The 72,089-nt window shown below is 35.2% G+C and overlaps 3 protein-coding genes across 3 annotated transcripts; 1 reads left to right on the forward strand and 2 right to left on the reverse strand.

Moving 5' to 3' along the window:
- Positions 1-14,893: 14,893 nt before the first annotated feature.
- On the forward strand, positions 14,894-19,613 carry LOC110730869 (50S ribosomal protein L9, chloroplastic-like). The gene is made up of 7 exons (XM_021910701.1): positions 14,894-15,150; positions 15,313-15,440; positions 17,121-17,166; positions 17,655-17,752; positions 17,845-17,892; positions 18,872-19,051; positions 19,389-19,613. Exons 1-6 carry the CDS (start codon positions 15,001-15,003, stop codon positions 18,990-18,992), a joined length of 591 nt encoding a protein of 196 aa, XP_021766393.1. The 5' UTR covers positions 14,894-15,000; the 3' UTR covers positions 18,993-19,051; positions 19,389-19,613.
- A 13,436-nt stretch (positions 19,614-33,049) lies between these two features.
- Positions 33,050-34,207, reverse strand: LOC110730870 (zinc finger protein ZAT5-like). Its single transcript, XM_021910702.1, has one exon. It carries the CDS (start codon positions 34,053-34,055, stop codon positions 33,051-33,053), a length of 1,005 nt encoding a protein of 334 aa, XP_021766394.1. The 5' UTR covers positions 34,056-34,207; the 3' UTR covers position 33,050.
- A 4,642-nt stretch (positions 34,208-38,849) lies between these two features.
- On the reverse strand, positions 38,850-44,297 carry LOC110730872 (superoxide dismutase [Cu-Zn], chloroplastic). The gene is made up of 8 exons (XM_021910703.1): positions 43,929-44,297; positions 43,170-43,231; positions 43,011-43,050; positions 42,808-42,903; positions 42,657-42,688; positions 42,473-42,548; positions 42,322-42,375; positions 38,850-39,156 (listed from the first exon to the last, which is right to left on the reverse strand). Exons 1-8 carry the CDS (start codon positions 44,242-44,244, stop codon positions 39,131-39,133), a joined length of 702 nt encoding a protein of 233 aa, XP_021766395.1. The 5' UTR covers positions 44,245-44,297; the 3' UTR covers positions 38,850-39,130.
- Positions 44,298-72,089: the final 27,792 nt, after the last annotated feature.

Consider the following 72,089-nt stretch of genomic DNA (forward strand, 5'->3'; position numbering starts at 1 on the left):
GGTGAGAATATCTCAACAAAGTCAACCCCTTCTACCTGACTGAACCCCTTAGCAACTAGCCTAGCCTTAAAACGTATTTGCTCAGTTTCCGACAACCCTTCTTTCTTCTTGTAAATCCATTTACAACCCACAAGCTTCCTCCCTTCCGGTACCTTTACCAGTTCCCACACTCTGTTCTTGTAAAGAGACTGCATCTCTTCACCCATTGCGGCAAGCCATTGCGCAGACTCACTACAACTAATTGCTTGTTTATATGTGGCAGGTTCAAATGACTCTACATCATCAGCTACACTCAATGCATAACCTGTCATCGCATCAACACAGCAATTTCTTCCCTCCATCTCTTCAATCAATCTAACAGGCTTCTTGATAACTCGTTTAGGCATCTCAAGAATGGTGTCAGGTTGACTAGATGACCCCTGATTAGATTGCTCCACCTCATCCCCAGAGTTAGAATGAGTAGGAGTAATCTCAGGTTCAGGAGTACCCGGCACTGGAACATCAGCATCATCATCAATATATTGTACCCGAGGTAAATCAGCAATGGTAGACTGATGTACCTCAAGTACCCCATCTGTCTGTAATAAATTGTCTCCTTCCCTTCTCAAATCTGAAATCTCTGCATTTTTAATTGAATACATGGTGTTTTCATCGAAAGTAACATCCCTACTAAGAATGACCCGACCCTCCGAAGGTGAAAAAATTCTAAACCCCTTCACACCATCCCCGTACCCAACAAAACACCCCTTCTTGGCTCGTGGATCCAGCTTACCCTCAATAACATGATAATAAGCAACACAACCAAAAATCTTCAAATTCGAAAAATTAGGCAGCTTACCACTCCAGATCTCAAACGGAATTTTGGAATCAATTCCAGAATGAGGACCCCTATTAATGACATAACAAGCTGTTAACACAGCTTCACTCCAGTACCTCCTCCCAAGCCCTGCATTAGAGAGCATGCATCGAACTCTCTCTAGCAGTGTCTGATTAACCCGTTCTGCTACACCGTTCTGCTGTGGTGTCTTCCTGACAGTATGATGCCGACCTATACCCTCATCTGCACAGAACTGATTAAACTCGTCTTTGCAAAACTCTAGCCCATTGTCCGTTCGTAGCTTCTTGATCTTCCTTCCTTGTCGATTTTCCACCAAAGCTTTCCATTGCTTGAAAACTTTGAAGGCCTCATCCTTTGACTTAAGCAACCTAAGCCATGTGTATCGGGACTTGTCATCAACAAATGACACAAAATAGTGGTAACCTCCCATACCTTCAACTCTAGATGGACCCCAGCAATCTGAATGGATGTAATCGAGCACTGCATCAGTAATGTGAGCACCCTTGCTGAACTTTGACCTGTGTTTCTTACCAAACACACAATGCTCACAAAATTCAAGGTTGGCAACCTTGACCCCGGATAGAAGACCCCTCTTGGACAATAGCTGCATCCCCTTCTCCCCCATATGACCAAGCCTCATGTGCCAAATCTTAGTCATCTCCTGGTGAGATACAGATGCGCAAACCGCAGAACTAGGCAGTGTAACACCCTCAAAAACATAGAGGGTGTTCCTTTTGATACCCTTAAGTACCAACTCAGAACCTCTGAAAATACACAACTCCCCATCTGAAAACACACCATTGTACCCCAATTCATCCAGGGTACCCAATGAAATCAGATTCTTTCCTAAAGCAGGAACATGCCGTACATTAGTCAAAGTTAACCTCCGCCCATCAACAGTCCTCAACCTCATGGAACCAATACCTGTGACCTTACATGGAGCATTGTTACCGACTATAACCATACCCCCATTGCGAGGTTCATATGTATCAAACCAATCTCGACGTGGACACATATGGAACGAACACCCCGAATCTAGAACCCAGTTATCAGATAAATCATCAGACCTAGCAGAACTGACTAATGCTAAATCTTCCTCTGAATTATAGCTCTCATTCGGTTTCTCTTCAACTACAGCAGCCTGGGACTTGTTTTTCCTCACCGGACAATTATTCCTAAAGTGACCCGGTTCTTTACAGTAATAACATGTTTTAGTAGTAGTTTTACTAGATCCATCCTTGCCGTTTCCAGCACCCGACCCAGCATTGTTCCCCTTGTTAAACCCCTTATTCTTTTTAGACTTTCCGGACTTAACAAATAACCCACTACCATTATCCCCATTATCACTCGTAGCTTTCATTCTGAGTTCCCTAGTATGAAGTGCTGCCTTCACTTCTTCTAAGGTTATAGAATCCTTACCAACAACAAAAGACTCTACAAAATTCTCAAAGCTAGACGGTAGAGATACAAGTAAAATCAACGCAGCATCCTCATCATCAATTTTAACATCTAAATTACGTAAATCAAGCAAAATAGAGTTAAGTTTTTCTAGATGTTCCCGTAAGGAAGTACCTGACTGCATCCGGAGGCTAAACAACCGCTGTTTCAGTAATAATTTGTTGGTCAACGACTTAGTCATATACAATGACTCCAGCTTCAGCCACAATCCAGCCGCCGTTTCCTGATCAGCAACCTCCGTGATGATTTGATCATCAAGACTAAGTAATATGGTAGAGTGTGCCTTCTCTTCCATAACTTCTAACTGCGAGTCAGTCGGTCCGTCTCCTGACTCCGAAGTAGTACTCTTTGGAGCCAACGGACGCCATATCTGCTGTTGTTTTAACAGAGCCTTCATCTTAATTTGCCATAGCCCGAAACTATTTTTCCCGGTAAACTTCTCAATTCTTATTGTTGAATCTCCTGCCATTGTTATCTTCAAGAAACTCTCCAAGGATTGAACCTGAGCTCTTGATACCAATTGTTGTGCGACAGCGGAAGCAAAGGTCGAAAACAAACAAGAAAACAATAAAGAAATTCAATGCAAACAATAAGAACAACACCAAGAATTTACGTGGTTCACTATCGATGTGATAGCTACGTCCACGGGCACCGAGATCGAATGATTTCACTATAAACTGCAAAGATTACAAAGATGATTCTTGTATTTCTCAAGAACGGCTCTCACTCTCTCTCTCTTAACCCTAATACTAATATTAGGGAGGTTTTATATTAATCCCTAAAATAAAAGATACTTGGGCAAAAAGATAACATAAAAGATAACTTTAAATCGTAAAATCCGCGTCTCCGCATTTTTCCTTCTCCGCCCGGTCAGACCGGGCAAGGTCTGCCCGATCGGGCGCGAGAAGAAAACTCCATACGAATGCTTCAACGTATCCAACCCCCACCGCCCGGTCAGACCGGGCAAGGTCTGCCCGATCGGGCGAAGGCTCGCCCGGTCGGGCGAAGGCTCGCCCGGTCGGGCGCGAGAGCAGCTTCTTCAACGAATTTGCCAGGCACCTCTTCTTCTTCCGCCCGGTCAGACCGGGCAATGTCCGCCCGATCGGGCGGACAAAGCTACGAAGTACGAGTCACCTAATATACTTATCAACATCAACAGCATCATAAAAACTCGTAAATATCGTATTTGTTTGAAAATGTCCACTATAATTCACACCATCGCCACCGTCCTCTGGCTCTAATTCCTTTATATCAAAACAAAATATACTATATAAGAACCCACATAACAACATAAACAATTCTACTACTACTGAACAATTAAGCTAAAGCATATACCACACTAATTAAATTCAACTTTCAGCTATACTCTGATCTTAAAATGAATGAAGTATCAATTATTTGAGATATATATTTTACTTAACATTAAGAGCCTGTTCACATTTACTGAACTGAGCTGAACTGATTGGAGCTAAGCTGAGCTGAATTGATTGGAGCTAAGCTGAACTGAATATTTTATGAGAGAGGGAAATTAGGATCTGAACTGAACTAAACTAAACTGATTGGAGCTGAACTGAACTGAGCTGAAACGAATATTTTATAAGAGAGGGAAATTAGGAGCTGAATTGAACTGATTGGAGCTGAACTGAACTCAACTGAATTGAAATTAAGTAAATGTGAACAAACCCTAATTTTTAAAACATCAATTAAATCTATATTAGTATTAGAAACTATTAAATCTATAGTAACAATTTCTAAACATATTATCAATTGTAACCCTGTATTAACAATTTCTAAATAATATTAACAATCAGCAATTAAATCCATAAATGTTATAAACAATTGTAAACATAATAAAATTTATGATCATATTAACAAACCATATTAACAATCAAATGCACATTTGCACCCCAAAAAAAAAAAAAAAAAAAAAAATAATAAAAAAAAAAAGGGTTGGAACCGCCTGAAAATCAAATTAGGTGAATTATACTTTCAAATTGTGATTCTTTTTAATCCGTACTTCACAAATTGTTAGTATAACTAGTACTCCGTAATAATAATAGTAGTAATAAACTAATGATTAACTTATTAACAATTGTAAGCGAATTTAAATGATTTAAATAAATAACTAGTTTGGTCTTTTTCTTTAATAGAATTTCCATGCAACTCAGATATTATGAGTTAATATAAGAGTCTATTCACTTCACTTTAATTTCAATTCTAGTTCAACTTTTAATTTTTTTTTTTTTAAATATTCATTTTATTTCTATTGAGTTCAGTTTAACTCCAATTAATTCAATTCAATAAATGTAAACTAAATAGAGATGAAAGGAATATTTAACGACTTTTATACCTATATAATTACTTGTACGTGCACTAATTAGTTTGCTTTTTCATGCATAAAAAAATAAAATAAAAGTTTGTTTTTTAATGGAGATACGAAATTTTTAGGCGTATCATGCAACCCATATAGTAATGAATTAAATAGGTTTTGAAAAAAGTAATGAACTAAATAAATAATTTCTGCACTTACTTGTACTGAGGCGGTGGCATTAATCCCTGACATTACTCCGGTGATGGAGGCGGCGGAAAGTCGTCGGTGGTGGTTGTGGTGGAGGAATGGTGATGAAATATCTTCGCGGTTACCGTGCCGGAAGCGAAGTGAATAATTGATGGAGAGAGACGGTGGTGGATTTTTGGCAGAGGTGGGGGAATTACGGCGGAGGTTGGGCAGCGTCAGGGGACTACGGTGGTGGATGGTGGCTGATTTTGAGAAGAGAGAGAAAGTAAGAGGGAAAGAGTGGAAGGGGTTGGGGGTTTTGTATAAGGGTATGAAGGTCAAATGTGGGCAAAGGGCGTTAATTAGCAAATTGGCTTTAAAATGGGTAAACTCGTTTTCAAATCCATCCTGTTCAATGACTTCAATCTGTACAGGTTATGATCCGAACTGATTACAACCCGACCAATCAAAAACCACCCCTAATTGAAACGTCAAATACAATAAAAACATATAAAATCTACTCAATAATCTTGTAAAACCGACGACCTTTTAGTCATTTTAACTCGTTATAAAATGAAAGTACGAAACCGATAAACCCAACCCGAAATAAAACACTTGAGTAGTTGGATGTATATAATGTGTTGACCATTTTTGAATTGACCTCCTAGTAGACTTTGACTAGAAAAAATTGATTTAGGTGTCTCATACAAAATTGTATTTATTGAAAACTTTCAAAATAAGTGTATTTATTTTCCTGTAAAAAAAAAATTGTATTTATTTTAATGCTAAAAATTATATTTATTTTTATACTTAGACGGGCGTTTAAGCTTGTTACACCATTGTTGTGATTTAATTACCCTTGTTGGGTTTTAGCATTTCATGTTCATATGACCTTTCAGTGTTCTAGATCAGATAATCACAGTAGTCAATAATCAGTCATGTTCCTGAAATGCCCAAGTTATTAAAATCGGGCTCGCCCCGGTTGATCTCCATGATCAACATAATATGTCAATCTAGTGCTTACTCAGCAGCCAACTCATCCTTTTGCTTTGTCAGCTGCTTAGTCATCACAAACACATGGTCTAGATCCTAACTTCGTTTATCAACGCTAACAATGGTGTCCATTGTCCAAGCTACTTCCTCCATTGAAGTTTAACACAAACACCACCTTGTTCATCATGTCCACCGACACCATCATCTCCCTCCATAAAATTGTCCACCGGCACCACCACCTTCGGAAAACCCTAAAAACAAAGAGTGAAAATTATGGGCTTGGTTAACCCCAAAGGGTGGGGGCGACCATTTCACCTTGTAATTAATGACCGCCATTGTTGAGACATGAGACAGAGGATAGAGAAGGAGCGATTTTGTGACTTGGGGCTTTGCTCAACGGATGTTTTACGCTTAGTTTGTTGTTAACGCTCGCCATCAAACACAATATGCACAGCTGGCACTATGAACACATCATTACATGTACAATGACATTACTATCCTTGACTTAATGAATGAAAAGACACCATCACCCCATGATTAACAAATTATGTTGATCATGAAGATCAACCAGGAATTTCCCATTAAAATCTATGACACCCTTGTTACATCATTTAGTTCTAGCTTGTTACACCATTGTTGTGATTTAAACACCCTTTTTGGGCTTTTATTATATGTTGTTATCTTTTTAATTAGATCAAATTCCATCTGTTGAGTCTAATTATGTAGCTAATAAGTAATAAACTTTTTTATCTCAAAAACCAAATTGAGGCAATAGGCTTAAAAGAACAATACTAGATGAATAAATCACAAAAAGCAAGTGAGGCAATAGGCAATAAGCAAATAAACTGTATTTTTATTATTCATTATTTATAAAACTCTCCTTTACATTTTATGAAACCATCTACGAATAGCTAGTTTCTTTAAAAGCCAAACCTTGAATTACAATCATTATCAATGTCATAGAAGGTTTTACAATCAACAAATTGACTTGCATCACGATTTAGGCAAAAGTAGAGCTCCAATATAAACCTTCCTCTCCAATCACAATGAACAAATGGTTCTTTTATGTGATCCATTCCACTAAATGCTGCTCTTACGCTCCTCGCAGTTAAACGCCTATCTCCCGGGTGAATTCCTGAAGTTAATCACCAATGTATACGTTAAAGCATAATGTTATTTGACAAATTATGTGTCGATTATTGTTTGTAAGATATAAAAATTGCACCTATTATGTTTCAGAGGTAGTAATTTAATTTGCACACATTGTAACATATAGAGTATATATGATGGGTATCATGAACTCGAGTTTTGTTATCTAACCTGCATTCCTACGATATCAAGACCATTAATAATATCCGCAGTGATAGTGAAGTATTGCGTTTGGTTGAACATGGGCTCGGTACAAGTTCCATGCTTATCCCATTCATGTTTCCAAAAAGAAAAGTATGTAGTTGGATCCATAGTGGTAAGATCAGGCCAAAAATGCTTTAGAATGTTGTGACGTGGTGCGATGGCATTTGGGTCGAATTGTGGCGTAGGACTACATTCTATTAGAGACGAGTGCCCTGGAAGTCTATGTGCCCCCGGTGGGAACGCCTTTTGCGGCCATAAGCCATGAACCGTGAAATAGTTCGGGAGAACCACACCCGGTGGCCTAGTGCATCTGGTTGTACGGCAAAAGTTGGTAGGCCATGGCAATGCTAAGATGAAGTGGTCGATACTGTCCCCTGGGCTACTTGGCGGCTCCAAATCTCCCGATGATACAACTATTGAGTACGTCCCATAACAAAGATATATAACCAAATTACTATCTCTGATAACTTTTAATTGAAATAAATGGGTATTATTTGTGAGACATAAAATATTTCTTTATATAAAAATTAATTGAGGTAATTATATTATTTTGTGTTATTGTACGCATACATATTGAGTATTAAAGATTTAGTGGGTCTTTGTAAAAAGTTTGAAAATTAACATTCTTATTTATACATTGTTGTGTTCATGAGTAAAATATTTTGACCTAATTAGAAATATCTCAAAATCTATTTTACATATCATTAAAAAAAAAAAAAACAACAACAACAACAACCAAATTATAGAGATTGAGCTATCGTTGCTATGGAATTTGCTTCTTAGATGAATGATGATTTATTAGGCATGTTTAAACGTTTAGTTGTTCTTTCAAAATAAATAAATAAATAAATTTAGTAGTTGACTAATTTAGTAGGATGGTTTAATCAAGCAACTATATAAAAATTCTATGGTAATCATCCTTAAAATAATTACCATTATTTAAATTTTTTATTTGCTGATTTGTTTTTTTATTTATTTCTTATATCAAAATTAATTATAAATGTTTTTTTTTTCATATTTTAAATTTTATTTTTATTATTTTTATTTTTAAATATTTTTAATTAATTTATTTTTATTTCAGTTAAAAAAAATTCAATAGATTTCAAAATTAATAACTGAATTATAAAAAAAATTTATTTGACTGTAAAAAATAAATCAAAATCATCCACTAAAAAATTAGTATAATAGTAGTCATTTTAACGATGGTTATCCTAGAGTCATCTAGTGTTTCATTACACTGGTTGTTTGATTTAGCTGATTGTTTGATTTAGCTAGTGGAGTAGTTATACTTGTTTATATAAATATTTGGTAAATTAGTAAAACTTGGTCATAGCATATAAAAAATTTACCTGGTGAAACGATTATTAAGATGTTCACCAAACTTGCTATAAGAGAATTGATCTTCTCCATGTTAATGTTGTGAAATCTAAGAAAAAAACACCAAGTCAATAATACAATAGATTACTTAATTAATAGGGGCAGAGAGTCACAACAAAATATATTTCTGTAATTTTTTTATTCTACTTGGAATATCTCTACTATCAACTAGAATAAATGACATCTATGTGGAAAATAATAATGTGACATGACAATGATGACAAGAAAATATAGCCAATCTTTGTTTGTATTTAATTACACCATTTTTGTTTTTATGTTAAATTATCGTGTCTTTTGACAATAAATTTCTATTACATTATTATTTATGTCCCTTTATTATATTTGTCACGTATAATAGTAAATAAGTTTTTTTAAAAATTAAAAAAAAAAAACCCATAAAGTATAGTTTAGAGATTTTGTAATTTAAACCAATTGCAAAAACTTTTCCATTTTATAAAACACACAGTGAACCAACAAATTGCCAAGCTACTTATCAATAGACCAATAATGTGATTATTAATCTTAAATGAAAATATTAACATTTAAACATAGTAGAAGTGAACTGCATTTAAAAAAAATAAAAAAAAAAAAGAAAATAAAAAGACATCTAATGGAAAAAATGGGTGTATGGAGACTGGAGAGTACCTCTAGCTTCAATTCTAGCTGTAGTATCCAATAATAATCTATCATTTATTAAAGCTTAAACAATTTATAATGAGATTAATCAAATAATCTGTCAATAATATCTCTTTTTTAAGAAATTATCTTGGGGATACATAATCTGTGTACATATCTAATACGGACGGAGTATTGATTTTCAACAGAATCAAACTAAATTCTTTCCCATTTGAACTTACATTCGTGGGAATATAATATTTCAAGGATTTAAGGGTCATAAAATCCATACAGATATTGGATGTAAGACAAAGTCTTGTGTAATTGTAAAACGGGTTAAATTTATGTTAAAAGTACTTAAAGTTAGCCTTTATACTGTAAAAGTTATTATTTTCTATTAATAAATTTTATCTAACAAAAAAACTTATAATGTATTAGATTAATCATATTAGTCTTTATACTATGTAATCACGTTTTTATAAGAAATTTCACATTAAAATAAAATTTAAACCAATGACAAATTAAAAATTATCCTTTAAGTGGTTAAAGTTGCAATAAGAATAGTTAAAATTACGTTCAAACGAACCGTTTTACGTAAAAGTAATGTGCATCCGCTGTACACAAAACCGTTTCTAGATGCAATTACTATGATCAACGTGATCTTAAAATTTTTTTTTAGATCTTAAAAACTTTGGACTTATCCTAAACTTGGCTTCTTGAAAAAGCAATTCTAGTAAGGTTATTTTCACTTCACCATAAAAAAAATAATATTCAGTAAAAATAATTTCACTTCAATAAAAATAATTTTAGTTCAGCAAAAGTAATTTCAGTTTAGTAAAATAAGTAAACTTAAAGAAGAAATATAATAAGAAATCAGTAAAAATAATTGTAGTTCAACAAAATAATTTCATTTCAGTAAAATTAATTTCAGTTCAGTAAAAATAATTTAAAATTAGCAAAAATAATTTTAGTTTAGTAAAAATAATTTCAGTTCAGCAAAAATAAAGTGAAGTGAACGGGGCCTAAGTAGTAACACCAATACAAAGTCAATATATATAATGTTGAAACTTTGAAAAAAGGAGAGTATTTTGTTGCAATTGCAATTTTGGAGACAACGCTGCAAGAAGAACTGGATACTTAAAGCGATTGCCTGTCTAAGTTATTATTCTTTAAGGTCAAAAGTCGACAGAAGAAGAATGAGATTAGATCCTTACTTGATGGCCACAGAGAGCATGAGCAGTCGAATGTTCAGCGTGATGTTGTGCAATCTCTTAAGAAAACCTTCAAATGTGATTGCATGTCTCCTTATGATTTGGAAATTGACATTGTCCTTCGTAAATTAGATCTTCCTCGATTCAATTCCTCTCAACTTGCTACTTTGGACGTCCCTTCTCGGTCTCCAAGATTTGAATTGCTTGCTTTAGGGAACCATAAGTATCCAGGCCCAAACGGAATTACAGTTGAATTTTTCAAGTCTCACTGGGACATTGTGAGAGAGTCAATTGTTTTAGGTATTCAAAGTTTCTTTCAAACGAGGTTACTCCTGATAGAATGGAATCAATCTTTCCTTGTTTAATAAAGAATCTGATCATGTATTTTTATTGTGTCCTCTCATTAGATTACACTATATCATATTAAAAATATCATATAATACTATTTTACCTCACAAATAACAATGAGCTATATATATGAAGGCATCCATGTTATTTAACTATTATCTTATTCATCTTACTTACTTAATTTCTTATTAAAAAAAAAAGTTAAAAAAAGAGAAGGTGGCTTGTCACAAAGCACAACAGACCATATTAGAGTAGGACACTGTCCGATACATATCGTCTTGTATCCAACTAGTGTCGATGTTTGACATGGTGACCGACACGGACACGACAGTTGGGTAAAGTGTCCATGCATCCTAAGATATAATCGCCATTGTTAGAGATTTTATATTTTTATTTTTATTTTTTTATTACTATAGTGTTTTTTTGGTACAATGCATTTTAAATTTCCTCTTGACAGGATTAATTATATAACCTAATTTTCACTTATCTAAACTAATTTGAACTGAATTGAACTTATCTTAACTTATCATAACTTAACTGAACTTATTATAGTTATAATTTGAACATGAGTAACCGCAATGTAAAAGTAGTGAAGTGGAAGAGATAGGTGGTGGTGGGCCTAAAGACCACGACGGTGGCTAGTGGCTGATTTGGGGAAGAAGGGTAGTTGAGTAATGGAGAAGAGAGAAAGTAATCGAGGAAGAGCGATGAGAGAGTGAAGGGGATGACGGTTTGTAAAAGTTTTTTTTTCTTTTTTCTTTTTCTTTTTTTTTAATAAAGAAAGGGGTCAAGTTAAACTACTACTTCCTCCATCTCATCCTCCGTCTCATAATATTTGTGATATTAGACTTTTTTCACTATTCAGGTATTAGCTTTGATCATAACTTTTTTACAAACATAATAAAAACCTATGTTATCATAAAATATGTTGTTAGATAAGGTACTAATATAAATTTTTAAAATAATAATTTTTTAAATAACTTTCATTAGGGGATTTTTCCCGTGTGGCAAATCACACCGTGTGCCCGAGGTTATTCGAGCTACTCGATTAGGGTTACTTAATTGAGTTATTCTTGATCGAGTAACCCCTAACGAACCGAACCCCTTAATTAACCCCTGACCGAGTAACTCAAATAACCCCTGACCGAACCCTTTAAGTATCCCCTAACTAAGTAAATCAAGTAATCTCTGCGACACAGTGTGGCCAACCACATATAAAAATTTGCATTTTTATTAACATTAATTATATTAAAATAAAGTCAAATTAGGATATTGGCATGTGTATTGATTGTGTCAGATATTATAGGATAAAGAAAGTAATAATGTTGGTGCTTTGAAAGTCGATTCTAGTATTTCTTAAAATTGGGAGAAAAGATTTAACCAACGAAGCTACAAGTAGTAAGTAAATTGCGGGTGCGTGTAGCCAGTGTAGTTGTCATTAATGCGGGAGGAGGGTGTTAGTAAGTAAAATGCGGGTGTTTTTTAGCTTTATAAGACCGAAGATAAGGTCTCTTAACTTTCAAAAGAAATAGAAGCCGAGGAACTAGAGGTAGTGTGGAGTAGTGGTAGACTGGCCGCAGGGATGGGGGAGGAGGCTGCTACCATGGGAGGGGGAGAAGGAGAGGGTGTGGCATGACTGGTGGTGGTGATGTGGTTTTTGTTTTTTATTTTTTAGATTAATAAATAACCTTAATTATTAAATAGTTAGTGAGAATTATGAGCAATTAGAAGAATTAAGGGGAAATTAGTGATTAATGGAGTGATTAGAGATTTCAGGTTTTCTTCAACAAAAATATTTTACAATTTGGTTTCTCCTAGCCAAAATTTTTTATGAGGTTTATTCCAACATAATAGTTGTTATAAATGGTTTTTTCTGACAAAATTTCCTAAAAACAAACTTGCAAAAACTATTGTCTATCGAATTTTATTCTGATTAAATTCAGATTTTATCTTGATTCTTCGACCCTTCTTTTTTCCTTATAAATAGAGGTCATATCTCCCCTTTTTCAATCATCAACAAGCTTCATCACAAAATAATTCTCTTCTCCCTCTTTAGCCTAAATACTAGCCACCCTATTCTTTCAAAATACTTCTCCTAAGCATGCACTCCAAAGAGACCATACTTGACCCGAGGTTCCGTCCTTAAACCAAGGCGTGAAAGCTATAATTAATTGAGGGTTTGGACCAAATCAAACTCTACTTTTTAATTTTAATTTAATTGTTTCAATTTGATTTATATTTTTATTGAAGTTACTAATAGTTTATTCATGATGTAGCAATTCAAGAAAACGCGGAAAGTGAGTAATTAATCACTTAATTACTCTTTTTTTTTTATTCTTGTTGCTAGTATCATGATTAGGTTTATTTATATTTGATTTGACTAACGATATTATTGTCAAATTACTTCCAATATTAATGTTAATTTTATTATATTTTATGATCACCATATTGCATGTTTAAAGGGAATATGTAATTGAAAATCACGCCTAATAAGATAATTTGGACAACTGGTTTAGGTTCCTTTTTAATCTTGTTGTTTAATCAAGTGATCATGATATTTTAGAATTATGTGTTGCATTAATATTCAACCAATTTAGCATAATAATAGCTTGGAGCAAATTGAATCTTTATTTGCATGCCTTTGAGATTGCAGGAATCACTTTTCACTATAAGAATCGAGTAGAGGCCAATACGGGCGAATATGACTCCATGACTCACTTCGTACCATCATCCCCGATCCTCCTTTCATGGTTCCGAACCATATGGAGTTAGTAATCTCATAGATTATGAATGGGGTGTAACCTTCACGAGTCAATCGTTGTTGCCTATCATTGTCCCTTATTCGTGGTTGCCTTTTATGATCAGTGAACGATTTACAAGTTCCTTAAAAACTTGTTGGCGGCTCCCTACTTTCCTTGTCCCTAATCATATTATGTCAATTCTCACTTCCTATGAGTGCCAAGCATTCATGCTTTAACGTAGGCGCACTTCAAACGACGCCTACAGTGACCGACACAGATACGACAGTTGGGTAAAGTGTCCTGCATCCTAAGATATAATCTCCATTGTAAGGGTTTTTATTATTATTATTATTATTATTATTATTATTATTATTTTATTACTATTGTGTTTTTTGGTACAATGCATTTTAAATTTCCTCTTGACATGATGAACACTAAGGTGTGTTCTATTAACCTAATTTTCACTTATCTAAACTAATCTGAACTGAATTGAACTTATCTTAATTTATCAGAACTTAACTAAACTTATTATAGTTATAATTTGAACATGAGTAACCGCAATGTAAAAGTAGTGAAGTGGAAGAGATAGGCGATGGTGGGCCTAAAGACCGCGACAGTGTGTAGTGGCTGATTTGGGGAAGAAGGGTAGTTGAGTGGTGGAGAAGAGAGAAAGTAATCGAGGAAGAGTGATGAGAGATCGAGAGTGAAGGGGATGACGGTTTGTAAATTATTTATTTATTTATTTATTTTTTAAATAAAGAAAGGGGGTCAAGTTAAACTACTACTTCCTCCGACTCATCCTCCGTCTCATAATATTTGTGATATCAGACTTTTTTCACTATTCAGGTATTAGCTTTGATCATATTTTTTTTTACAAACATAATAAAAACCTATATTATCATAAAATATGTTGTTAGAAGGTATTAATATAAAGTTTTATAATAATAATTTTAAAAATAATTTTCATTAGGGGATTTTCCCTGTGTGGCAGATCACACCGTGTGGACGAGGTTATTCGAGCTACTCGATCAGGGGTTACCTGAGTTATTCTTGATCGAGTAACCCCCGACCGAACCCTTAATTAACCCCTGATCGAGTAAGCCCTAACCGAACCCTTAATTATTCTTTTAATCGAGTAAATCAAGTTAACTCTGCGACACAGTGTGGCCATCCGCATATAAAAATTTGTATTTTTATTAACGTTATATATATTAAAATTAAAGTCAAATTAGTATATTAGGATGTGTATTGATTGTGTCACATATTCTAGGATAAAGAAAGTAATAATATTGGTGTTTTGAAAGTGGATTCTAGTATTTTTTAAAATTGGGAGAAAAGATTTAACCAACAAAACTAGTAAGTAAATTGCGGGTGCGTGTAGCCAATGTAGTTGTCATTAATGCGGAGAGGAGGGTGTTAGTAAGTAAAATGTGGGTGTTGTTTAGCTTTATAAGACCGAAGATAAGGTCTCTTAACTTTCAAAAGAGATAGAAGCTAAGGAATTGGAGTTAGTGTGGACTGTGGAGTAGTGGTAGACTGGTAGTGGGAGTTAGAAAAAAATTTGCAACAATGGCATCAACAACCTCAAGTGTTTCTCTGTCATGGAGCAATTCTTTCCAGAGTTTTGCAGGAGCCATTAACGAACCTCAGAAATTCCCAGAAAATGGAAGAGTGATTTTCCCAATTGTGGCACAAAAGAAAACCAAGAAGATTCGCAAGGTGATTGAACTTCTTTTTCTATATTTCTATTTCAATTATTAATTTTTCTGGTTTAAAATTTCATAGTTTTGGTTTATGGGTATAATGATTTTGTAAAAATTGGAATTTGGTGGGATAATTTTGATAAATATGGCTTTATGTTATGTGGGGTTTTGGTTGTAGATAATTTTGAATGAAGATATACCAGATTTGGGGAAAAAGGGGCAGCTTTTGGATGTAAGAGCTGGTTTTTACAGGAATTTCTTGCTGCCTTTGGGAAAAGCTCAGGTTGTCACCTCATCGTTGATTAAGTAAGTGTGTTTTTTTACTCTGAATTTCTTAGTATTCTTACCATTTGAATTTCTGGCATTTTGCTTCATTTTATCATTTTGATAAAAAAAAAATGAAAAAAAAAAAATCCATGCTACCAATATACTATGCTCAATATTTAGATGATTTTGTTGTGCTACTATTTCGGGCCTCGAATGATGAGGTGTTTTATGCATAGGGAGAAATAGTTCATCCTTGTATTTGATGTTGATGAATTCTGGGAGCAGATTGGGCTACTTGTTATGGTTATTGGGTTTTAATGTTAGAGTAATGCTCCTTGGGATTTTATCATACTCAATAGCTCTATACCGTAGACGTAGTGGCCTTAGTAGGCTGATATTTTTGGTTCCGTGAAATATATTCTGTATTATGGAGTACAATATAAAGGCCTTGTTTGGCAAATGGCTGTTGGCGGTTGGCTGGTTCACTTGGCTTGTTTGACTAGCTGGAATGTTTGGCCGTTTATAATGACTTTTGAAATTGGCTGTTTAAGCTGACTGTTTGTAAAAGTGTTTGGTAAATTAATGGTTGGTTGTTGGCTGTTTATTAGATAATTTGTGGGCCAACAAGTCAAAAGCCAACAAAAAAGCTACTCAAAGCAGCTTTTGCATTTTGGCTTAAAAGCCAGCTTTTTCGCTGACTAATAAGCCAATTACCAAATACATCTTTTGGCTGTTTGACCACCTATAAAAGCAAAAAGCCAAAAGCCAAAAGCTAACCAAAAAGACATTAAAAAGCCAATTACCAAACATGGCCAAAGAGATTGTCATTGAGTCTGCTAAATTCTTGTTTGAGAAAATGTGGTGGTTCTAAATCCACCCTGTATTTGGGAGTCTGGTGTTATGCTCGTGAATTCGTGATAACATGTTTGTATACCACCTCTAATTTTTTTCAATTAAGGTCATCAACATACAAGTGAGTAGTTACTACGGAGTAGTAAAATACAAGAGTGGCAAAATTAAGGAGATGAAAAATGAACTATGCTGGTCTATGACTTAAATTGATGACTATAAATCTTAGGAGATCTGTTTTTTTTTTTTAAAAGAATTCTATGAAATTCTGTTAACTCTCATGTTTTATTTTTGGCTTCTTGTTTTGGTCTCTTATTCTATTCAGTTCCGTAACTAATGAAACTCAGTACACAGGTTTGCGTAGCCTAGTAAAATATAGAATCACACACTCTTAAACCAATAGAGGGCACTAATTATTCCTAAGTATGAAAACTTGATGAGAAAATTTGATGTTTCTTACAATGACAGTTGTCATATAGGGCAAAGCGAGTCGTACGTTGGGTGCAGTAAGGTAGTTCTTGCATTCCTTTTGCTTTCTGGTCAGTTCTGCACTGAATAGTCCCCTCTGGGAGTGGGGAAGAGTTTGTGTTGCTGGAATTTAATCCTCCTTGAGAAGGGCACAAGAAGGAAACTACTTTTGTCAACATCTTCTCCTTTGTTTACGGAGGTTTTTAAAACAGTAATTTAGGTGGATTCTATGATCTAGAGGACAATGTAAAAGGATATATTAGGTTCTCTGCATTAGTACTACATTAATCTTGCCGCTTTGAGGATATTTAACTACTTTTTTTTTTCATTTAAATATGTTACTAAAACATACTTTTTACCTACAATGGAATATAATTACACTGTTTGCTTTTATTGCTCAAGGGAGATGAAGATGGAGGAGGAGAGAATTGAAGCTGAGAAGAGAAGGGTGAGTATAATAGTTCTTAGTAACATGTGTTATTGTTGTTATTAACTGTCTGCATTATAATGTTTGTGTGTTAGACCTCTTTGTATCTTTGTTGCTTTTGTTTAAGGTGTACCTGGATTGTTCATTGTGATAATTGATTATTTACCACCTATAGAAGGATAGATATCAATGTTAGTGGATACAAAGTTACAAACACAGCTTCACTGTTCAATGTTCATGGTGCCCAAAGCTTGCTTTATAATGGCTTGTATTTGCTTGCTATTTTGAAACTAATTGGCTGGCATTTCTTTGTTTGGGGTTTTTGTTTTGGTTGCTCATTTTTGTTTTTCAAATATCTGTTCTCGTTCTTTTTTAACGGTTTTCTGGACTTTAGTGGACTACTATGTGCTATATCATTTGAACAAAGAGGGGCATTTTCATTAAGGCTTGATTTAAAATTACCTCTTCATGACAATGATTCAATAATCTTATTTGAAAATCTTTGCTAGGTAAAAGAAGAGGCACAACAGCTAGCTCGTTTGTTTGAAACTGTTGGAGCTTTCAAGGTTAAACGCAAAGGTGGTAAAGGAAAACAAATATTTGGAAGGTAACAGGAACCACATATAATGTTCTTGCCTTGCCTTCTTTGCTGTGATCTGTCACTTATTTACGAATCTGATTTTCCTGTGGTTCTGGCAGTGTGACTGCTCAAGATCTTGTTGACATTATTAAGGCACAGCTTCAAAGGTAACATTACTGTCATAGTTACTGACATCCTCGTCACCAATAAATTCCGTGATAATGAATATTGAAACCAAAATTTACACTAACTGTCTTAGCAGACCATACTAGTGAACTGTTTTTTAACCATTTTCAAAATAAGTAAACATCTAACTAGGTTGGGTTAACAGAATGACTTATTGAAGTTTAAATTTCTTCAATGTTGACAAAATAATCCTTATGTTGGTTTTATACGTGTTAACGTGTGTGTCTCAACATTTTATATAAGCTTGATTCCTTGATCATATTGGAGGAGTTTTAAATCCCGATAATAAACAGATATGGTTAATTGTCCCCCACCCCCACCCCCACCAAAACAGAAGATGAAAAAGAAGGGAAGTAGAGCCTCAAGCTGGTAGTCATCTCTTGTGTGTTGTTCTAATTAAATGAAAATCTTATGCAAAGGCCCTACCTGTCTAAGGGTTAGAAACCCTAACAATTGCATAAGCTAAGCTACTTTTGTTGCTGGTGTGAGAAACCCAGCTTATTCTAGCATGGAATTGTGGAAAATAATGGACTTGTGAATGGAAACCTGAGGGCAGAGCCAGTGAGGCAGGCAGGGTTTCGGGGAGAACATGTGATTGCCATTTTGCCAATGCAGTCCCATTCCCTAATTTTTTTTCCCTGATGAAGAGGCTATAAGTGGGCCTTTAATAGAATCCTTACTCTGGACCTTAATGATGAAATGTTTAATCCCTCTCATTGATATATACAATAGAGTTTATATGTTCTCAGGATCTCAACCCACCCCCCACCCCCCACCCCCCCCCCCCCTCCTTTTGTAAAATACTTCATATTGTTTTTGAGAGTATCAATGGGGGTATGCTTAAATTTGGAACCTGGTGGTCAATGTATCTCACATTTCGTATTTACAGTAGGTATGGCCAGAATATTTTGAGGTTTGTAGGTTTACGAAAACATTAAATTTTTCTTTTTTTTTTTTCAGGGATGTAGATAAAAAAATTGTTTTCCTCCCTGATATCAGAGAAACTGGGGAGTATATAGCAGAATTAAAGCTGCACCCAGAAGTTACTGCTCAGATCCGTGTGACTGTGTTTGCCAACTAACATAAAGTTGCCTGCGGAGTATTTTATCAGACAACCTTGCATTTTGATTTCATTCCAAGGTAAGCAACCATCTGGATTTCTTATGAAGAAAAGGTTACTATATTTTAGCTGTTTAAAGTTCAGATGACTGCTATAAAGTGTTCTGTTTAGCAAACTTGATAAAACAGCATTAGCTTCTTTTATACAAAAAGCTTAATCAAATTATGACTGTACAGCTCAAGAGCCAAGATTACTATCTGAAGTACAAAACCAAAAATTCAACTTGTTTTTGCTGTAAAAGGCTTCTTCAATACGGGTCTATACCCATGCTGTGTGTCGTCTTTACATGGTTTTCATGTTTATCTTCAAATCATTTGCTCACATAAGAATGTTTATTTTTTGTTTGGTCATTTGCAGGAGAGATACAGCTGTTGTTTCAAACTGTAGATGCTCATATAATGCACCAAGCATTGTAACCTGTATGTGTTTAGATCCTTTAGCATAGTCAATTCTGTTGTTCTGTTACTCCTCTTTTTCCATAATAATATTATTTTTCTTTTTCTGTATGTTCATGCTCTTTACTTCCCATTTGCTGCAAAATTTTACATTCTATTGGCTATTGAAAGATAACTTTTTTTGAAACATGACATGTATTATTAGCTACAATTCTAAAAGTATTTCTATAGAGCTAGTAACCCACTTTTAAGCTGTATTCAGAAGCCTATGGTGAAAGCCTTTTATTTGTAAAAGGATAATGCAAGTACAAACTTCAAGTACACCATTAGTATATTGACGTCTCCCGCCCGTAGGATCAAAGGGTTCTGTTGCACATATTGGTTTTACCTTCTTCAAAATATACAGAGTCCTTTCAAGTTTCTCAGCATTTCTCTTAAAGATGGATTCCTCAAAAAATCAATTTACCACGAGGGTGGTCGTCCTGTCTTGGCTTAATCCCCAAAGCTTAGATGAATGAGGGCTCAAATGCAATGCCACAATAGTCTATATTACTTTCGTATGAGAACCTAAGAATAGAGAAGCATTGATCCCAGTAATCTAATCACTACTTATTCGTTACTACCTTCAGACTGTGCATCAAATGTTTTCACCGGCACCCAACATGAATACATGATGCCAAATTCTTTTAAGAAAACTAAGCGCCTGTGCGTGTTCACTTCAACTTAATTTCAGTTCAGTTCAATTCAGCTATAATCAATTCAGTTCAATTTAGCTCCTAATTTCCTTCTCTCATAATATATTCATTTAAGTTCTATTCAGTTCAGTTAAGCTCCAATCAGTTCAGTTTAGCTTGACCCTAAGGCTATTCTTTAAGTAGAAATGAATAGTGTAAAAAGTAGCAACTATTTAAAAGCAGAGGGAGTAAGTACTTTTTTTTTTCCGAATGATTTACAATAGTATAGCTAAAAAAACTTATTTACGATTCTGTGTTGGAATGAAACTTATTTACGAAAATACAATTTACGTAGGCTCGGGAATACATTTAGCGTAATTTTTTATGTAAAGACAAACCACTACCTTAGTCTAAAACCGTAGTAGTTTGTCTTTAGTATTACAAGTAAAAATACGGAGTAGCAATTTATAAAGGGTAAAACCAACCACAAGTAGTGGTTTTAGTAATCAACCGCTACTTGAGGTTGCAGTTTTACTCTTAAAAATTAAAATAAATAAATAAATAAATAAACTTATCCGAGCCTATGTGAACAGTAGTTCCGTAATTAAGTTTAATTTCGACGCAAAAGTGTAAATAAGTTTTCAATTAATCATACTTTTGTAAATCATCCTTTTTTTTTCCTCTAAGCTATTCCCACTTTCTCAGGACCCGGACTACAAATTATGACATACCTTAATATTTAGTTAAAATAATAATTATTATAATTTGGTTTTAGTTAGACACTTAGACATACCTTAAGCTTTAATGAAATTCAAAGGGTTAGATAATAGGTTATTATTATCTTGTTAATATTCTGTAAAGATATATCTTATGTAATTAGGTTTCTCATAACTAGATTGTAAATCCTATATATATTGAATTAATGAGAAGGTCCCCGTCAAGGAGAATTATACTATTCTATAATATATGAAAAGGGTCATAATTGTTAAACTATGCCTACATTTTTTTAATCTCAGATAATGCTTGGCAGTAGATTTTAAAGTAGAGAGATAAGTAGTTTAATTGGGTACAACCACTAATTTACCACCATTTTTTTTTTTTGTGTTTGGTGGAGTTTTTAGGTACACCCTAGTGTTTTAACTAGTGTGTGTATGGAAAGCTAAATCAAAGTGTGTCTTGAGTGGTTTGAGTTGGTAGTTTTCAATTTTTATTCTCAATTAAATACGGAGTACTAAAAATAAATTTACTCCTTTTTTTTTCTTCATATTTTCGCTTTACACCCTTCAAATCTTAATGATTAAGTGTGTTTAGCTACTTCAACCACTTGTTGAATCAAATATCATTTGTACGATTCACTAAAATCAAACTACAATTATCGCTATAGATTTTCATAAAATATACTACGTATTATGTCAAAGATAAATATACAGACTTGAATTAGGCTATTTTTTTTTTCCATACATAGTAGGGGATAGAGGAGAAAGATTTTTGTCGATCACAACAAAATAATTACTTTCGTACTCTATTTATGGAATTAAGGCTTTACTTGTTTGATTGGTAGTAAAGTATTTATCATGCCTGACCCAATAAAAGAACATGAAAATTTCAAGCAGCCTGCTTCACTCTAGACCATGAAGTTTCTGTGAACACTACAGCACTTAAACACTATAACAAAAAAAAGCAAAAGTCATAACTAATATTATTATTTTTTGACAGATATTATATTTTGTTACTGTACCATCATGCAAAAGTATTTGTTTTCATATTTTAACCTTCCCATTGACAATTTTGATTAGGACTTGTACGTATTTATTATACACCCAAGCATGCACCTATTCCACTATTTGATTTTCCCAAAACTGATTTAAGCTCACTCTCTTCTCAATTTGACATAGCACCTTCGTGTGTCATGTCATTCGTCTATATTAAACACGTCAGATATGGATATGTGTTCAAGTGTCTGACGTGACTAAATTGTGAAAAAATTTCATAATTTTAGTCCAAAATTAAGTGTCGAGGATCTAATCCAGATAATTAAGAGGTAAAATGCAGAGTTTTACACACTTGTTAGCTCATTGCTAGTGTACCACACATTGTATAAAATTAAGGTATACTATTCAAATTTGGGTTTCCATGTTAAACAACATGTTCAAGTGCCAGACTCGATTAGTTTGTGAAATTTTTTCCTATGTTCAAGTATTGAGGATCTGACAGGACTGACACGAATATTTAAAGTGAAATGAAGAGTTCAAGTACAACATATCATTAAGGTGCACGCTAAACACATCACAAAATCAAACATAACGTAACCCGAGGCCGAGGGAGTAGCAAGGGATTTACTCATTGAGGAGGTAGTTCGCTTATGTATGTATCAAAAGTTGATCACCTAATCGGCTAACCGTATACTTGAAAACTAGGCTAACTAGTAGAAAACCGCGTTCTACAAATGGCGGAGAATCCGGTTTACACAAGTGAAGATGAAAAAATTAGTTGATGAATGACTTGTGTTTTGAGTCTTTTCACAACCACCAAACTAACAAACAAACCCACCTCATATTTATGTACATTGTCGTTGGGGTATTTCAGGAACATATATGTCTTCATCCTTAAGTAGTTGACACTTTTTTGGAAGACTTTTTTTGGGGTGTTTTTGGCAAAAATTTGATCGTTTTTCAAAGAGGGAGTTGAGTCTAGCATTACACTTTTTCTTCACACTTAATCTGCTTCACTTCTCTCCTTGAGCACCTTTTGAATGGAAAAACTAGTTATTGGTCGGGTCTTGGTGATATCGTAAGTCGTTGCATATACTACCTTCGGATCGTATTATATGCAACTTTGGGGTATTATTTGTGAGATATAAAAAATTCCAAAGTTGCATATAATATAATACGATCCGGAGGTAGTATATGTTTATTGAATTATATCTTTGAATCTTTCATTTATATAGAGTAAACTACTATGTAAATTGATGTATAAGATGCAAGTCAGACGAATTTGTTAGATTTCGGTAAAACTCATCAATCTGGAATAAGTTAAAACCTTGGCTGTGATATCATATTAGATTTCGAAAAAAACTCTTCAATTTGGAGTGTGTAGTATGAAGAAATTTAACATTTCCTTTGTATTGGCTTCTTATTAGATGGCTAATAGTAAGTGCTCTTAAAATTAAGGTAGGACATGCTACCCTCATCAAGAAACTTGCTGTTTTTAGTAAGTTTACAAACAAGCTACAGCTGTACTCTTCAGTTTAGATCGTAGATGTCATGCCATATTTTGTATGATGTCCATTGTACATTTGTACTTTAAATTCTAAACAAAACTAATTTGAAACGTTTTTTAATTTTTAATTTTTAATTTTTATATTGTCAATAGCATTGAAACTTTTTAATTCAATAACGTAACTCATTTTTACCATATGACTGAATAATGGACGTTAAAAAAATTAAAACACCTCATTTATTCTGTTGAATAATTGATTTACTTGTATTTTTGTAAGTTTGATCCGTTTTCTCAACTTAATTAAAATATTTAATACGTCCATTGGTCGGCAGTTGGTGTGTTTCTAGACCAAAGTATTAAATTTTACTAAAATGAATTATTTAGCCCATTAATTTATTAGTTTAATTAGTAGCAGTAACAATATTCTTTCAGCATTAACTAAGGAGAGAGTATTGGTCCCCTTCAAAAAAAAAAAAAAAAAAGAAAAAAGGAGAGAGTATTGACTTAAGGCATGTTTACTAATTCATTGAACTATTATGAAAGTGTCATATTGAGTATTGACTGAATATTTGTGCCTAGTGTTAAAACTGACGAAACTGTGACAATTATTAAAAAGAAAAAAACAACTCTATCTCTCGCCGTTGTTACAAGTGTCACTATTTTTCTTCTCACTATTTTTCTTGTAACTCTTTTCTCGATCATTACATAACCTTTTTAATTAATGTTTCGTGTTTCCTCTTATATTGCAATGATAAAGAACGGGGAAAAAAAATCATTAACTTAACAAGATTGTTATTTGTTGTGGTTTGAACTGAAGGAATTGTATATTCTTAATTAATTAATAAAGATGAGTATACAACCTATATTATATACAAGAAGCTCTACGTACAGCTACAAGAAGATAAACATAAAGCTACAAAGAAGATAATAATACAATCCTATAAATAAGTGATAAGATAACTATCTTGCTAAGCATAGGATAATTATCTTGGTAACTAACGTGTGACTCTATCATGCCCCCGCAAGACGGACGGTGGTTCAGACAGTCCGATCTTGTTAAGCAATAAATCCAGTCGAGGACGAGATAAAGGCTTGGTAAGAAAATCTGCAAGTTGGTCCCCTGTGGAGACATGAACTACCCTCAGCGCGCCTTGCTGAACTTGTTCTCGAATGAAGTGGTAGGATACGGCTAGATGTTTCATTCTGGATTGGAAAACAGGGTTTGCAGTGAGGTACGTGGCGCTGAGATTATCACAGTAGATGACTGGGGTGCAAGGCAAGGTAACACCCATTTCAGTAAGTAAGTTGCGAACCCATAGTAATTCTGTTGTTGTGGCAGCAACAGATCTGTATTCAGCTTCAGTGGAGGATAGCGCCAGTGAGCGTTGCTTCTTGGAACACCAGGTGATAGGAGTGCGACCTAAGAACACAACATACCCCATAGTAGAGATATAGTCGTCCCGATTACCTGCCCAATCAGCATCCGAAAAAGCATGTAGAATAGGTGAGGTGTCACGATGAATTGTGATTCCTTTGTCAAGAGTACCACTTAGGTATCGAAGAAGTCTCTTGAGGGCAGTCCAATGAGCCGTTGTTGGGCAGTGCATGAACTGAGATAGCCGATTGACTGCAAAGGCAACATCCGGACGAGTGAGTGTGAGGTATTGCAAGCCCCCTACTGCAGCTCTATAGTCCTTTGGAACGGTGAGTGGAGTGCCTGAAGATGCCGTGAGATGCTCTGTCAAAACCATGGGAGTTGAGGCTGGTTTGGCATCAAGCATGCCGAGTTTATCTAACATATCAATAATGTATCTGCGCTGATTTAGAAAGAGGCCATTAGTTGTAGGCATGACTTCGACACCCAGGAAATACGAGAGGTCACCCAAGTCCTTCAGTGCAAACCTATTAGAAAACTGCTTGATAAAATTGGTGAGAGTAGCTTGGTCAGGACTAGTGACGATAATATCATCAACATAGACAATTAAATAAATAGGATTGGCTGTATGATGCAGAATGAATAACGAAACATCAGAGACACAGCGACGAAAACCAACACCAACAAGATAGGAAGCCAACTCAGTGTACCAAGCCCTAGGAGCTTGTTTTAGGCCATAAATTGCTTTCTTCAATTTGCAAACATGAGAAGGGTGCGCAGGGTCTGCAAAACCAGGTGGTTGAGCCATAAATACCTCCTCATTCAACGAGCCTTGCAGGAAGGCGTTATTGACATCTAGTTGGCGAATGAACCAACCTTGAGAAATAGCAAGGCTAAGAAGGATACGGATTGTGGCTGGTTTTACAACCGGGCTGAAGGTTTCGGTGTAATCGACTCCTGATCTTTGCTGGAAACCTTTTGCAACAAGGCGTGCCTTGTACCTTTCAATGGAACCATCTTTGTTGTACTTTATTCGGAAAATCCATTTACACTTCACAACATTGGAGGCAACTGTTGGAGAGGTTAGGTCCCATGTACCAAGACGATGAAGAGACGCAATCTCTTCTTCCATGGCTTTTCTCCATTTCGAATCTTTCAGGGCTTGTGAAATATTGCGTGGAATTTCTGGTTTAGGATGGGTAGTAGTGTGGTTTATGTATTTTTTGTTTGGTTTAAAAATGTTATTTTTGGAGCGAGTAATAATGCCGGATGGGATGGAAGAGGACTGAGGAGTGTGGGTGGGGAGGGTGGGTTCGGCGCTAGGTATATTGGGCTGGGCAGAGTGCATGGAAGAGGTTGGGGAAGAGTGCGCTGGTGGGGTTGAGATAGAGGAGGAATGCGGAGTTGGGCTGTGTGGTGAGGGGCTTGGGCTAGACATGTGGGGCTGGGTAGAGGGCGTGGAGTCAGCAACTTCGGTGACAGGTTGATGTATTGGGTTTTGTAGTATGGGCAGGGAGATTTGACACCATGTGCTTGGGCTAGGAATAGGGGTGGAAGAAGCATTGCTAGTGAGCTTGGAGATCGGAAATTCATCTTCAACAAAACGCACATGACGAGAGGTGTAGACACGGTTAGAAATGGGGTCTAGGCAATGATACGCGCTTTGTGTTTTAGAATAGCCTATGAAGATACAAGGTTTGGATTTTGGCTCTAATTTGTGAGAGGTGTACGGTTTTAGCCACGGGTAGCATAGACAACCGAAGGAACGTAATTTTAGGTAATTAGGAATTGAGCCAAACAGACAGTGATATGGAGATTTCATAGACAGAGTGGGTGTGGGGAGCCTATTTATCAGATAAGTGGCAGTGGAGAGGGCATAAGACCAGTAGGAGAGAGGGAGATGAGAGTGGGTTAGAAGAGATAAGCCTGTTTCAACAATATGACGATGTCGTCGTTCGGCAAAGCCGTTGTGTTCAGGAGTATGAGGAGGGGAAGTGAGATGAGAGACGCCATCGATAGTTAGGAAAGATGCTAGGGCTTCATATTCCCCACCATTGTCCGAGTATAGAATTCTGATAGTTTTAGAGAAAAATTTTTCAACTACAGCCTTAAAGAGAATAAAAACATGTTTGGTATCGGATTTGTTTTTGAGAGGATAGAACCAAATGTACTTAGTGAAATGATCTACAAATATAACATAGTATTTGAAACCATCAAGAGAGTGAACCGGAGAGGTCCATAAATCCGTATAAATAATATCAAGAGGGGCGTTGGAAAGTAAGGTAGAATGAGCAAAGGAAAGTTTATGACTTTTATTGCATTGACAAGCATTACAACTGAAATTTAAAGTGCTAGAGACATGTAGATTAAAATCAGAAACAAGATGCTTGAAAATTGATGACGAAGGATGGCCTAGCCTATGATGCCAATTTATTGCCGGTGCTTTAAGGGTAGAGTAAGCTGAAATATTTGAGGAAGAGGGCCATTCGTAAACCCCATGATTAACTGGCCCCTTCAGGAGTTGTGCCCCCGTAAGTCGATCCTTCAAAACGAAGAAATCAGATGAGAATTCAATAGTAAGATTATTGTCAGAACACAATTGAGATATAGAAATAATATTGCGAGACATAGAAGGAGCACATAAGATGTTAGATAACATAATAGACTTTGATGAAGAAACAGGTAAGAAAAGAGACCCAGTGTGAGTGATAGGAACACCAAGACCGTTACCTATAACTATTTCTTCTGTGCCATCATATGGGTGATGAAGGGACAGTGTGGATAGGTCTTGTGTGACGTGGTGGGAAGCACCCGTGTCTAAAAGCCACGAGGGAGAGGAGTTTGATGGAGCAGCAGTGGCGACATGCGCCTGAGGAGAAGTTGAGCCACGGTTCTGGGGTGGCAGCGTGGGTTTTGCGGAGGGGAAGCGTTGGTGAAAAGTGGGGCATCTATATAACGAGTGCCCATGAGTGTGGCACCATTGGCAGCGACCTTTGTAGCCAGTGCTAGAAGGTTTATCACCGACTGGTTTCTTAGAGTGATAGGTAGCGTGATTATGGTAGGGTGGCTTGCGAGATGAATCATGAGGATGGGCTGGAGGGGGAGTACTACGAGTGGAAGTAGCATGAGCAGAGGCAGGAAGTGGGGATGAAACAGGAGTATTTCGGAGACTAACTTCTTTGATGAGGAGTTTTTCATGGAGCTCATCAAAGGAGATCAAGGTGTCACGGTTGTTAGTGGCGTCAATGACAGATTGGTAAGCCGAGTCTTGAATTCCTTCAAGAACTCGTTCAATAAGATCATCCGGTTTGCAAGGGTCCCCTAAAACTGCTAGTTGGTCAGCGCAAACACGGATAGCATTCATGTATTCTGTGATACTTTGGGTGCCTTTTGTAATGGACCTAAGATTGGCTTTGAGAAGTTTAGCATGACCACGAGTGTGACGTGCAAAGGTGTGGGCTAGAATGTCCCAAGCCTCTTTGGTAGTTGTGGCTCGAGAAACTAACGGAGAAATATTCGATTCTAGAGTACCTAGGAATGCACCAAAAAGGAGCTTGTCTTGACGAACCCAAGTGGTGTAGGCCGGGTTTGGGGAGGTATCATTGTCAGTGGTAAGGGTGGGTGGCGGTGCAGGGTGAGAACCATCAATGAAATGCGAAAGGCCGTGGCCAACAAGAATGGATTCAAGTTGGAGTTTCCATGATAAGTAGTTGAGGTTGGTGAGTTTGATTACATTGGTTAGGTTGACAATGATGAGTGGGTGCGATGGTTGGGCATCATTGGGAATAATGGAGTTGGAAGCCATGGGAAAGGAGTGAAGGGAAAGATGCGTTAAAAAAAAAAAAAAAAAAAATTAGGAGGTTTGATCAACCTGCTTTGATACCATGAAGGAATTGTATATTCTTAATTAATTAACAAAGATGAGTATACAGCCTATATTATATACAAGAAGCTCTACGTACAGCTACAAGAAGATAAACATAAAGCTACAAAGAAGATAATAATACAATCCTATAAATAAGTGATAAGATAACTATCTTGCTAAGCATAGGATAATTATCTTGGTAACTAACGTGTGACTCTATCATGAACTTCGAGTCTTGGACTCTTTTAAGTGAAAGGATCGATGATTATTATGCGTAATGATGCAATTAGTGATTGGTTATACTACTAGAAAGCTCAAACTAACTCAAACAAGATCTTGTGCTCTAAATTTCAAGCTTGGCTCAACTTGAGCATAAGAGCTTGAGTCATGATTTGATCTCCAACCCTTTATAAAAGATACCATCATATTGAAAAGTACTTCCTATTGTTTTTCTTATTTCTATTTATTCTCAGTAATCAAATCTCGTATATTTTATTCAATTAATATATTATTCTAGGCAACTCAAGAGCTTTCAAATTTATCTCTAGTTCTCTACTCACATCACTCAATTTAAGTCTCACAATCATCAAGCCATGCTCAAATTATAGTCAAGCTTAGCTTGAAAGTGTACATATACTAGTTAGCTAGACTCATTATCACTCTTAAAATGAGAGTGAAGGATAGCTTGAGTGGTTAGAGCTTCTCTTCCGATTTCAAGAAATCTTGGGATCGATTCTCACCCCACCCTTGTGGCTCTCTAAACACACACACACAAAAAAAAAAAAAATCACTCCTAAAATTCACAATCATATCTCAAATGTTGTTAACTTTAGTCATTATTGACTGTTTATTATTAAGTGATAGTGGAAACCCACTACCTTGCTAATATCATATAAGTACAAAATGAGCTAACAGTTAGACAATCTCAAACAAATTGACTTGGTTAATACTAATACCTGTTATATGCTTATGAAGTGTTCCAAAGATTGTGCCTAGATCATGACTTCTATGTACAAGCCAAGTAATTAAAAGGACAGATTCCAAGTCTCTTTTGCTTAATTGGGAGGCCATAAATTATACTTGAAACAAATTAAAGCATCTTAATCAATTACCTTTTCAATGATTAGAGGTATGATCGATGATCACTTCTTCACGACTTTTTTTAATTAATTAAAATAATATTAAAATTATGAAACAAAAAAATAATAATAGTAACAAAAAGGGGCCTCTTTTTTTTTTTCCAACTACTTTAATTACATTGTAGTAATGTAAAGGGTATTAGTTATGATAAATGCTTAAATTGTGAATGGCCCGCCCATATTTGGACATCTCACGCAACAACGTGCCCACATGCTTTCTATACCTTGCCAGCATTCACTTGAAAACGTGCACATAACAAACACTTTTTGTGCTTCACCCTAGTGCCTGTGTCACTCACTTAACTCCTCACTCGATTTCCTTCGCGTTTCAATTTCTCCCAGCACATTATATTCTCGGGTGTACCTCTCACAAAAATACCTTTCAGAAACATAAACTCTTATAAATCGCTATTTTTAGATACAATCAAGTGTATAATAGATCAGCTGGCTTGATGTGTGCATGTATTACTAGATGGTCGGATCAAGTTTCCTTGGCTTGGCTATTAATGAGAGGCATGTGCAAAATTGTGGTGAGAGAACTAAGAAGTACGTACAATAGCGTGGTTTATGATAGATAAGAATATTTAACTAAAAATTTGATGATTGATTATTCCAAATTCCAAATAATTGGTTAATGCAATAATTAGTTTAGTGAGGTGATCAAGCCAAGTTGGATTGCGAGTTTAAATTCTTTAAAACCGGCCTCTATCTCATGACAACTAATATTTGTGGTGGGGAACATGGGAGATGCCCATTTGTTAGTACTAGTATATACTGCATGTCCTAAAATGATGTCACTGTATTTTTCTGTTATATTATTTATAGAGGTATTGCTAAGTTGAGGATAAGGACTTTGAGGCAGTTGCAACTTCATATTATAAAAATAATGAATTTTTTTTAAAAAAAAATAAATAATATAGAAAGTGAACAATGATATTTTGTTTTTGGATTTTCTTCTTTTTAATTTTGGATAAGAAATTAAATCTTATCTACAGTATATATATATGAAAAACTTTTAACTTGGCTATGTTGTTATCAAACAATTGAAATAAATTAGTCATTATTTACATACAGCTAATCGGATATATAAAAGAGGTTTTTTCTCATACAAAAATATGTAAAGAAGTAGATCAACGAACAAATTAGATAGGTGTAACATAAAGAATCCTTGACAATTTCTTGGATTTATTATTTGATTGATATGTTTATCTAAGCCAATCATAAGGAGATTAGTGTTATTAAGAAATTAGTGAAACTTAAAAGGAGCACTCTATAGCAAGTTGAATGCCGAGGGCTTTTAAAAAAGAGCACTCTATAGCAAGTAGATTGCCAAGGCTATTAAAATCAACACTTTCTTGTCATCTTACACTGTTAGTCATTCCGTGCAAAATACGTGTTTTTAATCATATGAGACTATCTCACAATAATAAAACTTGCGTCGGTTGGCTAAAAATTCCAGTAAAATTGGGATTAAACATGTGGCTTACTAGCTAATTATTATTATTGATTCACAAACAATTTTTTACTTAAATTTCAATTCTTCCTCTTAATAATATTTATATGAGATATACATTTTCAACTTCCTACCACATCATGGAGTGCTACTACATGCAATTGCTTGATTGTACAAAACTCTTAGAATTAACCCTTAATTAATTATATTGACTAAATTGTTAATTACATTCCATTCTTTAGTCTTCCCCTAGCCTACATATATAAATACTAATCAACTAGCTTAATTAGAAAATGGGGATGGAATTTTTTTTAATTTTTAATTTTTTTTTTCGTAGGGGTTTAAATTAATTAAGAAGAGAATTGAATGATAACTATGAAATAATGTTGTTATGGTATCTTGACATAAAAGAAGTATGTAAAGGCATGAAATTAAGTGGAAACAAATACTTAATTAATCACTCAATCAATTAAATATAATCTTAAAAGCAAGAATTAAAATAAGAAAGCGGTTACTCAAGTATCATAAAAGCGGTGTGAGTTAGTAGTAGACTTGTAGTAGTAGTAGTAGTAGTGTATGTGTGTTAGTGTTAATGTGTGTGTGTTTTGGTGCGGCGTGCATGCATGTGGGAGGTCCCTTATACCAACTCAGCTTTCCTATCCATTTATTCTGTCACTTACTTCGTTGATAGATGCTAACCAAACCAAACTTAACTTATGAATGAAAGAAAGAAAGAAAGACAGATAGAAAACCCTACTATTGGATTTTTTTTAGCTTTTATTGCAATCAAAAACCAACAAAACAACCTAATCCACCACTTTCTGTTGTGGTTGTACGTCTATCTTCCTAGCTGCCCTCCCCAATCCTTACTTTCACCCAACTATCACTTACTCTCACTCGATACCAACAAATAATACTTCGGCCGTTCTTTTATTTTACACTCTATATGGTCTTCATCAGTACTTTACTACTTACTCCAATCAAATCATGCATCGATCTGATTATGCACTCTGCTACACATATCCATTATCAACTACGTTTGTCAACTGGTAAAAAAAAAAAAGTCAAACTTATCTGATCTTAATAAAAATCAATTGTACCTAATTCGAGCTATATAAGCACCTAAATTCTAGCTAGCTACATCTGTATATCAAGCAAATGTAAAAAGTCGAATTTATTTGAGTTAAACTAAAATTAAAATTGAGATATATATAGTAAAAGCTACTATATATACACACTTGAGTAAAAATAAACAATGTCTAATTAACGGTATAAAAAGTTGATACGAATTGAATGGATTAATCTTGAGAATTGATTCTGATACTGCGTACGTTACGCCAAGGCAAATAAAATTTTTAAGAAAAGAAAGGAATATATACGGAGTGTATGTACAACTTTACTCTTGAGTAAATAGGGGGGAGATAAAATGGAGCAAACACCCAAAATTGGACAAGTGTGGAATACTAAAAATAAGGAAACCCAAAAAAATAATGAAATAAGATTAGTGAAAAAGAGGGAATAGAAAGTAAACTGATCCAAAAAGGAAAGATTAAGTAGATGCCCCCATCACCTCACTTTTCGTGAATGAAAGGCAACCACCAATACTAGCCACTTACTCAAAGGAAAGAATTCAAACTTGTCATCCAACCAAAAACTCTAATTATACTATTATTTTTTTTCATGTAATTTAACCAACTTCTAACTATGTTAAGCAAACTCACCCAAAAAAAAAAAATTATTGGCCCAAATCACAAAATAAATAATCATAATTTTCTTCAATATGTATTTATAAAAATAGTATATCAAATGATCAATAATTCACAGTAAAAGTCAATAACAATAAAGTATAATCAATTATATCAATTTGTTTGTATTTCTATATTTTTTTTTTCTATTCATTTAGTAATGGCAATCCACCAAAGGAGTAGGCGTAGGAAGAACATGAACAAACTTGGTATCCATGTGATCAGCCACCTCAATATTATGTTGTTGTTCATCCTGATCATCCGGAGCTGGAAGATTTAGATCCAAGGATAGAATATTCCTTGGCCCACCCGTATCGATCACCGTCGTCGTCGTTGCGGCTGCTGCTGCTACTGCTGCAGCTGCAGCAGTAGCAGCAGTGGTGGTACTTATTGGAGAAGTTGCTATCGTTGTCGTGGCGGTTGTTGTGGTAGCTGCTGCTCTATGCCTTCTCATATGACCTCCTAAGGCTTGTCCTGACGGAAACTCGGACCCACATATCGAACACTCGTGCACCCTGGCCTTACTCGCATCATTGTTATTATTGGATTGTACAAGAAAATATTTCTTACTAGTGAATTCCGCTACATCTAGATCATCAAGGCTACGATCGCGATCGTGGAGGACGGTGTCGATGGTGTCCGGGGATCGGGCTGGTGGGACGACAACGGTAGGAGTGGAGGGTTTGATCTTTTTGTGACTAGTACGGTGCCCGCCTAGTGCTTGAAAAGACGGGAATGCTTTATTACATGTCTTGCATTCGTATGTACTAATATTACTGGTACTTGTTGTACTAGTATTATTGTTGTTGTTGATTTTGGTCTTGGATTTGATAATATGGGAAACTTTTCTTTCAATCCCTTGAGCTAAAAGGATTAGACAATTAGCCATATCTTCTTCTTCGGTTGTTGTGACCTCGCTCATGATGTCATGCTCATCGGACGGCGATGCGCCGGAGGAGGATGAGCCATAACTGTTGTTATCTGAGCAATTATCACCACCTCGAGTGGAAGCAAGAACAACAACCGCACCACCGTCGCCGCCACCACCACCGCTACCGCGATAACTTGAGGAAGCGGTTGCTGCAAGGAGTGATCGTTGACGCTTTGTTCGCCTTCCTTTTGTTGTGAAACTTGAGAACTCTTCTTCTGTTGATTCCATAATGAGAGAATAAATAAAAATAATATGCTTATTTATTTTTTGAGAGAATTGGAGTGAGTGAAGGAGAGTGAAAAAGAGGGTGTGTTTGTGTGCATGTATATATATGCAAATACAGAGGAAATAAATAAAGTAGAAAGAATAGAGGGGGCTTGTGAGAGTCAAAAGTTGTCCTTTTTAAGAAGAGCCCACCCTTTTTAATAAAAAAATAACAAATTTTTACGGTTATCGTACATTTTTTTAATTATCATCTGGATATTTATTTTTTCAAAAGCAATTATGTAAATGAGAATTGATCTCAGTCTCTCATATATTTGATACGTCTTCTAGGACTTTAATCAACTAAATTAGTTTGCATTTACAATATTCTCAAATTTTATTATCGCAGACAGATCAGATATTACAAGATCGAAATCGTACCACCTACTACTACTCCACTAATTTTCTACTACATACAAATTAATGTTAAAAATTCGAAGATCAAAGGATAGTTTAGACCTGTATAAATGAAAGGATCAGGGTTTACAATACGTGTTAAATATGAGTCTGGGCCGTACCCACAAAACAAGAGAGAGGTCTATTTCACAAGTTCAAAGAAGATTACATCCCAAATGGCCAAAATCATATGACAATAAAAAGAGTAGTCATTTAGTCTTATAAAGTGTTTGATCTCTCTCTTCTTTGACTAGTGAAAGACACTCACTTACATGTGATGACACTTGAGAGGTTTATTTTTCAACAGTACGAAACGGACCGGACGATGAGTATAAATGAAAAATGTAAAATAGTAGAGGGGGTATAGTATAATTAAATGTGTGCGTTACCTTAACATAAAGAGGAAAGGGAGTGGGGGGGAGATTCTTAGTTAACTTAGGAGGGACACTTGGGTAAGTACAAAATTAAAAATGACGCCCTTTGAGTGCGCGTGAAGATAGACGTGGTGAGTGATCGAATGGAATAGTGATCACACACGTAGTCGCCAAGGAAAGGAGTACTTCTACTACTTCTAACTTAAATTCTTTCTTTTTGCAACGTCATATATTATGACTTTGTCTTAATTAAAATCTTATTATTATTTTATTAACATTATTATTAATTAATAGTGTTATTCTTGCCTTTAACACTCAACTTAATTTAAAGAAGTAACCTTAAGTTAAGTACTTGTACTACTAGTTCATTCAACTCTTCTATCTATTTGTTGGTTTCTTTTAAACTAGAAACTCATGTTTCCAAGATTATCATCTTTTTTTAATGCTTATTGGTCTTAAACTCAATTTATTATATTGAGGTTAGTTTTATTCCTCGTGTTAATAGAGTATAATAACACATCTATTATATTCTCTTAACATCTTGTTAAAAGATTTGTTTTTACTATTGAATTGATTATTTAGCTTATCGAGAGGTGTATAATATGTATGATAGTTAAAATGAGATTGAAGAAGTAAAATTCTACTCCGTAGACTGTAGTAATTGGGCTAAGGGTTTGTTCTCTTGAAATTATTTTCAGTTCAGTTCAGTTTATCTCTATAAATTTTTATGAGATAGATGGAGTATACAATTTGAAGTTTCAATCACACATCTATCACTTGCAAATGGATATTGTGTACATTACAAAAACAATAGAAATACCAAATTACCATTATGAAAAGATAGTGCCTTATAAGAAATAATAAAATAAAATAAGATAAAATGATTACACATGTTTCTTTCTTTCTTTTTTTTTCAATAAAAACTATTTCATTGATGCAACATCATCTAAGATTTAAAAAAAAAAAAAAAAAAAAAAAAGCATTCTAGTAGATCTATTAATTTACAAAGGTAACATATTTTAATTTGATTTAGAAGGGGAAAAAAAGTGCTAGAACAATGTACACCTCATTTAGCTTAGAACCAAGATATGGATTACCTTAGCTTATAAGAAGGATTTTCCAAACAAAGTACAAAAATGGGCTGCAAATCAAACCAAATTAAAAAGTCAAAGAAAATTACAAATTCACTAATGATAGACTTCTTATGCATTCCACCACAATTTAACAATTCATTATCATAATTTAATTTTCTTATGCTGATTACCCTAATTAAGGTCGAATATTCATGTTGAAAATGAGCCTTAGCAAGGCTTTATTTGTTTCAACTTGTTTTGTCTTACCACACCTTGTCTTGAATTAGAAATTAAATTCAAACAAGTTGAGTTTATAGTTAATAAAAGTTTAAATAAGTTTAAAGAGAATTAAGTTTAAAGAGAAATTAAATTCAAACAAGTTGAGTTTATAGTTAATAATGGGCATTTGATAGCTAGAGGACATTTCAACTAATTTGTTTAGAATATTTTGAACTTAAAATGCTCGTAAATACTAATAGAAGAAAAAATAATTTGGGACCTTTATAACGGATTTGGAGTTTGTCGTTCAGAAGTTAAGAGAATTTTGGGGTCTTTGTAACGGATTTTAAGTTTTTTCTTTAGAAGTTTAGAGCGCATAAAATGAGTAAACGATCTTACCTATAGATACAAGTAATGCAAGTATGCAAAAAGAGTTGTTTGTAAAATGATGCAAAGAGTATGTGATTGGCCAAAGAAAAAAAATATCCCAATGTGACGGTTTTGAGGAAGGCTTACTCAAGTGCCTACTTTTTTAAGTTGAGCAAACTATCAATTCAATACAGAGTATAATTTATCATGCATGGCACCATTTTGTACTCACTATCGAATGAATACACACTCGTTTTACAAAAGATTTATTGATACAAATTCAACACATGAGATTAATTAACCATTTATTATTTCAAAATATTTACAAATTTACCAAAAATTGGTGCCTCTACCAACCTACCACTTTTTGCTTAGATAAAAGTAAGGGGGAAAAACCGAAAAAAAAAGCTAATTTGCAATAATCATAAGCTCTTCCTATCAATGATTTTTTTTTTTTTTTTTTTTGAGGAAATTCCTATCAATGATAATATTGAAATTCCGGCATATTGTAATAAAATAAATCAAAAAAGAAAAAAGAAAAAATAAATAAAACATTTCCAATGCACATAATATTTACCTATACAAGCATGATAAATATGATGAAGCACAAACGTTAAAAGTCAACCCAAGAATATAACAGAAAGTATTCAACATTCACTAAATGTGCAAAATTTATAAATGTATCTCATTTTTGGGGATAAAATAGACGCACAAAAGAAAATGGGCAACCTTTCAAGTTTTATTAAGCTGCTACTATAGAGTTTTGCCAATTATAACAACCAAAAAAAAAATAGTCAACTTATATCATTTTTAAGAGAAGAAGTATTCCAAACATGCAACCTTTCCAATTGATAGGGGGAAGTCTTAAATTGGAAAGGGTTGTAAATTTGTAATCATTCCTACAGAGTGTGGGGCTTCTAAATAACCATAACTACACAACAAGTTGCTACTCGAAAGTTTATTGGAGGTTTATGGATATTAATGTATTATCTATGCATTGGGCCATTGACATTGGGACCCGAAACTCCTCTATATACATTTTAGGATACCCATAATTCAAATTTAATCAAGTTTAATGGAGTTAAATATAATGACGAATCTAGAACAAATATTTAGTAGGATCAAAATACAATGGTTAAGTGTGATAAAAAAAATTTATTTATAACAAGCACTTTAAAACAAATAATCATAAATCTTAGAGAAAATCTCCCAAAATTAAATGGAATTAATTGACATTACAATTGCTAAGGTAGCTGTACTTCTAATTCTGTGAATACAAAGTAAAGTATAAATGAAATAGTGTGTAATGGAGTATTTTACTAGGTTTAGGTTTTTTTTTTCTCACTTTAAATACATTTTCTAATGCAATGTTGGTCAATTATCATTTTCAGACACAAGAGTGAGGGATAGCTCAAGTGGTTAGAACTCATCTTCCGATTCATAGGATCGGTTCTCATCACCTGTCCTTATGTCTCTCTAAACACCAAAAAATCATTACCAGCCATAGGTTTTAATATTCACTATACAAATTAATTTCGTTTATTTAGATTCACTATACAAATTATATCGAATTATTGATTTTAATATTCTAAAATAATAATTTTCCCTTTAAAAAATTTAAAAAATTCCGTATTATATTGTTTCTTCCCATTTGATCAAATTTGTCTTACAAAAAGATTTTAAGAATAAAATATAAAACGAGGGAGTGATACTTTTATATTATTATATACTCCGTACTTTTTTTTCCAAAAATTAATTGGTAGCACTCGGACTGAATTAGTGAAAGATTACTTAATACTATGTAGTTAACACAAAAGTATGGAAAGTTTAGCGAATCTTAAGAACATGGGACAAAGTAGTCACGACAAATCCACACACTAATTTGATCATTTGACACTATAAACAAACAAATTTGCAACAACATAGTAGTCTAATTGTATGCCAGAGTGTAATAATAATAAAAAAAAAATGTATGATCACGAAATATATATTGTTAGCAAGACCTTAATTACTACAAGTATTAATTATAACAATATAGTTGAAATTAGTTTAAAATAGTAATCTTCAACAATCAAACAAACAAATGAAAAATAGTGCGAAGTAATTTATACCGTACACGAGTACTTCTCTTAAATATCTTTTGAATACTTTTCCACATTTCAAAACCTAGAGTAAGAGAATTTCATTTGCTTGTGCAATGGGAGGATGTAGATTGCTTCTTATGCTCAATAATTTTCGAAACACGCTCGCTTATAACAGCGACAATTCTCCTAAGTTCTAGTTATTGGAAACAGAGGGCAAAATCAACGTGCACATACACACCAACATGTGCAAATGCATGCTCATAAAGAGGGAAGTTAGTGATGCAAATTGTCATCAACATTGCATCCCAACAAACTTATTATTATTTTTAGTGGTTCTGCAAAATCAGGAACCATCTTTAGCCTCAAGATACACAATCAATAGTACAGATAAAGATACATCTCCTAGATCTTAGTACGAGTAGCAAGACAAGTAAGTTTATGGTTCACACGGTACCAGCAATAGAATTCTTTAATACGGAGTACTCACGATTTTCAGAGAACAGTCCAAAGATAAATTCATCAGATTACACTGGAGTTAAGCCAACAACACCTGCATCAAGAAAACCATTTCAAATAAGTATATGGTGGTGATTTTCGATGCTTTACATTTTACCAGTAATACTTAAACAAATGAGTGACAACTAAACAAGAACAAAGTGGTATCTAGGGATTTTTGCTTTGATCGGTTAAAAGGGTAAAGTAAGTAAACAAAAAGCATAAAATAACTTCGATATTTAAACATGTGTACGTTACGAAGTATAAAAAATGAAAATTTTGTCTCCAAACAATATTAGGGTGTACATATTCTCATATGAGTCAAATTCAAGCATATAGTTGATATTGCTATACCTGAGTGTTTGGATGTTCTGTACCACTAACAAGATTCCTATATTTGACAAACCTAACTGGATACCGATACACTCTTATTGTCAAGCTATGCCTTTAAGAAATGGTCCATATATGTCACATTTCTGAAGGGGGAATCATTTTCCTTTTCAATTTCATACTAACCTAACGAAATAGTCAAACAAAGTAAAATTATGTGCAGCACCTAAAATGAATATACAAGACTGATAAATTATCCTTACTAAACACTGTGAAAAGATTCTCAGTCAGCAATGAGCCCGCTTAGATAAAGATTTAATATACTTTAGCAAATCTGATATCTGATGTTTTGCAATTGAGTGCTTTTTCTCTGCAGACATATTCTACTATATCTCAATCGTCCCCCATAATAACATCAAGCAAGATTCTTTAAGCATAATTTGGAAATAATTTGGCCATCTATCAAGTTTGGGTCATTATCTTCAGTCAAATTAATTAAAAAGCCTTTCAAAGAAATATATTTATAAATCATCCATTATAAAAGGTACTTACAGATGAAAAAGTAGCAACATGATTTGGCATTCATTAAAAAAAATAAAAAAAAATAAAAAAAAATGAAAGTTCCTGATTAGACGTCCTCTTTACTAAATTTAAAACATTCCAAAATAAATGCTTAATCTTAACATATGTGCGCAATTCTCACCCTCTTCCTCACTCAAGGCCTCACTCCTTTGAAAATACACACCAATAGGTAGAACCGTAGAACCAGATCCCATCCTCAAGGTTGCCCCTTTTCTCTTATATATAGTAGCCTAGTAGGACACTGAACAATAAGCATCATTCTTAGGGAGCTAAGACAGAATCAAGAACCAATGAAGTATTCTACCAAATAACACGTGGGCTTTTCAGATCAACTGGTTCATTGAGCCAACCATTTCTATCTTGGGTCAGTTTGCTTTAGCAGCTTGCTTCAGCCAATTACAACTAGTAGGACTTGCAGAAATTATCCTTATCATCTTTCTTAATATAAACCTTCATCCACATCTTAGAACCAGCTCTACACTCCGCATAATACCCAGTCACCATATAGACATTACTGCATCATTTCAGACAATCTATACGCTGTGATATCTTCATATTTGAACTCATAGACAGAATAAACATAAGTGATCAGCTGTAATAAGCCTGACCATGAAAATGAATGAACAGCCTAAGCTATAGTGAGGTATATTTTTAGGTTATTACATTCTTCAACTCCTTAATGTTTTTTTCAGCTATTAACTGGATTAATTCCTTGACGCTCTCTTTTTATTTTTAGTCCGCTATTAAATGGAAAACCTCATAATCCTTTGTCAAAAGTTCAGGGAAAGATGTTTATATTAGGAATTGTAGCACTTCAAAACAAAGACTCATTCACTAGTCATAAACAACAAAACAACTACTATACACTTGTGCCTTGGCCAATAATCATTAATACAACTTCCAAAGTTACCTACTAACAATAAGCTGCAACATGCATGTAAGAGTTTGGGACTGACCAGATAAGCTCTCTTGATAACTAACACCATGGATTAAGGTAAGCATGGATGAGAAGAGATCATTTAGATGTGGACTCCATTAAATTGGTCGAACGAAAAATGGCTTTATATGGAAAATCTTTTCCAGGGGAAAATACAATTGAACATTAAACTTCCTTGGTCTCCTTGACAAAAAGGTTAGAGAGAAAAGAAAATTGGAAATGCAGGGAATGAAAATGGAGGAGAAAATAACAAAAGTATGATATAGAGTGAATGTGGCACTCCTACAAAAGGAATGGTTTTCACGCTTCGGAAAACTAATTTCTACCCTTAAAAAATCAAATAGAACCATTTTCCTGGAAAATATAACTACAGAGTTAAACACAAATTTTAACTAGTAATACATAAAGAAGGGATAAGAGAGGTGGATAGGTAGCGTCCAACTTAAAAATTGAATAAGACAATTTTAATCTACAGGACATTGTGCTTGAAAAGAAAATAGCGAAAAGAAAATTTTAATCTTCAACATTATCTCTAATCTTCAGTGGGATGGGCCTTTAAAATTTGACACTTAGTCGCTTCTGAAGAATAGTAAGTAATTTAAAGGACAGGCTCAAAATATAATAAAGAAATAAGAATCAATAAAGCTTCATTTAACCTTGTAGGTTCTGTCAGGATAAATGCCTATAAGTTAGCTGTTATACACAGCTTTGGAAACTACGCAGTAATCTACATCCAAAATAGTTTTCCAATTGCCTAAGCATATCTACACTAACCTGTTTGGGTTATTTTGTAGAGCATGAAAAATGCTAATTGAGTTTTTTTTTTTTTTTTTTTTTTAAAATGAAAGGAAGTCTTGTCTTCAAATCAGTTACAGCTTTATCAGTAAGAGATAGAGATACTTCCATGGCATATTTTTTCACAAGCAATCCTCTTAAATCTTTACCCATCCACATACCGAGCACCTTAAAATACCATCTGGGAGCACCTCATGTATCATGAAGAGAATAAATTGATGACAAAGTTCGAAATTTATCCAATAGATCCATAGTCCTGGCTTCAAGGGAGAGCCAATGAAAACTAACTCATGATATATCTCATTTTACCAAGCAACAATACATGCACTTAAACAACTTGCGCACTGGATGTGGTATTTAAGAGGGTTTCATCAAAAGTATTCAACAAGGTAGATTTAGTAATTAGGTGCAGTGAAATTGGCTGCAGGATTTAAAGATTAATTATATCCTGCAAGAACATTATACTTGCATCTAGTACTCAGCTAACACAGCTCTAGAACTCAATCCTTAAGCAAAACAATCATGCAAAGCAAGTACATTTGCACAGATGAAAACAAAAAAGGCAAACGAGCTTACCACAAGCCAATCTTCCACCAGCATTCCCAGTGGTCAGACTAAGTTCATGTCCACCTGCAAGCAAACAGAGACTAAAGTTAGCAACACAGAACCAAACTATTGTATATAAGAAAACAACCAACAAATCAACCAAGTATAAGAGATAATATACCCTTTCCAAGGTCATCCTCTAGTTCATGTACCACAAGGGCTCTACCGACAACTGAATTTGGTCCAGTCAATGGAATCTGCAAAATAAGATGCTGGAAAATTCAAAAAAGCTGGAACTTCAAGAAAGGGTGAAGAACTCTAATAGTACAACTATATAAATGTAGCATAAGCTCTTAAATCAACACCTGATTATCAACAATGGTAGCCTCAGCCACTCCTGCAATTTTCAATTTGCCAAAAAGTTATAATCTCTACAGACAGTTGAAGCACCAAGAATTTCCCCGCTTCAAGCTATTCAAGGATTCCGTAAATACAACCTCATTTAAAATCTCTTACCATCTGTGTTAGCAACAATGTTTCCCAGGTCACCCGCATGCCGGACTTCATCTTCCGGAGCACCATGTGTCATTTTATTAGGATTAAAATGTGGACCTACATCAACCAAATTCAGTAGGGGTAAGATACCAAGTAACAACCAGGGAAATGAACATCTAAACATTAATTTTGAAATAAGAGATTTGAAATCTGAAATTAAGAACCTGTGGACATGCACCCATTTGTTGTATCTCCAAACTCATGCTACACCATTTGTCCAAAAACAAAGAACAACCACAAAAATGCAAGAATTAGATACAAAAACAAGCATTACAAAAAAAAATAAAAAAAACCAGATCAAATTTAGAGAGAAAGAGATGAACCAAGTGAAATCCATGCTTCCCGGGAGTAAGTCCGGTAATACGAACATTGACTGTAGTTGGACCTGAAAAGGTCAACAACAATAACCAACTCAATCCATCATAATAAACCAAATTTTTTTTTTTAAAAATCTACGAAATGCAAAATATAATCAAAGTGCCGTAAACGTCGAAACTAATATCACTAATCAATTCAAATGACAAAAAATAATCTAGGATATACAAAATTTCAATTCAACTTCATTAAACATCAAAATCTGATAGTGCTAATCAATTCAACCACACAAAACAACAAAATGTAATCAAAATGCAGTAAACATCAAAAAAGAAAAGTAGTAATTTATTCAACCACCAAAAAAATCAACTATCTGCAAAATTTCAATCCAACTGCAGTAAATATAAGAAACTGATAGTATCAACCAATTCAAATCATCTCAATCAACTTGCAGTAAACATCAAAAAAGTAATAGCATTAATCAATTCAACCCCCAAAAAAAATTCTACAATTTGCAAAATCTTTAACAAATTGCAATAAACATACAAAAACGGGTATACATTTATCAATTCAACCCACAAAAAAAAACATTCTACAATTTGCAAAATCGTAATCAAATTGCAGTAAACACACAAAAACAGGTAACATTAATTAATCAATTCAACCCACAAAAAAACAATCTACAATTTGCAAAATTTCAATCAAAATGCAATAAACATCAAACAATGAATCAATTCGAACAAAAACTGATAGTTATAGTATTATACCATCGTCTTCCTGGGTCAAAGTAACAACACCCTCAACCTCGGAAGTACCCTTAAGAACAGCAACAGCTTTTTTGGTAGCAGCAACAATGGTGAGAGGTTTGGAGGCGGCGGGAGCGGAAAGAGAGAGGGATTGAGTGTGGGAAGAAAGCTTGAAAGAAACACCATTGAAGGAAGAAGATTTAAGGGAAGATGAAAGGGTAGTAGCAGAAGAAGTAGTGGGTGTGGAAGAGAAAGGAGAGAGGAGAGAGAATGTGGGATGTGAAGGTGCGGATGCAAGGATGCTGTGTGCTGCCATGGCTGCCAATGCTGCTTGCATTCAAAATGATGGGAATTTGAGGCTCTTGTTGTTGGAGACTGATATCCTTACCAACATATGTAGTACCTCTGCTATAGCCTATAGGGTTGTAACTTACAGCCAAATTTGTTCAACGATTAGACATTTTTCCTCTCTATTTTATATCAAATTGTTACACATAATCTGTAACTAGAGGTGGTTATTGGACAGGGTAGCCCAATGATTATAGGGTCAGGGCCAAGCTTATAGGGTTTTAATGGACATGGCTATTAATGGACAGGGCCCTTATTGGGTAGGGTCAATATAGGGCAAACATGTTTTTCCAATTTAATTGATAAAAAAATACATAATGTAAAAATAATTATATAGATTAATTTGTATTCATATGTATTTAATAATGGCTTTGTCTAATATTTATTTTAATTGATATTTTGTAGGCCCGCCCATTATCGACCCGCGGCCCGCATTGTCCCGACCCTATATTGACCCTATAAAATGTGACCCTCTTTGATCCTGACCCGCAACCGACCCGCACTGACCCTGACCCGACCCACCTAATAACTAGGTCTACCTGTAACGGAGATAGTATGTATAATTGTATAGTAATACTTGTATATGAAGAGAAGGGCTTTTTGGCGAATAAAATTTACTTTAAATACTTGCTCCACTTTTATTTTTCGATTGTTTTTAAATACTTGCTCCATTTTTTTTCGGAAAGCTTTTACAATATTTAATTCATTTCTCACACATGGTGGACTACAATAATATTCTCTCCTCCTATTTTTCCATTACTTTTGTTTTTTACAATTTTTTATTTTCTCAACTATCCCATTATCTCCATATTTTATTACTTTCTTTAATTTCTCCTAAAACTCCACGCATGGAGAAATGAAGCAAGTATTTAAAAACGGAGGGAGTACTATCCCCAAATAACCTTTCTTAATTTACAATATTACCTCTTTATTCATAATTAAAATTAAAAATTAAATATTATAAAAAAAAATTATAATAACTACCTTATCATAAATGCTTCCACCCTTTCCAAAAAAAAAAAAAAAAAAAAAAAAAAAAAAAAAAAAACCCTGCTCCCACCCGTATTATAATTGAAATTTGTTTTACAACAAAGGATTTCAAAGAGATCAAAAGAAAGCTTTTAAATACTCCGATAATTGTTGTGTATATTTCCTTTAGATTATGCGACGATTTATAGTACCCTTGCATGAACAGTGTTTACTCGATATGTTAAACACGCAGTGAAATGTCTAATCGAGCATGAGATTCTGAGCGGCGATATTTAATTTGCATGGGAAGCTAAACGGTGATGTTTGGCGGTATTCTTAATCCGTTCATATTACGCAATACGGTGCGTATTACAACACTCCCCCTTAAACGGATTTCTATAGGGTGACTCCTAATTTACATGTATGTAAAAAATAAATATTACCGCTATTGTACCTATATGTTTATCTGCCTCATTAAAACCTTACCAAGAAAAACCCTATGGGATAAAAACTTGGACGAAGGAAAAAGAGTACAGCACATATAGGGCTCCCCCTAAGTTAGCACAAATCACAAAGACGACGCATGCCGGTCATATGCACGAGTTCTTGAAATTTGCTAGGTGGTAATGCCTTTGTGAATAGATCGGCTAAGTTGTTGCATGACTGAATCTGCTTGTCATCGATCTTACCTTCTTTTTCCAAGTCATGAGTAGAAAAGAACTTGGGGTCGATGTGTTTTGTTCTATCACCTTTGATGTAGCTTCCTTTAACTTGTGAGATGCAAGCAGTGTTGTCTTCAAATATTGTAGTTGGGTCTTCTTCGACTGTTTTAATGTCGCTTTCTTTTAGTATATGTTGGGTCACAGATCGCAACCATATACATTCCCTACCAGCTCCATAAAGGGCAATCAATTCAGCTTGGTTTGATAAAGTTGTTGTTAGTGTCTGCTTGGTTGACTTCCAAGAGATTGTTGTATTGCCATAGCTGAAAAGATAACCAGTTTGTGATTTTGATTTTACTGGATCTGATAGGTAACCTGCATCAGCATATCCCACGAGAGTAGGATTTCCATTTCTTGGATAGAAGAGCCCTAAATCAATTGTTCCACGTATATAGCGAAGTAGGTGCTTCACTCCATTCCAATGTCTGCTTGTAGATTCAGAGCTATACCTTGCTAATAAGTTTACCGAAAATGCAATGTCTGGCCTAGTTTTGATGGCCAGGTACATCAAAGCTCCTATTTCACTTAGGTATGGCACCTCTGGACCAAGTACAGCTTCACCTTCTTGTCGGGGTCTAAATGGATCATCTTTGATGTTTAAAGCACGAACAATCATTGGTGAATTCAATGGGTGTGCTTTGTCCATATAGAATCTTTTTAATACTTTCTCGGCATAATTGGATTGATGAATTAAGATACCATCTTTCAGATGTTCAATTTGTAACCCGAGACAAAATTTTGTTCTTCCAAGGTCATTGATTTCAAATTCATTCATCATACATTTAGCGGTTTCTTCGATTTCCTTATGTGTTCCGATGATGTGTAAATCATCAACATACACCGCTATTATGACAAAACCATTTTCGGACCTTTTGATGAATGCACATGGACAAATTTGGTCGTTCTTATACCCTCCTTTGAGTAGGTACTCAATTAAACGGTTAAACCACATCCTCCCTGATTACTTTAAACCGTAGAGTGATTTTTTCAATTTTATGGAATGTAGCTTTCGAGGTTGTGACCTCAAAGGTTCAGGTAGTTCAAGTCCTTCGGGGACTCTCATATAGATGTCGGTATCAAGTGACCCATAAAGATATGCAGTCACAACATCCATCAAATGCATTTGTAGTCCTTTGCATGCTGATACACTTATGAGGAATCTTAGTGTCGTGGTATCTACCACAAGTGAATATGTTTCCTCATAGTCGATTCCCGGTCTTTGAGAGAAACCTTGGGCTACAAGTAAACCAGGGCACGGGCCGGGTTGGCCCGCGTGCCGCCCGGCACGGCCCGCCATTCGGCGCAGCCCGAAGTCAAGCACGGCACGGCACGAAGTTCAACTTCCATGCCACGGGCCGTGCCACGGACACGGTCGAGAATTCCCAGGCACGGCCCGACACGAGCACGGGCATGGCCCGCCGTGCTGGCCCGCAGGCACGGCCCGCGGGCCAACGGCTATAAAACGGCTAGTTTTTTGCCAAAAATTCTATAAATACTCACCTCCATTTCATTCCCAAATCACAAAATCACAATCTCTTCTTCTTATCTCTTATATTCTCTAAATCTCTAATAATCCTTATTTTCTTAAATTCTCTAATTATTCTCTTAAATTCTCTAATTATTTTCCTAATATCGGAAAAAATTAAAAAGTTCGTAATCGTAATTAGTGGAGCGTTGAAGCACGGTTGTAAGATCTAAACTAATCTTAAATTTATTATTGTTTTATTGTTATTATTAGAATAATCTTGTTTAATTATTATTGTTGTTAATTGTTATTGTTGTTGTTATAATTGTTGTTATTAATTATTATTATTGTTACAATTGTTGTTATTATTTATTTTTGTTGTTATTGTTATTGTTATAGTTGTTGTTATTAATTATTATTATTGATATTTTTATTGTTAAAATTGTTGTTATTAATTATTATTATTATTATAGTTAACCACTTTTTATTAAAAAATTAATTGTTAATTATGGCATCGAACAACCCATCATCTAGGTCTAGGGGGAAAGGCCGACTTATCCGTAGTAGTAGTTCTAGGGAACCACCAAATACAACGAGCCCCCAAATTACGAGTCAAACCAATGACCCCATTTACTTCCCCCCGGGCTATGAGCCATATAATACGTCGGGATTTCCAGCACCACCACTAAACCAATTTCCACTACCACCATACCAATTTCCACCTAATTATATCGGTAATCAACAAAACTATTGTTCTAGCCAAGGTAGCCAAGAAAGTACCCGAATTCCCTCCGGTTCTACCCCTTCTACTGCCACTCCCACTAGTCCCACTACTAACCATCACACACATCATGAATGGTTAACCGAAACTGAGATGCTACTTTTGAAAAACCGAAGGAGTGAGGTATGGCGTTATTTTGTCCTAAGTAAAGATGGTGAACAATGGGCAAAATGTAAAACATGTAATAGTGTATTCACGGCAGTTACCAAAAACGGGACGGGACACTTATCTAGACACATGAAAGCTTGTGCAAAACCAGCTAGTGATCCAACCCAGCCCAAAATTTCCCAATTCCATCCATACGGCTTTACATACAACTATGAGAGGGATAGGGATGAACTAGGAAAAATGTAGTACACGCCGAACAACCTTTTCTTTTCTCGGAAAGTGACGCATTCAACACCTACATTAACAAAGCACTACAACCCCAACATAAAAGAATCTCTAGGAAAACCGTTCGTTCCGCCGCAATGAAAAATTTCCTAGAGTACAAAGTCCGATTACAAGCCGAATTGAGTAACCTTAACTGTAGAGTATCTTTAACAGCCGATTCTTGGGATAGTGGTTATAAATATCACTATTTATGTGTGACTTGCCATTGGGTAGATGATCAATGGATGTTACAAAAAAGAATAATACATTTCAAAATGCTGGAATACCCACACACCGGCATTAACATTGCTCACCATTTAATGCAAGCAATAGACGAATACAACCTTCGAGATAAAATGATGTCTATGACTTTTGATAATGCAACCTCTATGACATACACAGCTAATCTTATCAAACAAAACTTAATCGATGTACTATTAGACGGTGAAGCTCTTCATACTAGATGTGTTTGCCATGTACTTAACTTATGTGTACAGGATGGAGTTCGGGCAATTGGCCCATACTACAGCAAAATCAGAGATGCTATTATGTCTATTAATAGCTCTAACATGAGATACCAAGAATGGAAGAGTTTTCTAAAACAACAAAAGATAAGGGTAATAAAAATTAGAACCGATTGCCCAACTAGGTGGAATTCCACCTATGACATGTTAACAAAGGCAATTGAGTACAAGGGCCCGTTAACATTATTTTACAACCAAAAATTTCCACAAAATGCTTTGTATGATGATGATTGGAAAAACTGTGAAAGATATATGCAATTTTTACAGTTATTATATAACATGATGTATTGTTTTTCTACTGTTTACAATCCTTGTGCTCAAAACTTTCTTTCTAATGCATGCTTACTCGCCCAACTTTTCGCTGATCATCGCGATCAAAGTGATTATGATCAGTATCTTCCAGCAATGGAAAAAAAGTGGCGTAAATATTATAGTGAGATTCCTTTGATTTATATTTTTGCTTCCATATTAGATCCTAGGCAAAAGTATGAAAACACATTTATGTTAGTTGACATTTACTTTTAATGCATGTTTCTTGACGATGATGTAGAAAACTATAAGACTAATGTGAAGGATCAGTTTTTTGCTTTATATAGAGTCTATGAAGCCAAATATGGCACCGTTCCTCGCTCAGGGCCTTCCCAACCATCCAAAAACGTAAGTAAGAAGGCCAAACATTTATTTTCACAAGCTACTAACTTGATTTCAAGGTTTTCAGGTGATTCATCAATCAGGAGAACGCAAAGCGACGTCTCGGAGTTGCAGATGTACCTGAGTTACGACTTCACCAAAGGCATGGACGACGATGAGATAAACAGCCTCGACCTCCTTGCATGGTGGAAACAACAAAGCTCGAAGCATCCAACTTTGGCGGCAATGGCACGAGACATTCTTGCTATCCAAGTTTCCTCCGTCGCCTCCGAACGAGCTTTCAGCGCATCCGGAAGGGTTTTAGACGATAGAAGAACAAGTCTAAAACCCGAAACACTAGAAATGTGCGTGTGTTTCAAAGATTGGTTGGATGCGGAAAATCGCTCACAAGACCGTTCTTACGACCACAACGACAACGAAGAAGGAACCTCCGCTTCCGGTTCGGGTTCGGCTAGTTCCCAATCTATGCAACTAGCCGATGACCTTGAAGGCGAAGGCGAAGACGAAGACGAAGACGAAGACAAAGACGAAGACGAGCAAGAAGAAGGAGAAGAAGAATAGACAATTATTGTATATTGTACGATTTTAAAAATATCAATTTTATCATTTTCCAATTTTTGTTTAATACCATCATTGTATGATTTTTATCATTGTTATCATTGTACAATTTTCTCAACTCAAGTAATAATAATATAAAGTACGCATTATTCACATCCAAAGTCCAATTTGCCTTTTTTCCCCGTTTTGTTACAATTTGTAAATTCATATTAAAAAAAAATAAAATTATACCAATTACTAATAAATCATAAACATTAAATTTTAAAGTAATATTATAAAGTAAATATATAAATATAAATATTGAATATACAAATTATAAAACATAAATATTCAACTTATAATTATAAAATTCATAACTTAATAACTTATAACTTATAAGTTATAAACTTATAAGTTACCTTATAAAACTTATAATTATAATTTTATAACTTATATACATTATAAACTTATTAATTTATAATGTTGTCATAAAAAAAAAAAAAAAAATTGAAAACTGCACCAGCCTGCTGCCAGCCCGCAGGCCGGCACGTGGCCGGCACGGCACGAGCCCGCCAGGCACGAGGGTCGTGCCGTGCCGTGGGCTGGCCTGTGAAAATGGCCGGCACGGCACGGCACGAAATCCTGGGCCCGCCGGCACGGCCCGCGGCGGCCCGGCACGGCACGGTGCCCAGGATTAGCTACAAGTCTAGCCTTGTATCTTACAATTTCGTCCTTTTCATTTCTTTTTCGTATGAACACCCATCTATACCCGACGGGTTTCACTCCTTTTGGAGTCTGGACTACAGGACTGAAAACTTCGCCTTTTGCGAGAGATTTTAATTCAACCTGAATGGCTTCTTTCCATTTTGGCCAATCATTCCTTCATCGACATTCATCTACAGATGATGGCTCGATGTCCTCAACATCAGTGATGATTTCTGTGGCAATTGAGTATGCGAATACATCATTGACATAGGTTTTTACTCTATCCCACTGTTTTCTAGTGTGGACGTAATTTATTGAAATTTCATGATTGTCAACGATTTCATTTTCACGTTCCCCCTCAGATGTACCATCTGACTCTTTAGATTCATCTTGGGGGTTGATTGTATTTTCATCATTTTGGATTTGATCCACTTTATTTGAGGGGTTTTCACTCTTTTTATTCCTCATTTTCACTCTTTTGGATTTTCTCGGCTTTAGGTCTTTAGCTCCGAGGGGTCTGCCACGTCTTTTGCGTGCTACAATTTTATCTAAAAGTGGATTATCCATTTTCTTTGCTGGGATTTCAACCCTATCAGGGGCATTCACTGAAGGAATGTGTGACTTTGTCACTCCTTTTGTATCAGTGAATGCGTCTGGCAATTAGTTTGCGATGTTTTGCAAATGTATTATTTTTTGCACTTCTTGTTCGCATGCATTTGTCCTTGGACCAAGGTATGATAGATTTTGGGCATTCCATGATATTTCTTTCCAGCATGGGCCCTCTTTATTTCCCCCTAAGGTTGGGAAGAATGTCTCATTAAAGTCACAATCTGCGAACCGAGCTCTGAAAAGATCCCCACTCAATGGTTTGAGATATCTTGTGATGGAAGGTGATTCATAGCCAACATAGATTCCCAACCTTCTCTGTGGGCCCATTTTAGTACGTTGGGGCGGTGCTATGGGAACATAGACTGCACATCCGAATGTTTTTAGATGTGCTAAGCTAGGTTCCTTTCCAACTACTGGTTGCATTGGAGATAACTTATGTGTCGTGCTCGGTCTTAGCGTAGTAGAGCAACGGCATGTATTATTGCATGTCCCCATGCAGAAGATGGGAGTCTTGATGTCATGAGTAATGGCCTAACGACTAATTGTAATCGCTCTATTAATGATTCTGCAAGGCCATTTTGTGTATGAACATGGGCTACTGGGTGTTCCACGTCTATCCCAATTGACATACAATAGTCATTAAATGTTCGGGATGTAAATTCTCCGGCATTATCTAGCCTAATCCTTTTGATCGGATAATCCGGGAATTGAGCCCTTAAACGTGTGATTTGCGCAAGAATTTTTGCAAATGCAACATTCCTGGTGGAGAGAAGACTAACATGTGACCAACATGTTGAGGCTTCAATTAACATAAGGAAATATCTGAACGGTCCACATGTCGGGTGTATTGGCCCGCAAATGTCTCCTTGTATTCTTTCTAGGAATGCAAGATTTTCACCTTCAAGTTTACCTTTTGAAGGTCTAATGATCAGTTTTCCAAGTGAACAAGCTTTACAATGAAGTTCATTTGATTGTGGGATCCGTATATTATTTAACGGATGTCCATTTGAACTTTTAATGATTTTTATCATCATGCTTGTTCCAGGATGACCTAAGCGGTCATGCCATATATTAAACATTTCCTGGTTGTCTACCTTGTGGTTAGACACCAAATATGTTTCAATTGGGCTGATATAAGTAAAGTACAATCCTGAGGAGTATGCTTCTAATTTTTCAAGAGTCTCGTTATTGCCAGATTTTCTTTTAACGAGGTACATATACTCCTTTTTATTTTCATAAACGGTTTCCATGTGATAACCATTCAGACGTAAATTTTTGAAGCTCAATAGATTACGTCGTGTGTTTGCTAGAATATAATGCGTTTTTTATTGTTACTTTTGTACCTTTTGGTAATATTACGCAAGCTTTTCCTGAGCCCTCAACCATATGGACAATGCCGACAATTGTGTTGAGATTGGTATTTATTGGCTTGATATGAGTAAAGTATGACTTGTTGCTCAAAATGTTGTGTATGGTTGCGCTATCAATCAGGCATTTTTCAGCATTTGTGTTGTTATTTTCCATTGTCTTCACATGAATAAAGAAAGGATTAGTAACTATCATCTATAAAGAAAGGATTAGTAACTATCATCTATAAAAACACGTATGAGAAAAACACATCTTTATTATAGCATATTTTACAATATTAAAACACACTTGATACTGGGAAAACATGCTTAAAGAAAGGATTCTGGATGAAAAGGGGAAAAACAAATACAACAGACAAACAAATCGAAAAGTATATGACAATGTCGATGAAGCAAACACCACAGGATAAGCACATGATCGATGTAGTCTAGACATTTTCTATGTCATCAACAAGATAATCGGCTACATCGAGTTCTGGGTTAGGGGAACTTTGTGTGACAAAATTAGTTTCTGCTTGTTTCCCTTGGCCTCCTCTTGAGGCAACATATAGGTCCACAAGGTGTTTTGCCGTACGACAATCCTTAGCCCAATGACCTTGTATTCCGCATTTCAAACACTTTTCTTGTGGCCTTCCTTAGTTTTGAAAATTTCCCCTTCCTCTACCGCCTCTACCTCTACCTCTACCTCCCAAGGTGGGAGTAATGGAAGTATTTTGACGCCAATTTTGACGTACTCTACCCCTTCCTCTATCCCTATTGGGGTATTGACTTCTGCCCTGAAAACCTCCTAGTACAATATTGTTATTCCAGCGCTTGCCTGTTTTTGTGGCATTTGTTTCTGGTATTGCACTGGTACCTGCTGGTCTCTGATTATGATTAGACAGCAGGATTTGACTGTTTTGTTCCGCAACTAATAGTATAGAAATTAAGTCACAAAACCTTTCACAACGCCTCTCTCGGTACTGTTCTTGTTGTACCATATTATTTGCGTGCATTGTAGTGAGAGTTTTCTCGATCATGGCTCTTTTAGAGATTGGTTCACCACCTAATCTCAATTGTGAAGTTATGTGGAGTACAACAGAGTCATATTCACGTATTGAGCTGAAATCTTGAAGTCTCAAGGTAGACCATTCATGCTGGACCCTTGGCCCAATTATTCTCTGTGAGTGTTCGAATCTGTCTTGGAGGCAAACCCAAAGTTATCTAGGATCCTCAATGACAATATACTTAGTTTTTAATTCGTCATGAATGTGGTGTTTGATATACACCAAAGCTTTAGCTTGTTCTAGAGGAGTAGGGTTTCCCTCTTCGGCGATAGCGTGTTCTAGGCTTTGTGCCCTTAGGTAGGATTTTGCGTCCACCCGCCATTCCAGGTATCTTCCTCCGGAAATGTCTAAAATTTCAAAGTCCCGGTTTGTAATTCGAGTCATTTCTGATTACACGAAAATTTTAGAAATTAGTAAAAGGGAAGTCAAATATTTTTGTATATATAAGGTTTTGAATATTAGAAAATATCACTATGGAATGCAAGCCGTGGTGGTCTGAGTACCCAACTTACAAATAAGAGGTTAGGGGTTCGAAACTTGGTAAAAGCATAAACCCCGCAAAATTAATAAAGGTTGCATATTTTTTTTTTAATTATTATTAAAAACTATAATTATTATAGTACTTATTATATCTAAACAATGAACAAGAATAATACTTGAAACATAAATAAAATAAATTTCAAAACCAAAAAAAAAAAAAAAACTAAATATACTTATCAAAACATGCCCCATAAGCATGATTATTAGTTTTGTTAAAAACAAAAGAAAACCCAATATGTAATATGACCGTTGGCATGCAGCCAACCTCCAACATCTATCAGAACTTGATAATCCCATTACATGCATTTCAAAGTCTTTATTGGTTTTAGTATTTTGTTTTGTCAGGTTTGCATGTACATGCAAAAACCGGGGCTTGTAACATGTATCAGTTGTTTATATCTTGTCTTCTAATATAATTTCCACATGTAAATGAGTACGCATGTAATATATATCATCTTTATCTCTTAACTGTAAACTCTAAAAGGTAAGTATCATTCATTTTTGCGTCTATAGTCATCCTATTTTTTTTCTTCCTTTTTACTAATATCCTAATTCTCTTTCTCCCCCCTTCTTAAAGAAATATTCATACAAAATAATTAGGAGAAGAAAATTGCTTATAGTCAAAAATAAATTTGCTTCATGAAATAATAGGCAAAATTAAATTCATGTAATAAACGGAAAATTTGTCTTCGTACTTCTGGCCATAAATTGCCTACCATTTTAGGTGGCCTTGTTCTCAAAATAAAACGTAATCCGACCATCAAGACGACATTTTGAGAGTTTGGCCCGTCCATATAGGCGGCTTAAAATGCAAATCTTGCCTTCCATAAAGGTGGCTAATTTGCTTAGAGTGGCCTATTAGTCGCCTTGGCGACGTTTACTACGAGTAGTAGCGGTGGTGGCGGTATCTGTTTCATCTCTTCCTCACTTATTAGCATCTGGAGGAGGGGGTTCGGTTTCGGTTGGTGGTATTAGGGGAATTTCATTGAGGTTAGGAACAACTTGTGGAATTTCGACGGCTTCGGCGGCGTTAGTGTTTCGGGCTTGATTTATACTTCCTCGGGTTGGTTGTATTGTACCACAAGGTGTGGCATTACGCTCTAGTACGAAATATATATGTGAAAGTGATATATTATTCAAAAATGTATTGACACCATTATATTGGTGTTCCATTTTTGAGTAATGAATAATTTGATAGTTAAATTTAAAATTTAAAAAAAGGCAAAACTACCTTTTGAATAATTTGAGCAAATTGGTGCTGATAACGTGTTTTACAACAAAGGATTTCAAAGAGATCAAAAGAAAGCTTTTAGATACTCCGATAACTGTTGTGTATATTTCCTTCACATTATGCGAGGATTTATAGTACCCTTGCATGAACAATGTTTACTCGATATGTTAAACACATAGTGTAATGTCTAATCGAGCATGAGGTTCTGAGCGGCGATATTTAATTTGCATGTGAAGCTAAACGGTGATGTTTGGCGGTATTCTTAATCCGTTCATATTACGCAATACGGTGCGTATTATAACAAAATTAGAGTTTACTCTTCATTTTTTTTTTGCTGGGAAACTACTCTGGATTATTTTTTTATTTTTACGCTGGAATTAGCTTCAAACTTAAGCCAAACTGATAGAAGGTTTTATATTTATCTTTTTAAAAAAAACAAACGAATAAAAAACTACTCCATAATATAGCTTTTTTCATAATTTTTTTTCGAACTTAAGCCAAACTGATAGTTAGTTCATCAACTTTTTTTTTTCATAATTTTTTTTTACTAATATATATTTTTTACATCAGCTTATAAATTTACACCAACATATATTTATTGTTTGTTATTAGAATAAAGATGAGTATATAGCCCAATGAAATTTTTTCAATTGCACACACACGCATTGCGTGTGTTTCTTGCCTTGTCAATTTAATGTATTGTTTAGGAATTACAAAAGACTTTTTTTTTTTATAACGGACAAACGACTTGTTTAATTCGCTTATTTTTATTCATCTGATTAGATCCAATCTGATTTGGTCGGATCTGCTTTAACTTGGAATTATCTAAACGTTTGATTTGACCAAACTTTAACCTTATGCGTGGAATAATCTACAAGAAAAAAATATCAAGTAGAGTGTTGTTAATAGGGGTGTCCATTCGATTTTCGGTTTGGATTCAGCCAAATCCAATCTCATCTAAACAAAATTTCGATTTTAAATTATCAAATCCAATCCGATCCGAATTCCTCACAAATCCAATCCAATTACAATTCAGTTATTAAAATCCGATCCAAAAATTTGAATTAAAATACGTTGCAAATATTTTGGGCCTAATGCGACTATAAAAATATAAAATAAAAAATTACAAAAAAATACAACATTTGGCTCGTTCTTTTTTAAATAATACAACATTTGGATTATACATGAATATTACAATCTTTTGGGGTCTCAATTTTAAAACAGGCTAACTTTGCCACGTGTTGCTATACAATTGGCCGGCTTAAACAATTTTTTTCTTCTCTCTCCTTCCCCCAAACACCACTAGTGCTCTGTCCACCCATTCCCACCACCACTTCAGTCTTGTCCCCACCACCAGATGCGCCTCCCCCCCTTCCCGACCAAGGCACCACCAACCCTTCTACAGCCTCGTTTCCACCCCTTCCCGACCACCACAACTAACCCCCCCCCCCACCAAAATCTCCCCTTTTCCCTTTACCCTTACCCAGACCTCAGCTCCCCTTTCCCTCGTCTCCATTGCTACTCGAAGTAAGTGAACGCTTAATTCGTTTTTGTTTGATTTTTTTGGTAATTTGAAGTTTAATTGAAGAATTTTTTGTTGATTTGAAATTTTGATTTTTTTAGTTCGATTTTGATTGGAGAGAGAAATTGATTGAATTTTTTTTATCACGGTTTTGCTTCGCTGGGGTGGTGCAACGGGGGAAAGGGGGAGGTCGCGTAAGGGGGAAAGGAGATAAGGAGGTCGGCCAGAGGTGGGGGAGTTGGTCAGTGGCGGGGAAGCCTATGCGTGAGGGAGGGGGAGAGGTGGTGGCTACGTGATGGGGAAAGTGGTGTCAGGGTGGTGTTTAGTTTTTTAACTTTTTTTAATTTTTAAAATAAATCAAAATTAATGACTTAATCAGAGGCTTTTTTTTAATGGTAACTTAATTAGAGGTTAATTAAATGTAAAACAATTTTATCAAAAATTAAAAGAAAAATTCTCATTGGTGGTCATCAAGTTTTGCTAATTATCTTTGGTGGTCAAAAACTTTTTTAATCATCTAAATTAGCCACATAATACTGTAACTTATTTATTTATAGTGTTAATGACCATTATTAGCCACTTTTAAGAATAATAAGTAACTATGGTTAACTTAAGGTTAATTTTCGAATAAAAAAAATAAGAAAAAAAAACTTACCATCACTACGTATAACTCCTCCCTCTCTAACATCACTTGCATTTGAGAAAATACTCGATAAGATGCCATATTAATGAGACACTTTTATATGAGGTTAAGTGCGTCATTTCGCAGCTTTAGTGAGGGTAAAGTTATAAACATGAATTGGATCCTTAACTGAAGACTACCGGCGTCAATCCTTAGCATTCAACACTCTGTAGAACAAATTTCATGACCCTGTTCTTAATTCCCCCTCCAACTTCATCTCCTCAAATGATATGGTAATGGGAAATTGGGCACGACATTAAGTTGGTGGAATTGACTGGAATTGCAGTTGGTAATTATCGTGGAGGCAAATTGCAGCACCAATAAGCAATTTAGTACCGATAATAAAGGTTAGAGGAGGTCGTGGCGGCGACTGAGCAATTCAGATCTCGGCACCCATCTTCCATTCGTTAGCTCCGTCAAACCAAACAATCAAACCTTCAATGGCCAGCTGCAATGGAGATATCAAAGATGAGAACAAATCCCTACCCTTTTGGGTAACATACCCTTTATTCTTAGGGGTTTCGTTAATTTCAATGGAGGATAAAAGGTTGAGCATCTTTAATGGAGGATGAAATCTTGACGATGAAAGCTCATATGAAGTTTTTGATTTCTCAAATTCCAGACCAAACGGGATTTAAAACGACTGTTACCCCTTCACTAACATCCGGTTAAATGACACATCACCAGCAAAAAAATATAAACATTAAAATATTACAAACCCCCTCTCATAATGCCATCATATTAACATACAATGTTAATATTCCAAATTAATCGGGCACCGCTCCTTGCATTTACTCTTATTAAGAAACCATCCATCTTCACCATAATTTCAAATTCAAACACCATCTTCTACCTTTCCGTTCTTCAACCTTAGAACTTGGATTCAAGATTTTACTTCTGAAATTTGCGACAAAGGTGGAGTAGAATTGGGGTGTTTTTTTTCAACCAATGGAGTATATATTTTTCTGGGTTGAGATTGAATTTGAAGTACGGCGTTTGGGTTGTGGTTGCACATAAAGATCCTATCTTTATTGCGTAAAGGTATATACTCTAAGTTTACAATTGAGTTACTTGATTTCATGTTCTTATATTTTAAGTGCTCTGTTATGTGATAGCATGTACTTTTTCGTGGATTATATGTAAAATTGAGTTTTGTATAATGTTAAATCGGAGTTTTTTTCACCGTATTTTTTTGTGATTAAATTGGGTTTTTTTTTTTTGGCGATTGAATTGGGTTTTGCGTGAATAGCATGTCGTATTTTTTTTGCAATTGAATTGGGAATCTTTTCCTGTATTTTTATGTGCTCTGTTAGAATTGAATGTAGGGAGTTTTTGTGGATTATATGTAAAATCGGGGGTCATTATCTCATAATGTATACATATTAGTCTGCTTTGTTATATTTGTTGCAGAATGAATGACCAAATAATACTAAGGTTTCAATACAGGGTATGGATACTAATGTGGCAGTACATGATATTGATAAGGTCAATCCCATTGATTTAGTTACTGGATATTGGGAGTCAGTTAGAAAGAATGGGAAACCAACACCTTTGAACCCTACCTTTAAATATGTCTTTAAGATGAAACCTTGAGACTTGAATAATGATTTTGATCTGATTAATATGTTCACAAATTTACCTAAAAAAAGCTTATTTACATATGGGTTGGTGAGGTTTCATAGTCAATACCAATTGTAGTGATTGCTAGAACATTGTTGAAAGGACCACAACCTGTAAATGTAAAATGTACAGGTGCATTGTTGAATTCATGGGAAGATGATAAGTGGCTAGACGTAGTAATTTCACCAATCAAACCATTTGATGGCATTAGAAAAGGGAGAGGAAAGGTTAGGATAAGGGGGAGGGGAGAGCTTCAAGCTGAGAGGGCATGAAGATGTCGTAGGCTTGAGGAGGCATGAAGATTAATGTTGTGAATGCGAATGAGGATGTAATTGAGGAAGTGACTTTTGATGATCATAGTGGGAGAGGGAGATCTAGGGGAAGGGGGAGATGGAGAGGTAGGGGAAGAAGGAGAGTGACTAATACTATTATAGACATTGAACCTACGCCCTAGATTAATCCAACACCTATTAATGTTGCTATCCTTCCACCTAATATTGTTGACTTGAACACTAATACTGGGAGGGGTTCAGGATCAAATGAAACAAACCCATCCAGAGAGTTAGTATCATCCAAGTCTTCACATGTATCTTGGTTACACACAAAAAAAAGTACCTAACATAACTACTAGGAGAAAGGGCATGCTAATTAGTGGCGAACCTATCCTTGTGCATGGTGCGTCACTTGATCCAGCAAAAAAAAAAAAAAAAAAGAAAAAAAAGAGGTTTTAAATATAAAACATTGCAACTAACAATCATATGTTCGCACTAGTCTAGTGGTCAAGGCATAACATTTCTTGACAAAAGGGCATGGTTTTGATACCTAAGAGTAGCAATTCCTTTGTATTTTTTTATTTGTTGTTTATTTATTTATTTATTAATTAACTTCAACCCAGAAAGGCTCAAATCCTACCTTGTTAATTTTTAATTTTTGACAATACCTTCTTAGTTCTCACTAGGCAACTTGTTGAATTTTTTTTTATTTATTAACTTCATCCTTCAAATTCTACCTTCTTAATTCTCACTAGGTAACTTGTTAAAGCTCATCATTCTTTGTCATTATCCGTCACAAATCCCCCTTCTCCTCTCCCACAAGATATTTAATATTTTTGGAGTGACTTTTTTTTTTTATTAACTTTTAGAATATTTATGCATTAATTATTAATTTGTATGCGGTTGATAGATGATGGAGACCCAGCACCCGTAAAATTCTAGATCTGCCACTGATGATAATAGAGAGTACTAGAAGTGAGACAAGTAATCATGGGGGAAGAAATGAAGTTACAAGGAGGTGAAGATTAAGGAAAATGAATGTTAGTTTAGGCAGTCATGAAGATGTGAATGATGATGAAGACTATAGTGATTCAGAGGACATAGTGCAACAAAAAATGAAGAATCTAATGATGATGTTAGTTGAGACGATTAATACAAGAGGGGGGGATAATTGTATCGAGTTCCTAATAGGTACTTTTGCGGAATAATAAAACAATGCATATAGGAACTTGCAAGGACACACAGATTTTACGAGGAAACCTTCCAGGGCCCAACTGGAAGTAAAACCTCGACCCTACCTTAGGGATTTCAAACACAAACCACTTCACTATAATAGGGCAAACACCAAGCTACAACCTATTAAACACAGACTTTTATTCACAAGTTCCACACTTGCTACTCGATAGGACCCTATCCTACCCAATCTAAACACCACACTTAGACTCACTCGTATTGCCAAAGTACAAAACTCTCAGCTTCACACTAGAAGCTTACACAATCTGTATGCGATGTAAAAATAACAAACTCACCCAAATAACCCAACCAATACAAATTTATGACACCTAGTATACGATAGGCAAGCTATGCACGAAATCCGAAACTAACATGACAAGTTAGAAGCTTGGTAAACTTACTCAATTAATGCTCAGTAATTTCTCCACGCATAAACTCGCAAAAACCTTAAACCATTTCGATCTCTACTATTTATACAAGTATGACTTGTATAGCAAGTAGGTTTTCTAAAAGATAAATAAGTTAACTTAACTTATCTTTAAAACACGGTTTTATGTAAATCATATTTGAAGAAAATCTTTTCCGAAAAATAAGATAGAAAGATATTGTTAAAAAGAATCATATCTTTTAACAAACCGATTTTAAGAAATAAAACATTTTAGAATATCTTTTCTAAAATCTATCTTTTATATTTTCCTTATTAATTTATTTACCAAGAAAACTTGCCACGCTTTTAATAAATCTCGTGCATTAACCTACTTAACATATTAACAATAATCTAGAAGATAAAAACCTTAGCTAAATTAAATTGCTGCGCCGCGCTTCTGTACAGGTAGGTTACTTGGGCTCCACGCAGACTAAGTTCCTTCAGGGACCTTAGCTTGCTGACTTCAAGTTCCTGTTAGAGAACTCAGTTCTTGTTAGAGAACTCTTCTTCTTTTCTGTTTAACTTTTTGTATAAAGATCTCCTCATGTCTTCTTAGTTCCAGTTACTTCTTCCATCACCACGATCAACTTCACCTAAACTAATCAAACACTTGAAAACCTTTATTAGATGAGTTTTCTTTAGTTTAAGTTCCTCATCATCAAAACCTTTAAGCTTCAACAATTTCCCCCTTTTTGATGATGACAAACTTAAGCAAACTCTTGAGAAAAGTTAAACAAAATAGAAGGTCGTATATTTGTGTTTTTTTATTTATTGACATAAAGTAAACACACAACTAAAATAAAAACAAAAATAAAAGGCAAAAATAAACAAGACAGAAATTAAACTAAACTATCAGTATCATAATCAGAAGAAATTTATGATACTTTCTCAACTGGAACCCAGAACAACTTCAACCTCGAAGTGTGCTTCTTCTATTCCCCATTTTGGCACTATCAAAAAGTCCTGATTTTTCAAGTTTATTAAGCATCTAGCCACAGCCCCACAAGCAATTCATCGAGTGTGGGAAACTGAAGGTAGCGCTGCTAACTTCCCTTAAGTCGGTTCCACTTTCCTGCAACATTTTTCATAATGCACAAATACACACATGTATAAGCAGTTCCAAAAGCATTCATTAAAACCAAAATAAACATCCTGCTGAACAACTTTTTACAAAACCAAAATAAAATTGTTCAGAAACTAAAAAACATAAACTAAAAATGTTCATGACTGAAATAAGAAAGGGTTAGGATAAGCTAAATAGGCTAGGTTGGGAATAATGTAGATCAGGTCTGAAGAGCTCAAGAATTAAGAAGTCCTCCTTGGTTTGCTGTGCAGAGGCTTCCAGCTTGTCTTCTATGCGCTTGATAGCCATCTGGAACTACATCTTTCGAGACCTGAGATTGCTCTCAAGTTTCTGCACAGTTTTCTCCAACTGCTGCACCTTCCTAGTGACAGCCTTGATCTCCCCCGTGGCTACCTTAAGCTGCTTTTCAGCAGTTTCAACTTGATCAGTAAGCTCTGCCACCTGCCCAACCAGAACCTTATCTTCTTTAGTATCAAGCTCCAGAGGTTCATCCATGTTTGTCTTAGGAACTGAACTGGCAGACAGTCTCCTGCTCTTCCTCACATGCTGCTCTGGAACCTCTTTCCCTTTTCTTTTTCCTTCTGCACTCTTTTTCTCTTCTACTCTTCTCACCTTCCCATTCACTACCTCTAAACTTATGCCCTGCAGTGTCTCACCATTTATCACATTCTCAGGTTTTTCTTCCAAGCCTTCATAGACCCCTTTCAATTTTACACCAAGTGACTCAAAAACGGTTGACAAAACAGCTCCATAGCCCACTTTGTTTTTTTTTCCTAGAACACAGTGTGCTAGATGTTGATACATTAGTGAAGGAAAGTTCACTTTGATTTTTCTAGAGAGATAAAAGATGACAGCCATATCCATCAAACATGCTTCATTCTTCTTTTGAGTTCTAGGTAGAATTGTTTTTCAAACCAAGTTGAACAACAGCTTGTTCAGTGGGCTTAGATCATTGTGGCTCATGATATTTTTCCCCTTTTTTCTTTCTAGGGCTTCAGCAAATCACCCCCTAAATACTCACCTACTTTCACAGTTCCCTTTCCCTTAATGTACATCTCATAACCCTCAGTTGGTACTTTCAAAAATTTTCCCAATTTTGTGACATCAAACTCAATTTTCTTTTTGTTAACTAAACTAGATATTTTTCCTTGCTTCACTTGGAATTTTCAACATAATTCAGTCATTGCAGCAGGATACATAAAATTATTTGAATCATTAGTTAACAAGTACTCCCACCCTTGAAATTTGATTAAATCAAGAAATTTCAAAAACCTAGACTTCTTGCACCAAGATGAATCAAGTCTATGGCCAACAACATACCTCTTAGCATCGACATTGAGTTCCGATTACTTATCATCATCTTCTTCCTCAACCTCCTCTCTGTCCTCTGATTCGTTCTGTTCCTCTTCTCCTACCTCTTCTCCATCGTCTTCATCATCATCTGACTTAATCCCTTTAGCAAAATCATCAACCTCTGCCATTTTTTCCTCGAGTGTTTTTCCTCTCAACTTCTTTTCTTTCCATTCTTTGATCTTCTCAAAAACAGAGGATTCCTCTTGTTCACTCTTGCTTTCCACTTCTTCGTTGAGTTTAGGGTTTGACATTGAGGGTTTAGGGTTTTCCGAGTCTTTGATTGACGTTGGAGAAGCTTTGTAGTTTACCATGGCTAAGGGAGAGGTTTCTTCTTGGATTGTTCTTTCGGAGTTGTGTGAGTTTTCTGATGAAACAATTTTGGCAATGATAACCATGGTTTTTGAATGGTGGTTTTGAGCTTTGATGGTTTTTACTAAAGGAAGGTTAAAGTGATTTGACAGTGAGGTGAAAGTGGTAGGTGAAAGATGCTTTTATAATTAATGAAGCGGTGTGATGGAAATTAATGGGTTCACTGTTCAGTCATTTAATTGAACACGTTCAATTAATTTTGTAAAATCATTTAGGCAGGATGAATTTACCAAAAATCTTTACTTTCCAAATTCAAATAATTTTCTAAAATAAGAATTCTGAAAATAAAATGCGCAATTGGAACACGCTTTCTACACACATTCAATGTACATTACTACTAATTATTACAGTTAAGTGTTTAATGAACTTACCTCTAGTAATTAACAACAGTGACACTTCAGCTATGTTTAGCACACCAAGATTGTGCTAAATGCTCTTTTAGCTCTATTTACATTATTTTTTACTTTGCCATATCTTGGAACTTCATAAGCAATCAATTTAGCTTGATCATCCCAAGTTCTAATCTTAATTTCTCAAATCTTTCTCTGCTCAAGGGCTTGATTAGAATATCTGCAATTTGATTTTCAGTATGACAAAATTCTAACTTAATATTCCCTTGCTCCACATTATCTTTTAAAAAGTGATGCCTAATGTGGATATGTTTTACCTTTGAGTGTTGAACTGGATCCTTAGAAATACATATAGCATTGGTATTATCATAGTAAATAGGCACACATTCAAAAATAATACCAAAATCTCTAACCTGTTGCTTTATCCAAGTACTTGTGAACAACATGCTACTGCTGCCATGTACTCAGCCTTAGCTCTGTAGACATTGCAACTGTGTTTTGCTTCTTGGAACCCCAAGAAACTAAACAAGGTCCTAAAAACTGTACCATACCTGAAGTGCTTTTTCTATTGACCAAATCACCTGCATAGTCAGCATCAGTAAAGCCATTTAAATCAACGAAGTAACTTCTAGGATAGAAGAGACTCAAATCATCAATTCCTTTCAGGTATCTAAGGATTCTCTTTACTGCTTTCAAGTGAGACTCCTTTGGGTTTGCTTGGAACCTGGCACACAAATCTACACTAAAAGATATGTCAGGTCTACTAGTTGTTAGATAAAGTAAAGAACCTATCATACCTCTATACATAGATTGATCAACACAAGTTCTAGTTGGATCTTCATCCAATCTGGTTGTTATACCCATTGGAGTGTTATTGGTCTTAGCATTATCTAGCTTGTACTTCTTGATCAGTTCCTTGATATATTTTTGTTGATGGATCATGATTCCTTCTTCAGTTTTCTTGATTTGAAATCCGAGGAAGAAGTTTAATTCTCCCATCATGCTCATTTCAAATTCTCCACTCATAAGGTCAGCAAAATACTTGCACAAAGATTCATTAGTTGTACCAAATAAAATATCATCAACATAAATTTGTACAAGTAATATGTCAGTTCCATTTGATTTTAAAAACAAAGTTTTATCTATTTTACCATGTTTAAAACCATTTTGCAATAAGAACTTAGACAATCTTTCATACCATGCTCTAGGAGCTTGCTTCAGCCCATAAAGAGCTTTCTCAAGCTTATAAACATGGTTTTGGAACTCTGGATTTTCAAATCCAGGAGGTTGTTCCACATAGACTTCTTCATTTAAAAATACATTTAGAAATGCACATTTAACATCCATCTGTAACAACGTGAATCCCATATAAGCAGAAAAAGCAATAAGTAAACGAATAGCCTCTAACCTGGCCACTGGCGCAAATGTTTCTTCATAGTCAATTCCTTCTTGTTTATTGAAACCTTGAACAACAAGTCTTGCTTTGTTCCTGACAATAATACCATGCTCATCTAGCTTGTTCCTAAACACCCACTTTAGACCTATAGACTTTTATCCTTGGGTCTAGGTTCCAGATGCCAAACTTTATTTCTTTTAAACTCATTTAATTCAGCTTGCATAGCATTAATCTAGTCTACATCAGTTAAAGCTTCAACATAGTTCTTAGGTTCCATAGACGAAAGGAATGTATAGAATGCACAGAAGTTTCTAAGCTGAGATCTAGTCTGAGTTCCTTTTGTAATATCACTCATGATTGCATCCACAGGATGTGATTTCTGATATTACCATCATTTTGGTGTAAAGTCCTTGACTGGATACAACCTTTCCTGATTATTGTTGACTGGTTCTTCTGTAGGAACTTGGTCTTAAGTCTCAGTTGGAACTTCAACAGGATATTCCTTGACCTGATGATTTTGTTCTTAAGGTGGAGTTCCTGGTGCATTCTCCATTTCAGATTCTGCATTTGCTTCTGGATTCGTTTCTTCTACATTTTCAACTTGCTACTTCTGCAATGATGTTGATTAATAATCTGGATCTGGCTTGCGCACAAGTCCAATTTCAAAATCATCACTACAATCCTGTACATCATTTAGCTGTTCAATTTCATCAAATATGATATGTACAGATTCCTCAACACACATTGTTATCTTATTATAAACTCTATAGGCTTTACTATTTGAGGCATATCCTAAGAATACAGCCTCATCACTACGTTCATCAAACTTTCCCAAGTTCCTTTTACCATTGTTATGAACAAAGCATCTACATCCAAAAGATTTAAAATAAGATATATTCGACTTTCTCCCTTTGATTAGTTCATAAGGAGTTTTGTTGGTGATGGCTCTCACAGATACTCTGTTAAGAATGTCGCATGTTGTATTCACTGCTTCCACCCAGAAGTTCCTAGGCAGCCCACTTGAGATCAGCATTGTTCTGACCATGTCTTCAAGGCTTCTATTCTTGAGTTCCACAACTCCATTCTGTTGTGGAGTCCTTGGTGCAGAGAAGTTGTGATCCATTCCATTCTTAGTGCAAAACTCATCAAATTTTGAGTTTTCAAATTCAGTTCCATGATCTGATCTAAGGTGAATCAATGGATTGCCTGTCCTTCTCTGTTCTTTCTTTACAAAAGCTACAAATTCATCAAACGTTTCATCTTTTCTAACAAGAAAGAAAACCCAAGTAAATCTTGAAAAATCATTAACAATAACCATTACATATCTCTTACCACTTCTGCTTTGGATTCTCATAGGACCACATAGATCCATATGAACAAGTTCCAAAGGTCTTTTGGTGCTTACCATTTTCTTGGATTTGAAAGAAATTCGAGTCTGCTTTCCTCTAACACAAGCATCAGACACTTTGTCATACAGGAACTTAATGCAGGGAAGTCCTTCCACTAGTTCCTTAGATCTAAGTTTATCAAGTAAAGTAAAGCTTGCATGGCCAAATCTCTTGTGCCATAATAGAGGATCATCCTCAATAACACTGAGACATGTTAAACTGCTGTTAGGAACCTCGTTAAGATCAACAACATATGTGTTCCCTTTACGAGTTCCTTTTAAAATAATGTTCCCAGTGTCATTGTGAATGATTCTGCATTTATTGGAAGTAAAGCTTACAGAGTTACCTTTGTCACAGAATTGTGAAATACATAACAAGTTGTGTTTGAGACCCTTGACCAAAAATACATTATCAATAGCATGGGAACTTGACCTTCCTACATTTCTAATAGCAACTATATCTCCTTTCATGTTATCACAAAGGTGACAGTTCCCCCATAGTAGGCATCCAGTGAGAGAAATCTAGATTTGTCTCCAATCATGTGCTTAGAACAACCACTGTCGAGGTACCAGGTGTTGTTCCCCCTCACCGGAACCTGCAAGAGAAATCATACGTTAGTTTCAGGAACCCAGGTTTTCTTGGGTTCATATGTAACAGCACCAGGTTCATTCTTCTTGATCCAGATATGTTCTACATGTTTTTCATTTTTCAGTGTACTCTTTTCTTTCTTAGGACACTTAACCTGTTTATGCCCTGTATTGACACAGAAATAACGAACAATACCACTAAGCAGGTAAACATACTTCTTTTCCTTTTGGAACTTATTTTTGAAACTCAAACCTTCTGTTCTTTTGGTTTGAGCTTTGGTGATCCAATCTGGAACTCTGTACTCTATAGGTTGTTTTCCTTTCCTAGCTTTCTCAAGTTCCCCCTCAAGTCGTGCCTTATCCGATCTTAGATCATCTAAATCAAATTTTAGTTTTTCAAAATTCGGATATGGAGCAAGTGGAGGAACTTCAGAAGTAGGAGCATCAAGACAGAGTTTCATCAAGGACATTTCCACATTTAACATTATATTATCATGTTTCAACCTGTCTACAGTTTCTTTCAAATAATTATTGTCATCAAACAGACTAAAGAACCTGTATTGAATATCAAATTTCATATTGTCAACCCACTTAATGTTTTCTTTAAAAGTTACCAAAGCTTCATCACTTTGCTGTTTGGCTCTACGTAATTCTTTCAAGTCTTATTGTATTTCTAAAACAGCATATATCAAGTTTTCTTTAGAGAAATGTCTTAGGTATTTTTGAGAAAACCATACCTCAGATTCTAGCTCCTACAGTTTTGCTTTTTCATCTGTTTTTGCCATCAAACACATATGAGCAGTTCCTCTAATGGTTGGTCCTCTTCTTCTTCTGAATCTGAATCTCCCCAGGCAGCTAGCATAGCTTTCTTCACATAGTCTTTGGTGAAGTAAGATTTATAGACTTTGAATCCTTGGATTGCTCCTTTCCTTTTGTCTTTCCTTTATCACCATCCGGTACTGGACAATCCTTAATGAAATGATCTTTAGACCCACACTTGAAACAAGTTGTGTTCCTGGAACTTGTGTACTTCTTGTTCCTATCGAACTTCTTGTTGTTCATCATCCTTTTAAACCTTCTTACTAGCATTGCCATCACTTCCTCATCAACTTCTGATTCCTCTGAGTCTTGAGCCTTAAGAGCAAGACTCTTGTTCTTGGAAATATCAGTGTTGGAACTCAGGTGAAGTTCATGAGTCATCAATGATCCAGCTAGCTATTCCATGTTAAACTTGGTGAAGTCTTTAGCTTCCTGTATGGCAGTAACCTTGGATCTCCAGCATTCATCTTATGGTAGGCTCCTTAAGATCTTCCTTGCCTGTTCATCAATAGGAATATGTCTACCAAGGGAATTCAATTCATTAATAATATCATTGAACCTAGTAAACATTTCCTTTATAGATTCCTTAGATTGCATTTCAGACCTTTCATATCTAGACATCAATAAGTCAATCTTAGAACGTTTTTCACTCATTAGTACCTTCATGAGTTACCTCTAGTAGATCCCAAATTTGTTTAGCAGACTTGCATCCCATGATACGATTATGTTCATGAGGTCCAAGTCCACAATGTAAATACTTTATAGCTAAAGCATTTAATTCAAGTTTCTGATAATCTTCTTTATCATAATCAGAAATAACTTTAGGAGCTACCTCGTTCTTTTCATTGGTTGAGGTTATTTCAAAATCACCAGATTCAATAACACGCCAAACCTGGTAATTTTCAGCCTTGATGAAGATCTCCATTCTGTTCTTCCATTAGGTGTAAAACTTACCGTTGAACATGGGTGGACGTTGGGTGGAATACCCTTCTTCAAGTTTCTCCTTGTAATTCATCTCTTCAGGAACTTACTCAGCAAAGTTATCTGCTTACACGTGAGAACCTTGCTCTGATACCAATTGTTAGTTGAGACGATTAATACAAGAGGGGGAGTGAATTGTATCGAGTTCCTAATAGGTACTTTTGCGGAATAATAAAACAATGCATATGGGAACTTGCAAGGACACACAAATTTTACGAGGAAACCTTCCAGGGCCCAACTGGAAGTAAAACCTCGACCCTACCTTAGGGATTTCAAACACAAACCACTTCACTATAACAGGGAAAACACCAAGTTACAACCTATTAAACACAGACCTTTATTCACAAGTTCCATACTTGCTACTCGATAGGACCCTATCCTACCCAATCTAAGCACCACACTTAGACTCACTCGTATTGCCAAAGTACAAAACTCTCAGCTTCACACTAGAAGTTTACACAATCTGTATGCGATGTAAAAATAACAAACTCACCCAAATAACCCAACCAATACAAATGTATGACACCTAGTATACGATAGGCAAGCTATGCACGAAATCCAAAACTAATATGACAAGTTAGAAGCTTGGTAAACTTACTCAATTAATGCTCAGTAATTTCTCCACGCATAAACTCGCAAAAACCTTAAACCATTTCGATCTCTACTATTTATACGAGTTTGACTTGTATAGCAAGTAGGTTTTCTAAAAGATAAATAAGTTAACTTAACTTATCTTTAAAACACGGTTTTATGTATATTTGAAGAAAATCTTTTTCGAAAAATAAGATAGAAAGATATTGTTAAAAAGAATCATATCTTTTAACAAACCGATTTTAAGAAATAAAACATTTTAGAAAATCTTTTCTAAAATCTATCTTTTATATTTTCCTTATTAATTTATTTACCAAGCAAACTTGCCACGCTTCTAATAAATCTCGTGCATTAACCTACTTAACATATTAACAATAATCTAGAAGATAAAAACCTTAGCTAAATTAAATTGCTGTGCCGCGCTTATGTACAGGTAGGTTACTTGGGCTCCACGCAGACTAAGTTCCTTCAGGGACCTTAACTTGCCGACTTCAAGTTCCTGTTAGGGAACTCAGTTCTTGTTAGAGAACTTAGTTCTTGTTAGAGAACTCTTATTCTTTTTTTTTTAGCTTTTTGTACGAAGATATCCTCATGTCTTCTTAGTTCCAGTTACTTCTTCCATCACCATGATCAACTTCACCTAAACTAATCAAACACTTGAAAACCTTTATTAGATGAGTTTGCTTTAGTTTAAGTTCCTCATCATCAAAACCTTTAAGCTTCAACAGATGATGATGATGATGAGAGTTTAGATCAAGAAATTGATTCTGAAGATAAGTATGGTCCAATGGTTCATGATTCATCTGACCCATATGATGGCCATAAATTTAATGATGATGAGTATGATGGGAAAGACTACTAATTTAACAGGTTGTATAAAAATGGTGAGATTTACATGGATGAGGAATTTGGTAAGATAGTATTGAAGTCTTGGCAGATGTTCACAAACAAAGAGCACTTGAAGGATGTAGTCAGGGACTTTTGCATTCAATGTGGCTTCTCAGTGATAGTTAACAGAGAAATGAACTAAAGATACATAGTCATTTGTTCATATGCTCACTGTAATTGGAGGTTGCATGCTTCTATACACTCTAGTGGTAGGACTTAGGCAATCAAGTCTATTCAAAATGATAAGCATACATGCCAAGGTCTGGAAACAAAGAATCCAACGGTGAATGTCAAGTGGGCAATGAAAGTGCTGATGGAAGACATTAGGGCCAACAATGATATTTCTGCCAAGTCACTAAACCAGTTGCTATGGTCTAGATACGGTATTCAGATGTACCAAAGCACTATCAACAGAATGAGAACCAAGGCTTTAGTTGAGATCCATGGGGGACATGATGTATCCTATAGCTATTTGCCTAAGTATGTAGAAGCTATCAAAGTGATAAACCCTAACTCTACGACAATATGTGCATGGTCTGTAGAAGATCATCCTGAGAGGCCTCTGTCATTTTCAAGCATTTTTATTTCCTGTAAAGCATGTGCAGATGGGTTGATGATAGATGAACAAGTTTAATAGGGTAGATGGGGCACATATTAAAGGAAATTATGGGGGTGTTTTATTATCTGCAATAGCTTGGATAGGAATAATGAACTATTCCCTATAGTTTGGGCCATTGTACCTAGTGAAGACAC

The sequence above is a fragment of the Chenopodium quinoa genome, unplaced genomic scaffold (assembly GCF_001683475.1).
Source record: "Chenopodium quinoa cultivar QQ74 unplaced genomic scaffold, ASM168347v1, whole genome shotgun sequence".
NCBI lineage: Eukaryota > Viridiplantae > Streptophyta > Magnoliopsida > Caryophyllales > Amaranthaceae > Chenopodium > Chenopodium quinoa.

Coding starts and splice junctions, on each gene's coding strand:
- LOC110730869 (XM_021910701.1), top strand. CDS start 15,001: ATGGCATCAACAACCTCAAGTGTTTCTCTGTCATGGAGCAATTCTTTC. Junction 15,441..17,120: donor GTCACCTCATCGTTGATTAA/GTAAGTGTGTTT, acceptor TTATTGCTCAAG/GGAGATGAAGATGGAGGAGG. Junction 17,893..18,871: donor ATTAAGGCACAGCTTCAAAG/GTAACATTACTG, acceptor TTTTTTTTTCAG/GGATGTAGATAAAAAAATTG.
- LOC110730870 (XM_021910702.1), bottom strand. CDS start 34,055: ATGGAATCAACAGAAGAAGAGTTCTCAAGTTTCACAACAAAAGGAAGG.
- LOC110730872 (XM_021910703.1), bottom strand. CDS start 44,244: ATGCAAGCAGCATTGGCAGCCATGGCAGCACACAGCATCCTTGCATCC. Junction 42,549..42,656: donor CTACCATTGTTGATAATCAG/GTGTTGATTTAA, acceptor CTTATTTTGCAG/ATTCCATTGACTGGACCAAA. Junction 39,157..42,321: donor TGGTGGAAGATTGGCTTGTG/GTAAGCTCGTTT, acceptor TTCTTGATGCAG/GTGTTGTTGGCTTAACTCCA.